This window comes from Grampus griseus, assembly GCF_964374135.1.
Source record: "Grampus griseus genome assembly, chromosome: 3".
NCBI classification, from domain to species: domain Eukaryota; kingdom Metazoa; phylum Chordata; class Mammalia; order Artiodactyla; family Delphinidae; genus Grampus; species Grampus griseus.
In genome coordinates this window covers 170,176,154-170,245,174 of record NC_139019.1, presented here as the reverse complement: position 1 = coordinate 170,245,174, position 69,021 = coordinate 170,176,154, and the positions used below count along the sequence as shown (strand labels likewise).

The window sequence follows — 69,021 nt, the reverse complement described above, 5'->3', positions numbered from 1 at the left end:
GTGACAGTAGCCATTGACCATTTTCCATGCTGTGACCCCAGCATAAAGCTATCTTGCTTGAGGTCAACAGGCTTCAGGGTTAGAGTTTCTGGTTTGGGTCCTTCCCAGCCTGGACTCTGAGTCATTGCTTTTGGCCATCTACAGGTCGAGAAATCAATTTAGTGGGTCATGACCCACATTTTTATTTTCAGTGATACAGTAGAGGAAATACAATGCTTCATGCTGGACAACAGCAACTGTTATCTTGGGCACCTTTTATTGGGGTGATGTCTGTATTTAAATGTGTGTCCTGAGCATGTGTGTATAAATTTTTTAATTAATTAATTAATTTAGTTTTACTGGGTGAAGATGTCATGGTGAAAAAAGTTTGAAACCCCCCTCCCCCCTTATAGACTGAGTCTTTTTTTTTTTTAATGTCCTTTTCTTACTTTTTTTTTTTTTTTTTGGTCACACCACACGGCTTGCAGGATGTTCCCGCACCAGGGATTGAACCTGGGCCACGGCAGTGAAAGCCCAGAATCCTAACCACTATGCCACCGGGGAACTCCTTAGACTGCATCTTATTTCATAATTTAAATATTGATGTGTGTGATGAGTTGATTCACTGGAATGGTGATTCCCAACTGGGGGTAATGTTGCCCCACCAAGAGACGGTCAGCAATGTTGGTGACATTTCTGCTTGTCATGACTGGGGGGGGGGTGATTCTGCCCCCAGGGGACACCGGGAGATGTCAGGGGACTTCTGTGGTTGTCACACTGTGGGGGCTTTCGGCGTCAACTGGATAGGGGCTGCTCAACACCCCACAGTGCCCAGGCCGGCCCCACCCAGAGGATGACCTGCACCAGTGTCCAAGCGCAGAGGGGGTTAACTGGACTAGACTGTCTGGTGTGCAGCTCCGTGTGCAGCCCAGAGCCTGGCCCACGGTGGGCGCTCCCCAAGGATGTGCGGAGCGGAGGGGATGAGGGCGCCTTGCTCAGCCTCCCTCCCGGGGCGCAGGTCCTGGGACACGCTGCCCCCATGTGGACGGTCGTGGAACCGCGGCCTCCGCTCCCCTGTGCAGGCAGTGGAGCCAGCGCTGCCAGCCTGGCCTGACCCCGGGGAGGGTCTCGACGGGGCGCTGCCCACCTGCACTGTCCGCCAGGATGGCAGTATTCTAACTCGGTGCTGCCCAACATCCTCGCCGCCTGTGTCCGCTGAGCCCCTGAGAGGTTGCCAGGGCAACTGCGGACATGCGTCTTTCATTTCATCTCATTTCCATCAATTTCAGTGTAATAATATAATGGTGCAGGGTAAGTGGCTCCCACAGCTCTAGTCCAGGGTACCCTCCTCTGCCCACCCCCCCGCACTGTGGACATTGGGGCCGAGCTGTGCATTGTGGAATGAGAGCAGCAGTCCTGGCTGGGGCAGGGCCAGAGGCTTTGCATTCCTCCAAGCTCCCAGAGGAAGCCCGTCTGGGGACAGGTTTGAGATCCATTGCCCTACCCCAGGGTCGCCCCAGCACTGCTGACATGGGGCCGGCTTGATGCCAGGAGCCCCCCCCAGTATGAGAACCACAAATATCCCGACATCTCCCAGTGTCCCCTGGGGGCACGGTCACCCAAGTTGAGACCCCCGGTGTTAGGGATTCCACGAACCCCCAGGAGACTGGGTTCCACGACCACGGGACCTCTGAGGTCCTGGGATGCTGCACACATTTAAATACACAACGGAGAGGGAGGCAGGGGAGGTGACTCAGACACTGGGGACCCCCGTGGTTTACACTGCCTGACCATCGGGGATTTATCCTGGCATGTTATGTGAGCAGGGATCAGACTCAAATTTTCCCAAAATAATTAATACGGGGTCTCCCCCCTCTATTACATTTGGGGCCAGATCATTCTCTGGGGGTCCATCTTGGGCTCTGTGGGTGTGGAGCAGCCTCCCTGGCCCCCACCCACTCAATGCCAGGATCCCCCCATTCGGGACAACCACAGATGCCCCCAGACATCACCTGGTGTCCCCTGGTGGCAGAATCACCCCTGGCTGAAAACCACTGCTCTAGACCGTTCGAGACCATGCTCTCCATAGAATACCCTGCTGTGGTGAGCGATAACGGGCACCTTCACTGTCCAGTGTGATGGTCACCAGCCCCAGTGACTAATGAGCCCCTGAGATGTGGCCTGTGCAGCCTAGGAACTCAATTTTTAAATTTCCTTTCATTCAGTTAATTTACGTTTAATGCACATAGGCAGGGGAGCTCTGCAGTAACCAGGGTGGACAACCCAACTGGTAGAGAAGGCAGCCACTCATCCACTCATCCCTGGGCAGGAGGGGTCCCGGTGTGTGTGTGTGTGTCCGTGGGCATTGGGTGTCTCCACGTTGGTGGATGTATTTGAATTTATGAACTTTTAAAAAAATTATTGTATATCAAGCATTCATTGGCACCAGACCCTGTTCTGAGCACTTTACTGTCATTGACTCAAGCACTTTACAAAGGTAAGTACTGACATTATGCTCATTGTATAGAAGAAGAAACTGAGGTTCAGAGAAGACAGCTGCCCATGTGCTCTTTCTAAATTTTTAAAAAATTTTTAATTAAAAAAATTTTTTTAGGGAACTCCCTGGCAGTCTAGTGGTTAGGACTCCATGCTTCCACTGCAGGGGGCACGGCTTCAATCCCTGGTCAGGGAACTATGATCCCACATGCTGCATGGTGTGGCAAGGAAGGAAGGAAGGAAAGGAGGGAGGGAGGGAGGGAGGGAGAGAGAGGGAGAGAGAGAGAGGGAGAGAGAGAGAGAGAGAGAGAGAGAGAGAGAGAGGGAGGGAGGGGGAGAGAGAGAGAGAGAGAGAAAGAAAGAGAGAAAGAAAGAAAGAAAGAAAGAAAGAAAGAAAGAAAGAAAGAAAGAAAGAAAGAAAGAAAGAAAGAAAGAAAAATAATAATTTTTTTTTACCAAGTGCTCTTACTTTGTGCTAATGCCCAGCTAAGGGACCCTCACATCTCATTTCATTCCATCCTCACAACTTTCTGGAACTGTTAGGACTCCTGTTTGTGATGAGGAGACGGAGGTGCAGACAGAGGACATGCCTTGGTCCCAGTCACTCAGCAAGTAGAAGGCCAGAGTGAGGATTTGAACTCACCTCTGTCTATTAACCAGGAGGCTACACTGCCTCCCAGGACTGGCTTGGGGTGGGGGTGGGGATGGGGAAGTTTAGGGACATACAGGCACAGGCGGGACTCAGAACTAGCCAGACTGGAGTTGGAATCTCATCTCTGTCATTCCTGTCTGTGTGACCTTAGGGGTGTGTCTTGCCCTCTCTGAGCCTCTGGGTCTCCTCAGCTATAGCTACTTCCTCCTGGGATTATTCTGGGGATTAAATCACATAACTCATTGCCTTAGTCTACTTGGGCTGCCATAACATGACACCATAGATTGATTGACTTAAACAACTGAAATTTATTTTCTCACCATTCTGGAGACTGGAAGTCTAAGACCAAGGCGCCAGCAGAGTCAGTGTCTGGTGAGAGCTCTCTCCTTAGGTGGCAGAGAGCCGCCTCTTGCTGTGTCCTCACATAGCAGAGAGATAGTTCTGGCCTCTTCCTCTTCTTATAAGGACACTAATCCCACCATGAGGGCCCCACCCTCATGACCTCATCTAACCCTAACCTCCTCCCGAAGACCCCACCTCCAAATACCAGCCCACAGAGGATCAGGGCTTCAGCACAAGTTTGTTGTAGGGAAGACACCATTTATTCCATAGCACTCATGCAAAACACTAAAAGTGTTGCCCACATTCAGTAGCATGTAGGGAAATATTTGCTGGTGGTCTTAGGATGGCGATTGAGATTGAAATCCTGGCTCTTCCTTTCATAGGCTGTGTGTTCCTGAGTCCATTTCTCAAATTCCCTGGGCCTCAGTTTCCTCAGCTGTAAAATGGGAGTGATCATCATGCCCACCTCAAGGGCTCGGAGCAGTGCTGGGGATATGAAAGAACTTAGTAGACTCTGGCCTCTTACAACGAAGAGGGTATTTATTTTGTTGGGGTGGGGGATAGGTGGAGGGATCTAGGTACCAGAGAGCGAGGGGAGCGGTGCAGGTCCTGTGGGGTCTGCACTATGCCCTCCCCTACTACATAGATGGGAAAGCAGAGGCCCAGAGAGGGACAGAGAGTTGTCCAGAGCCACTCAGCCCACCAGCTGCAAAGCTGCAGCTAGCACTTGGCCCTTAGGTATCTCAGAGGAGGCAGTGGGGGCCTCTGAAGGGCAGGCCAGGTGGGCAGCCATGCCTCCCTGCTCCCCACAGTCCCCAGATGTCCCCAGAGACACGCCTGCTGTGGGTGGCCTCCTAATCATGCCTCCTAATTACAGCACCTAATTACCACGCAGCCCCAGGGAAAGGCTGGGAACACTTTTTTTTTTTTTTTTTTTTTTATTTATTTATGGCTGCGTTGGGTCTTCATTGCTGCGGGCTTTCTCTAGTTGCGGGGAGTGGGGGCTACTCTTCTCATTGGGTGGCTTCTCTTGTTGCGGAGCACAGGCTCTAGGCACGCAGGCTTCAGTAGTTGTGGCTCGCGGGCTCTAGAGCACAGGCTCGGTTGTTGTGGCTCATAGGCTCAGTTGCTCCATGGCATGTGGGATCTTCCCGGACCAGGGCTCGAACCCATCCGTGTCCCCTGCATTGGCAGACGGATTCTTAACCACTGCGCCACCAGGGAAGTCCCCTGGGAACACCTTTTAAAGGCCTTTAAACACCCCAACAGTGGCTCCCGGTCCTGCCAACGCCAGGCTCCCAAGGGTGCAGGCAGAAGTTCCGGGGAGAAGGATAAGCACAAAAACAAAACACACTTATTGTCAAGCTCAGCCCTGGGGGGCAGTGACAAGGCCTAGAGGCCTGGGTTCCCAGCCCCTGCCAGGCTGGTGACCCCCAGATGGGCCACACCCTCTCTGAGCCTCTCTTGTCCCCATTTGCAAAATGGGTTACTAGTAAATAAATGCGTAAAGAAGACTGGTTCCCAGCATGCGGGAAGTCTGTGCCATCCGCAGTATCATTACTATTGTTTGTTGCTGTGGCCAGGTTCCATCCGTGGTTGGGAGAACTAAGATCCCGCGCATGTGCAGGGCCAAAAAAAAAAAAAAAAAGTTATGGGCAATAATAAGTCCTGGCAAAGATGTAGGGAGATCTGAACCCTCCTCCAGAGCTGCTGGGAATGGAAAATGGGGCAGCCACGGTGGAAATCCGTTTGGTGGTTTCTCTAAAAGTTAAACCTGGAGTTTCCATCTGATGCAGCAATTCCACTCCTTGGTACCTACCTAAGAGAAATGAACATACGTGTCGACATGAAAATCTGTACATGAATATTCACAGCAGCACTACTCACGATAGCCCAAAAGTAGAAACACCCCAAACGTCCATCAACAGATGAATAGATGAACAAAAGGTGGTCCCTCCACACACAGGAACATCACTCGGCCACGAAAAGGGGTGAAGCCCTGACACTCACTACAACGTGGATGGACCCTGAGAACACGATGCTCAGTGAGAGAAGCCAGACACAGGACACACAGGGTGTGATTCCATTGATGGGAAACGTCCAGAACAGGCAAATCCACAGAGACAGAATGGATTCCTGGTTGTCAGGGGCTGGGGGACGGGGATGGGGTGATTGCTCATGGGGACAGGGCTTCTTTAAGGGATGTTGAATGAAATAAGACAGACACGGAAGGACAAATACTGTCTGATCCCACTCATAGGAGGTCCTAGAGGAGTCAAAATCATAGAAACAGAAAATAGTTGGTGGGGGCCAGGGGCTGGGGGAGGGGATGAGGAGTGTTTAATGGGGACAGAGTTTCAGTTTGGGAAGATGAGAAAGTTCTGGAGATGGATGGTGGCGATGGCTGCATGACTGTGAATGTGCTTAGTGCCACTGAGCTGTGCACTTAAAAACAGGTAAGATGGTTAATTTTGTTTATCCATTCCTCTGTTGATGGAGATTCGTTTCCACTCTTGGCTATTGTGAATAATGGTGCTATGGACATTGGTGTACGAATATCTATTTGAATACTTGCTTTTTATTTTTATTTTATTTTATTTTTGGCTGCATTGAGTCTTTGCTGCTGCGCGTGGGCTTTCGCTAGTTGCGGCGCGTGGGCTTTCGCTAGTTGCGGCGAGCGGGGGCTACTCTTCGTTGCAGTGCACCAGCTTCTCATTGCGGTGGCTTCTCTTGTTGTGGAGCACGGGCTCTAGGTGCGCGGGTTTCAGTAGTTGTGGCACGCAGGCTCAGTAGTTGCTCCGCGGCATGTGGGATCTTCCCGGACCAGGGCTCGAACCCGTGTCCCCTGCACTGGCAGGCGGATTCTTAACCACTGTGCCACCAGGGAAGTCCCCGAATCCTTGCTTTTTAAATTCTTTTGGGTATATACCTAGGAGTGGAATTGGGGGTCACTCTCCTGCCACGGTCCCCATTTTTTAGAGAGGGTTTCCACGTTATGGAGAAGGAAAATCATGGCTTGGAGGTTGCACAGAAGTTGCACAGCAAAGGATCTGAACCCCAGTCTGCATCTTCCCCTCTGGTTCATCCCCCTCCTCCCCCATTCACTTCCCTGGCAGTCCAGTGGTTAGGACTCGGCGCTTCCACTGCAGGGTGTGTGGGTTCAATCCCTGGTCGGGGAACTAAAATCCCTCATTGACCTCATTACTGGCTTAGGAAGGGTGGGGGACGAGGAACAGTTGCTACAGGGCTGGGAGGAGGGAGTCAAGTAAAGCTGGTGATGCAAGTGAAGGGCTGGATCCTGTTTTTATTTAAAATTTTGAAATTTTGCTCATCATGGAAATTTTTTCATTACTTTTGATTTGTTCAAATATTGCCTTATGCAAATCAAAACCACATTGAGATACAACTTCACACCCGCTAGAATGTGTATTATATATATATATATATATTTTTTTTTTTTAAGGACAATTTCAATTATTGGCAAGGATGTGGAGAAATTGGAACCCTCGTGCACTGCGATTGGGAATGTAAAATGGTACAGCTGCTGCGGAAAATAGTTTGGCGATTCCTCGAAAATTAAACATAGGACTTACCCTATGACCCAGCAATTCCATTTCTGGGTCTACACCCAAGGGAAATAAAATAATACATTCACATAAAAACTTATATATGAATGGTCACAGCAGCATTATTCACAATGGTCAAAAAGTGGAAACAACCCAAGTGTCCATCAACAGACGAATGAATGAATACACAAAATGTGGTCCATCCTTACAATGGAACATTAGCCACAGAAAGGAATGAAGCCCTGACATACGATACAATGTGCATGGGCCTTGAAAACATGATACTCAGTGAGACAAGCCAGACACGAAAGGTCACATAGTATACGATTCATTTATATGAAATGTCTAGAACAGGCAAATCCACAGAAACAGAAAGTGTACTAGTCGTTTCCAGAGGCGGGGTGGGGGGATGCTAATGGGGATGGGGCTTCTTATGGGGGTGATGGAATGGTTTCTTCTCCTTATAAATTTTATTTATTTATTTATTGGCTGCACCGCACAGTTTGTGGGATTTTAGTTCCCCAACCAGGGATCGAACCCGGGCCCCCAGCAGTGGAATCTCGGAGTCCTAACCACTGGACCACCAGGGAATTCCTGATGGAATGTTTTGGAACTGGATAGACATGATGGTTGCACGCCATTGTGAATGTATTAAATGTCTCTCATAGTAAATTGTATGTGTATTTTACCACAATTCAAAAATCGATTGCGCTAAAATAGTATTTATCTTGTTGACTGAGATTTTGGTCTTAAATTTTACGCCTGAAGAAAGTGCCTTACTAGAAAGTACACTCATCCTAGTCCCAGCCCTGTCAGAATTAAATAGGAAAGTCACAATACAGCTTCATTGAGAAGGTGACATTTAAGTCAAGACTGGAAGGAGACAAAGGAATTAGCCAAACTGGGTTGTGGGGATGAGCTTTCCAGGCAGAGGGAACAGTCAGTGCAAAGGCCCTGGGGCAGGACCGGGCCTGGTGTGTTGGAGGAACAGCGAGGAGGCCCGTGTGTCTGGAGCAGCGTGAGCGAGGGGGAGAGAGGGAGGAGGGGAGGGCAGGGAGGGGACAGGGCAGGTCTTGCAGGGCCTTGGGGAGGACTTGGGCTTTTACCCTGAGGGCGGTGGGACCCTGGCAGGCTGTGGGCAGAGGAGGGGCAGGACCTGAGTCAAGTACTTAAAGCCTGTCTGCTCTGCAAGGGGAAGGATTTTTGTCCTCCTTAATCACTGCTATAAACCTCCACCTAGAGCCATGCTTGGCACACAGTAGGTGCAATAAATGTTTACTGAGGGAATGAATGAATAACAGCTCCCTTTGGGTAGGGGGGCACTAGGGTACAGACCAGTAAACTCATACTGCCCTGGGGTCACTTACCCAGGTTATGGCAGCCAGGGGCACAAACCCAGGCCCGGACAGCTGAGGCCCCAGCTCCACCAGGCCTATCACAGGGAGGTCCCTGTGCGCACGGCAGCCACCTGTTTCCTCCCCCGCCTCTGATTAATGACCCTGCAGCCCCATCCATCATGCGCCAGCCAGCGCCTGGCTCTGCCCTGGAGGCGCGGGGCCCAGCGCTCATTTGTAAGCAGGCTGCGAGGCTGGTCTCAGGCTGTTGGATACATGAGACAGATCCCCGCCCCAACTTGGCCCCAGATGTGGCCCTAAGAACCCCAGGAAGAGGAAAGATCAGGATATGGACCCAAGGAGTAGGTGATGGGTAGGAGCTGGGGGGTGTGGGATGGCAGCTTCCCAGACAGGAAGGTCTTCAAAAGCCCCAGTTTCCCCCAAATTAATTATACGATGAAGACTATTCCCTCCTGGGCTGCAGCCTTCTGCCCTGCCTTTCCCCCGACTTGCTGGCATTCTGCTCTTTCTACCCGCAAAAGCTCCTCCACACAGCGGGCCCGGCTCAGCCTGCACCTCTCCTGAGCCTTAGTTTGGGGATCCCCCCTGGTCTCCTGACCTCCCGCCTCATCTGCATCCCTTCCCACTACCAGTAAGCATTTTCTACCACTCACCCTGGTGGTCTCTCTCTGCTGCTCTAAGCCAGGGCTTCTCAGCTGGGGGCAATTCTGCCCTGAGGGACACTTGGGACTGGGGGTACTCCTGGGATCTAGTGAGTGGGGGCCAGGGATGCTTCTCAACACCCCACAGTGCCCAGGACGCCCCCCCCACCAGAGAATGATTCGGGCCAGAATGTCGAGAGTACAGACTGACAAACCCTGCTCTGAACTCTTCCATGGCTCCCTAGTGCTCTCCAGGTACAAGCCCAACTCCTCAGTGCAGAATGCAGGGTCCTGCATCATCTGGGGTCCTGGCCCTCTCCAGCCAGTGTTCCCACCGTGACTTGCGTTCACGCCCCACCTGGAGGGGCAGGACTGCATAGCGATCAAAGGCCCAAGGACCTGGGTTGACATCATGGTGCTGCCACCCACCAGCTATGTGATTTTGGCCAAGTCTCTTAACCTCTCGGTGCCTTAATTTCCCCATATTTCAAATGGGCATAATGGTAGTACCCAAGGTTAAAATGCTAAAGCAGTGACTGGTTCATGGTAAAAACTCAAACAGGTAGGAGGGTGTAGAGAAAGTGGAACCCTCTTACACTGGTGGTGGGAATGTAACTTGGTATGAACAGTATGAAGGTTCCTTAAAAAACTAAAAATAGAGCTACCATATGCCCCAGCAATCCCACTCCTAGGCATATACCCGGAGAAAACCATGATTTGAAAAGAGACATGCACCCCAATGTTCATAGCAGCACTATTTACAATAGCCAAGACATGGAAACAACTTAAACGTCCATCGACAGAGGAATGAATAAAGAAGATGTGGTACATATATACAATAGAATACTACTCAGCCATAAAAAAGAACAAAATAATGCCATTTGCAGCAACATGGACAGACCTAGAGATTGTTATACTGAGTGAGGTAAATCAGACAGAAAAAGACAAATATCGTATGATATCGCTTACATGTGGAATCTAAAAAAAGGGTACAAATGAACTTATTTACAAAACAGAAGTAGAGTCACAGATATAAAAAACAAACTTATGGTTACCAAGGGGGTAAGGGGGGGAGGGATAAATTGGGAGATTGGGATTGACATATACACACTACTATATACAAAATTGATAATAAGGACCTACTATATAGCACAGTGAACTCTATACTCTGTAATGGTCTATATGGGAAAAGAATCTAAAAAAAGAGTGGATATATGTATATGTATAACTGATTCACTTTGCTGTATACCTAAAAACTTAAAACAGGGACTTCCCTGGTGGCACAGTGGTTAAGAATACGCCCGCCAATGCAGGGGACACGGGTTCGAGCCCTGGTCCAGGACGATCGCACATGCCGCAGAGCAGCTAAGCCCGTGCACCACAACTACTGAAGCGCACGCGCCTATAGAGCTCGCGCTCCGCAACAAGAGAAGCCACCACAGTGAGAAGCCCGCACAACGCAACGAACAGTAGCCCCCGCTCACCACAACTAGAGGAAGCTGGCGCGCAGCAACGAAGACCCAACGCAGCCAAATATAAATGAATAAATTAATTAAACTGGTGGGTCGGTTTATTCATAGTCTGGGTCACACATCCAGGCTTCTCTACTACATGGTGAAAGGCCTGCCCTGACCCCACTGTACTGGAGATGTCTGTGTCCATCTCTGCCCACCCAAGGCTACGGTCTGCTAAAATGGTCACCAAGAGCCCTAATACTTGGAGCTGCCTGCCTAGATGCAGAGGGCCTCCCAGGAGAAACGGTGTCTGGTCCCTGTGTGGGAGTGGGGAGATTTGCGAGCAGGGCTGGTTTGTTGGGCCTGTGACTCACACAGTCTTACAGGACCCTGTACTTGAAGGAAGGGCCCTGATCTTAGTTTAATGCTCTGTTGTTACCATGCTAAAATTCCTGATCCTTTTTGAACCTGAGGCCCTGCGTTTTCATTTGGCCCTGGGCCCTGAAAATTCTGTAGCCTGTTCCACTCAGGGACCCGAATACAATTTGTGAGGTCCGCATATTCCGGAAACATTCGGAATAGTAAACTTTCTGTAACTTTTTTTTTTTTTTGGCCGCACCACACAGCTTGTGGGATCTTAGTTCCCTGACCAGGGATCCATCCCATGTCCCCAGCAGTGGAAGCAATGAGTCCTAACCACTGGACCACCAGGGAATTCCCCAGGAATAGTAAACTTTCTAAAAGTTTGCGCTTTTTCTCTTAGGGAATCGGGACTAGGGAGATCCTGCATCCTCCTAACTCGTCTCTGGCCCCACTGGATGCTGTTTTATTTATTTATTTGCTAGTTTGTTTATTTAGGGCATGCCCTGTGGCATGTGGGACCTTAGTTCCCTGACCAGGGATTGAACCCGGCCCCCTACAATGGAAGCCTGGCATCTTAACCACTGGACTGCCAGGGAAGTCCAACATGCTGTCTTATTTAATGTGTTACCTTGCTCGTGATGAATTTCTGGCATTAATTTTTATTTTAAAAAATATCGTGTTCCGGGCTTTCACTACCATGGCCTGGGTTCAATCCCTGGTCAGGGAACTGAGATCCCGCAAGCCGCACTGGGTGGCCACAGGGAAAAAAAAAAAAAAATACGGTGTTAAAGTACTGTTTTATCTTGAAGGGCTTTTTGGGTGGAAGGGGCTTCAATTTTGCTTACTCATGTCAACCTAGTCCTAACCCTTCCTCTGCCCAGGAAAGGTGACCAGAGTCCTAACTCCAGATGGGAAAACCCAAGGCCCATCCAGGAGGCAAGGTGCATAGTTGATGGCGATGGTGATAATGAAGAGCTTGTCTATTTAGCACTTGCTGGGGGTTCACGTGTATTATTTCAACAGCTTCTTCGAGGCCTGAGTCAGTCCTGTCCCTCCTCTGCCCACAGCCCTCCAGGGCTCCGACCTCACTGAGTAAAAGCCTAAGTCCTTCCCACAGACCCCGAGGCCCTGCACCATCTGTCCCGTCCCATCACCAGCTACTGAATTTGCAGGGCCCTTGTTCAAAAATTGCAAAACAAGGGCTTCCCTGGTGGCGCAGTGGTTGAGAGTCCGCCTGCCGATGCAGGGGACACGGGTTCGTGCCCCGGTCTGGGAAGATCCCACATGCCGCGGAGCGGCTAGGCCCGTGAGCCATGGCCGCTGAGCCTGCGCGTCCGGAGCCTGTGCTCCGCAACGGGAGTGGCCACAACAGTGAGAGGCCCGCGTACCGCAAAAAAAATAAGTAAATAATTGCAAAACAAAACTGTGAGGCCCCTTGTTCAAAAATTATTAGGAATTTCCAGACCAAAACGGCAGATCATTAACCCAAGCGCAGGCCCTTCTGGGAGCAGCGCCCATGTGTGAATGCAGGAAGCTGCTGCCTCCCTGCCCCCATCTCCTCCCAAGCACCCCACTCCGTGCCAGCCACAGTGCTGCCTCAGGGCCTTTGCACTGGCGTTTCTCCCTACTTGAATAAGCCACCACCCCCACAACCTACTGGCTCGCTCTCTCAGCTCTCTCACCTTCGGGCCCTCTTAGAGGCCAAGCAGGCCCCCTCTGACCTCCCTCTGCGAAAAATCGCACCTTCCCAGCCCTCCCTCCTGCTTTGTTTTCTCCATAGCTGTTACCACCTTCTGACCTGCCAGGGATTTGGTTCACGTGTTTGCCGTCTCATGTCATCTCCACCAGGGTCGGGACTTTGTACCCCTTCCCACCCCCACGTCCTGGAGCGGGGCCTGGAACACAGTAGGCGCTCCGTAAATGTGTGTTGAAGGCATGGCTCCCAGGAAGTCGGTATCACCACCTCCTTTCTACTGAAAAGGAAACCGAGGCTCAGAGAACAGCCCGTGAGCCAAGATTACAGAGCATGTCCCTGGCACGCGTCCGGGTCGCGCCATGACTGCGCCGGCGGTTTCGATGGGGGCAGCCGGGCCCCCCGGCTCTGACACATGGGGAAACCGAGGCCCTGGCGGCTGCCTGGGCCACCCGGCCGGGAGGGGCCGCAGCGAGGCGGCGGCGCGCCGGGCCCAAGGTCACTGCGCCGGCCGGCCCGGGGGAGGCGGATGGGTGGGGATCCGCGGGCCTCCCCGGGCGCGCGCCCCCCCCTCGGCGGCGCGCACGGGGCCCGGGAAGCAGCAGCAGCGGCAGCGGCGGCAGCAGCAGGTGGAGCCGGAGCCTCCGCTTAGCCGAGGCCGCGGCCACTGCCGGCGTCGCCGCCATTAGACAATAGGAGCGGCGGCCGGGCGTGCGGGGAGGCGGGCGGCGGGGAGGGGCGGGGAGGGGCGCCGGGCGCGCAGGAAGCGGGGCCCGGGGCGCGCCGGGGCCGGGCGCGCGGGGAGGGGGCGCAGGAAGCGGGCGAGGCCGGGCGCGGGAGGCGGCGGCGGCGGCCCCGGGAGCTGCCGATCGGCGCCGGGACAAAGGCGCGGCCGCCCGGCGCCCCGAGCAGCCCGAGCCGGGGCGCACAGCCGGGGCGCAACCCGCGCCCCCCGCCGCGACTGACATGATGTTTCCACAAAGCAGGCATTCGGTAAGCGGGGCCCGCCGGCCCGGCGCCCCCCCATCCGGGCCCGGCACCCCTCAGTTCCCGGCCGGGCCGTCCCCCCAGCTCTGGGCCCTGCGTCCGCCCAGGTCCTGACCCGGTCCCCCCAGTTCCCAGCCGGACCCTTCCCTCCCCCAGGTTCGGGCCCTGCGCACCCCTCAAGGACCAAGCCCTGCGCCCCCCGCTCCAGATCCCAGCCGGACCTCCCCACCCCCAGCTCGGCGTCTCCCCCCCACCTCCTAGGCCCAGTCCCCTCCAGCTCTGGGCCCAGCGCTACTCCCCACCCCCAGCTCCGGGGCTCCCTCCCATCCCCGGTAGCTCCCTGTCCCCCTCCCAGCTTCCGGGCCCAGAGCACCCCCCCTAGCTCCCAAGCCAGGTCTCCTCCAGATCCCAACTCAGATCCCCCCAACCCCGGCCCCAGCTCCTGGGCCCTGTGCCCCCCCCCCATCAAGCCAGCCAGGGCCTCGGCGGCCTTTGCCTCGGGCCTGGGGCGCCCCGGGAGCCCCACCAGGCACCTCTAACGCCGGGGCTGCTTTCGGGGCTTGGGAGTGGGGGGAGACCGGAGGCGCACCCCTCCCGGAAGAGCGCGGCCCGGAGGAAGGGTGCTAGGAATCTGGGGTGGGCCCCCCCGGAAGATTTCGGTGCTAGGAATCTGGGGTGGGCCCCCCCGGAAGATTTCGGGTGCTTAGAGAGGCCCCTCCCCCAAGGGGAGTTTGCAAGGAAGCCTCATTCCCCCCTCCCACACCGCCAGCTTGGGGTGGGGGACTCTCTAGGACGCGTTCTCCCCCCCTCCCAGAGGCAGTTGGGGCGCTCAGATGTGCACCCCCTCTCGGCGCTTTGGAGGCGCGGTAGAGGGCGCACCCTGCCCCCCACCAAGGGCGGGCCTTCAAACGCACCTCCACAGCCTGTGGGGGGCGGGGGACGAGAGCCTCCGGGCGCGCCCACCCCCCTCGGCTTCGGGCGGAGAGGCGGGGGCAGGAAGTGCGGGCGGGGGCCGCTCCGGGGGCTGTAAACACGGGCCCGGGAAGTAGGGCGGGTGGGGGGGGGGGACGCTGCAGCTGCGCCGGCCGCTGCCTCGGGGCAGCGGGGGAGAGAGGTGGGTGGCGGCTCCACCGGATCCTGACCCGGGCCGCCCCTCCCCACAGGGCTCGTCGCACCTCCCCCAGCAACTGAAATTCACCACCTCGGACTCCTGCGACCGCATCAAAGATGAGTTTCAGCTGCTGCAGGCTCAGTACCACAGGTGAGCTGGGGCTGGTGGTACCCGCCCCGGGAGAAGCTGGAGACCCCTGCTCAGATGGCAAGACTGAAGCCTGCAGCGGAGGTTGTGGCCCCTGCTATATATCTAGGCTCCGAAAAAGTAGAGGCGTTGAATGTCTTAGGTGGCAGGCACTGTCTTTAGCACTTTGCCGATATGAAATTCATTTAGTCTTTAAGACAGTCCCATTTTGTAGATGAGAAAACTGAGGCACAAAAATTTCAATAATTTGCCCAAAGCCTCAGCTGTCTGGTGTCAGAGCCCCTCTCCCCACCCCAATCTGCATTGGATAAAAGACCTCCCAACAGCTGGAGTTGGGGATGGGCCCTCCACCTCCCCACCCCACCCCCACCCCCCACCAAAATCTGTAGCATGTTGTCTCTCTCTGCTTAGTTTTGGAGAAAGGGTTCCTGCCAGCCCGCAGAAAGGCGATTCTCTTACCAGAACTGAATCTAACGTTTCTAAAGGGCTTGCCAATGTGTCAAATCTAAAGAGAAAGGAACTATTATTGTCTTCATTTTACACTTAGAGAAACTTAAGCCCAGAGACGATAGGAATTTCCTGGGGTTGCACAGCAAAGAAGTGGCAGAACTGAGATTTGTACCCAGTCTCTGGGTTGAAGAATGCAGATTCTCAAGGTTTTGCTGTGGAGGGGGGCTTTGAACTAGGAATCAAAAGGGGGTCCATGGCCACAAATACCTGTGGGGTCTTAGGCCCTCTCTGGACCTTACTTTACCCACACAAAAGTATTCTTTGAAGGGTCCCAAGTTGTCTCCGAGAAGAAATTGGGAACAGTGATATATTTGTTCTTTTGGAGGTACTTCCCATTCTCCCCATTTGCTGAAGATGGAACATACATCCTTTTGTTTAATCTTTACTGCTGCCCTATCGTTGTGCTCATTTCAAAGATGAGGAAACTGAGGCACAGATGGTTGAAGGGCAGGCCTAGGAACTTTGTTCTGGTCCTGTGATGTGGAGGGTTTAGGGGCTTTGCCTGGCAGGCCTGGCCTTTCTGAGCCTCTTCCCCTCCACCCCCCCGCCCCCCGGCCTGGCCCATGCCCATGTCACAGTGAGCACTGGGGCTGATCCAATTCCAGAGACCCAGCAATCTCACGATTGCTGCCACAGTGCTATGTGACCTCGGGTAGGCCACACCCCCTCTCTGAGCTTTGGAGTCTCCATCTGCTGGGCCTGGGCTTCCTGCTTTACACTGAGGGGTCCTACCATGTTGGGGGCTCACACAGGATCCACCAGTCCTTCAGGAAGGGCCAGAAATGCAGAGTTTGGAATGAAATTGCCTGATTTTGTTTTTAACGGTGGCAACAAATGCATATTTTTAAAGAAAGTTGGAGAAACCAACTGTGGCTGTCCTCCCAACTGGGGTATACAAGTCGTGGTCAGTCTGGTGAAGAGAAACTCCAGTCTCCTGGGGTAACTACAAGAGCAACTAAGTTTTTATTGGGTACTTGCTGAATACCACCATTAAGAGTGTTTCTGGTCTTAATTCATTTCATCCTCACCACCTCACCCTCGGAGGTTGGAACTCAACAGACTTGGAGACCAAGACCCAGAGAGGTAGAGGGGTTTGCCCAGAGTCACACAGCATCAAAATAGCAGGGTTGAACTTTGGACCCAGTCTATCTGGCTTGAGTTTGTGCTCTCAGCTCTTTACCTGTCACCCTGACACCCTCGTGAGGGGCCTTTGAGAGATACCCAAAGCTTATCCTTGCTGGGGGAGCTTGAGAGAGGCGGGGGCGGTCACCATCTCCGTTACCCAATGGTGGAAATTTATGCCCCACTGCTAGGGAAATCAGGACCCACAAGAGGGCCTTGGGTGCCTTTGAAGATTCCTTGGTAAATCCAATCCAGAGCCCTACCAGCCAACTCGGCTCCCGCAGCAGCCTCTCCACCGTGTCTGTTTGTTCCTTCTTTGCTGGAGAGTTTTCCTCAGTGCTTGAGAGTATGGCCTCTGAAGCCAGCTTCCTGGCTGTGTGACCTTGAGCCCGTTCACTCAACCTCTCTGGGCGTCCATTGCATCATCTGTAAAAACAGAGTGATGTTAACAGCCCTGATCTCTTTGGGTTTCAGGAGAGGTAAAAGTTTCTTTGAATCCCTGTCTCAGCTACAGTCAGGGCATTTGCTCTGACTTTCGTTATTTTTATTATTTTCATTGCTTTCTCTGCCCCCAGATCTGCAAAGTTGGTTTCATAATCCACATTTTCTAGCTAGGGCACCTGAGGCTCCCCCTGCCCCATTTTCTGCCTGTCCCCCACCAAAGTTAGGGGCTCCCCTGCACAATGGGGGGGACCTCAGCCCAGCCCCCGCCCCTCCCCGTGTTCTTTTTCAGTCTGAAACTCGAATGTGACAAGCTGGCCAGCGAGAAGTCAGAGATGCAGCGTCATTACGTGATGGTAAGCCAGCCCTGGGGTCCAGTAGGCAGGGATGGGGGACCCCAGATCCCCCTCCAGCACCAGCAGCTATTGCCTGAACCCTGGCCGCCACCTCTGGGATGTATGAGGAGTCAGGGTCAGCTCTCCATTCAGCCTGCCCCTGGGCCGGGCTGAGTCCGTCTTGCTGGCCTGGCTGCCGGCCCAGGCAGTGGCCGAGGTGCCAAACCACCGGGTTGCAGCCTGGGCCTGCCAGGTCCCCCGGCTGTCCTTGGCAGGAAAGGAGCCAATGGCTGGGAAAGCCAGGATCTGACTGAGGGAGCAGCCAGATCCCTCCCCACCCCCATGGTCCAGGCATCCCAGGCTTAACCCCTCCTTGCCCAAGCCTGGGAGGAGGACTCTGACGTGGGTGGGAGGGAAGGGGTGTCACTGCGTTCTTGGGCCTGACATTTGAGACCCTGCCCGCGTGCACACTGCCAGAATCACTTGCTAGGTTTCCTACCCACCAGGTGGCGATTTCTGCGTCAACCCCACGCCACCCCCACGCCCCACTGCGCCACCTCCGTCCAGCCCAGAGCCCACTTCTCCCAGGCTGTGGGGGAAGCAGAGCCAGACACTGAACCTCTGGCCTCAGAGAGAGGGATGGGGCTGGGGCAGAGGGAGGGACCCAGGACTGGGGGCCTCCAGAAGGGGGTGCTCCCGGTTTGAGAAAGACTGCCTGGAGGATGGGGCATTGCAGCTGGGGTCTTGAAGAATGAGTAGGAGCTTGCTGGGCAGAGAAGGGGAGACCACACAAAGGCCTGGGAACAAACGTCTTCCCCCCCACCCTCCCTGGAGTGACAGAGGGGTGCCATGGGACTGTTTAGAGCAAGGGAAGGGGCAGGGTCAGATCTGGGGCGTGAGGGGGGGCGCTGCTGGCCCCAGAGCCAGACCCAGCAGGATTTGTTTATCCTCGATTATTTATACCCAGGAAGGCAAACTTCCCTGGAGTCCAGGGCCACCCGCAGACAAGACACATAAAGATAAAAGATTAGGAGCCTTGGAGAGAGAGAGAGAGAGAGAGAGAGAGAGAGCGCGCGCGCGAGAGTATGTGTGTGTCTATGTGTGTCTGTGTGTGTGTTAGAGGTTGGGGTGTGATCATTATTCCAGAAACCAGGGCACCCACACCGCTGCTGGGGCCCTGAAGCTCCCCCAGCTTCCGCAGCAGCCCCACCAGGCACCTGGGCCCCAGCGCCTGGTGTGGGTGTCTCCCCACTTCCATCTCCATCTCTTTCGCCTGCCCTCCCCTCCCCATCTCTCCACTTCTCCCCTTCTCCCCCTCTCCCCCTCTTTGTCTCTCTCTCTGTCACTCCCCCCATCTCTTTGTCTCTGGAGCCCCCCATTCTTCACCCGCCCCCATTTCTCTCTGTCTCCTCTCCGCCCCCATGCAGTACTACGAGATGTCCTACGGCTTGAACATCGAGATGCACAAGCAGGTACGCCCTCTTCCCCCCTCCTCCGTCCCACGCTTACTTCGGCACTCCCCCAGGCAGGTAGGAGCTTGCCCACCCTTTGCCTGAGCTCTAAGTCTGCCCTGGTATTCTGTTACCTCCCAACCCACCCCCCTTTCTTAGGCCTCCCTGAGGGGGAGGGGCAGAGACTTTCCGGGGACCTGCCACCCCCCACCCCACTGTCTCCCCTTTGCAAACAGCAGGGGAGGGGTGATGTGCCAACCCACCCTGGAACCCCCAGATTGCCCCTTGCCCTGCAGCCTTGCTCTTGCCACCTGTGCCCTGATGAGGCTACCCTCGGGTATGTTGTAGAACACTGATGCCAGCTGCCCCCACCCCGTTTCCCCTCTCCCCCACGGAGCACTCACTACCTATCAGGCACTGGGCATCATCTTCCCAGGGCCACCGGGACCCCAAGCGGCTGGGCGTGGGTTTGTCCTGTGCTCTTAGCCTACAGGGCAGAGAGCCAGCCTCAGATTCCACCTTTGCTGCTGATTGGGTGCCCGTGGGCCCGATGAGTTGACCTGACCCTGAGCCGAGCTGGCCTCTTCTTAGATTAGACAGAACCCCCAGGCCTCCCGGGGCTGGTCTGCGCCTGCCCCAGCTGCTGCCCAGGGCTGAAGCGTCTGTGTGTTTCAGGCTGAAATCGTCAAGAGGCTGAATGGGATCTGTGCCCAGGTCCTGCCCTACCTTTCCCAAGAGGTGAGTGGAGCCCCCAGGCCTCCCAGGGCTGCGGGGAGGAGGCGGTAGATGGACCGTGAACTTTCCCCAGGCCCTCCGTCCTGCAGCCATCTGGGGCAGCGGCGTGCTGGGTACCCCGGGGCACACGCCTTCCCTCTCTGGACCTCCCAGCCACCAGCCAGTCTGTGCAGAAGAATCCCCAGGTTGGAGAAACCCCAGGGGTGCAGGGCAGTGGAGGGAGGGGCCTCACCCTGCTGTGGAATTCCCAGCCTGAGTGAGTCATTGCACTGTAAAAATGTCAGCTACGCTGAAGACTGCACCAAGAATTCTGTTGCCCTGTTTTGCTTCCGTCTTTCACCCCCTGAGATTCACCTGCGGGGCCCTGCTGGCCACAGTGTGGACAGGGGGGCTCCCAGCACACATAGGCAGACATACAAACAGCCACAGGTATGCGCGGAGGTGACACTTAAACACACGGCACACAGACACACACAGATGCACACGGACACACGGAGGAACCAGGTACCCAACTCTTCCTCTTTTGTTTCCTGGGGTTCTAAGACTCTTGGTGTGAGGCCCACTCTGCGCGCGCGCACGCACGCACGCACACACACACACACATATGTCTGGGTCATGTAAGGCCCATCTGCTCTCTGCCAGATTTACTCTTGATAATTCATCATTTTCTCTTTAGCCCCCACCCATATCTTGGGGTCCCTCCGGTGATACCCAGGAACAATTCCAGGAGGACACCATGAAAGCCCCAAAGAAGGGGACTCTTAGGACCCTGAAGACCTAGCCTTGTGGTTTCCGTTCACAACAGGGGCTCCCTGGTAGCCAAGGCAAAGAAGGAGCTTGGCAGATTCTAGCATCTGATGGCCAGAGAGACAGACGTTCAGGGAGGGCTGGGGTACAGGGTGGGGGATTGCCCTGAACCGAGACTCGTGCCCCAGCCCTGCCGGAATTCACTGGGCCTTCCCAGGCTCTGGAGGAAGAGGAGCTTGGGTTAGCGGATCTCAGATCTCTTGGACCAGCAGTCCTGGTCTGAGCTCTTAGAACCAGGACTTCCCCGTACTGTTGACCAGGTTGTGCACTGCACTTCTGCTTCTTTGCACATGGCATTGGTCGTGGTTCAGGCTTTCTCAGACTCACCCAAAAGCTTTTTCCTAAGATTTTGGTACCAAGCCCTTTGGGTCTTCTCTGCGTCTCCGTGTATCCCATTTTCCAGATGAAGAGACTGAGGCTGGATGAAAGGAATCAGCTGGAGAGAGGGGGGTTTCGGGAGGCGTGGGAAGCTGCGGAGAGGGAGGGCTCTAATAGCCCAGATGGGAGCGGGGCTTCTGGGCTCTGAGCCACAAGCCCTAACAAGATCAGGGCTAATCAGTTGATTTCTCTCCACATCCAGCACCAGCAGCAAGTCTTGGGAGCCATCGAGAGGGCTAAGCAGGTCACTGCTCCTGAGCTGAACTCCATCATCCGAGTATGTTTGGGGTCTTCAGGGGAAGCAGCGGGTGGGAGAAGGACAGGTGGGCCCAAGGGGGCTAACGCTCCCCTTCCTCTGCCCTGCAGCAGCAGCTCCAAGCCCACCAGCTGTCCCAGCTGCAGGCTCTGGCCCTGCCTCTGACCCCACTGCCTGTGGGGCTGCAGCCCCCTTCGCTGCCGGCGGTCAGTGCAGGCACCGGCCTCCTCTCGCTGTCGGCGCTGGGCTCCCAGGCCCACCTCTCCAAGGAAGACAAGAATGGGCATGACGGTGACACCCACCAGGAGGATGATGGCGAGAAATCGGATTAGTGGGCGGCTGGGATGGGGGCGGGGGGACAAAGGGGAGACAGACACGGAGAGAGAGGAAGATTCAGCATAAGACACAGTATAGCTCGGGATTGGCTCAACTCTGGTAGTATTTATGGTAGCCGCCTGCTGGGGCCCTCGCCCTGCTTGTGTGCCACCCCCTGACTTGGCTCCTACCCCCGACTCCCAGCCTCCCTCCTCCTCCCCTGCAGCCTGAATGGGTCATTACCCGCTCATACCACAGATGAGGCAAGCTGAGGCCTGGAGGCACAAGTGGGAGGCCAGGTCCGAAGGGAGCAAGACCTCAAGAGGTCCAATACCCCCTGCACTTCCCCAATTCGCACACCTGTAACTGACAGCCCGCTGCCCCCCCGCCCCTCCCCGGGGCACACCCTGGCCTCACACCCTGGCACTGCATGCAAACACAATGCTAGCTGCCCCTCCCCGCCCTGGGCGCCCCGCGTCTCCCCTTCCCACTCACTCACCCTCTGCTAGTTCCCGCCGTCCACACCCACCTAGTCCTGTCCCCTCACCCATGAAAGAAAGAGGGGCCATGGACAGCAAGCTTTGCCCGGGGAACAGGGTGGGATGGGCAACCCAGAATTCCCTTTCTCCCTTTTCCCAAATAAAGATGAGGGTACTCGAGTTGTCTTGGTTTTTATTTTTTATTTTTCCTTTTTCCAGTATACTAGCTTGTCTTCTAAGAAAAAGAATATTAAAAAAAAGAAAAAGACAGAAAAATGTTAAAAAAAAAAAAAAGCAACACCCACACCTGTGTCTGTATATAGCCTTTTAGACTGTCAGCCTTTGTTGTGTTCAGTCGTTTGATCTCTACGGAGAGAAGTGAAAATGCTGTATCGAGGGTGGGCTTAGCTGTGCCTTTCAAATAAAGATGTGAGAAGGTTGGTTGCCGTGTTCCTGCCTCTGTGTTGCGAGTTGCCCGCGGTGCCCCCCCTTCCCGGAGGAGGAGAGGGCTTCCTTCAAGTCTGAGATCCCCTCGTCTGTTACAGGACTGGATATTGAGAGTCCTAGCTGAGTCCGGGTTGTAAATGTAGTCTAGCTCCTGAACTTGGCGCCTAGCCCAGAGAGGGCCAGCTGGAGGCTCTAGGTCACACAGCACAGCCTAGGTGCTTGAGGTCTAGCCAGCCGTTTTGACAGGTAGGCAAAGGGATTCAGAAAAGCTAAGGGGTCACTAGTTTCTGAGTCCCAGGCCAGAGGGTTCCTAAATGACAGTCTTTATCCTTAGAGACAGCTGCTGAGACTGGACAGTCACACTGCACACACAAAACGCTTTTTTCCAGATCAGAGAACACAGACCCCCAGCTGGACCTCAACTCTCCAAGGACCACTTGGAGCCCACCCTAGCCCCCCTGCATCCAAGCTGGACCAGCCCAGGAGGGGGAGCCAGCAGGAAAGGTGATTCCCAGCACACTTGGCATTTCAGTCAAGAGAACTTCAGGGACTTCCCTGGTGGTCCAGTGGTTAAGACTCTGCGCTCCCGATGCAGGGGGTGTGGGTTCGATCCCTGGTTGGGGAACTAAGATCCCACATACCCCGTGCTGTGGCCAAAAAATTTAATAATAAAAACTAAGAGGGCTTCCCTGGTGGCGCAGTGGTTGAGAGTCCGCCTGCCGATGCAGGGGACACGGGTTCGTGCCCCGGTCCGGGAAGATCCCACATGCCGCGGAGCGGCTGGGCCCATGAGCCGTGTCCGCTGCGCCTGCGCGTCCGGAGCCTGTGCTCCGCAACGGGAGAGGCCACAACAGTGAGAGGCCCGCATACTGAAAAAAAAAAAAAAAAAAAAAAAAAAACTAAGAGAAGTTCAGGCTCCCCACCCAGGATATGGGCCTGGTGGCGGGGAGGTGGGTGGAGAGTGGGGACAGTCATCTGGACTTGGTAAGATCTTCACAAGGGCTTCATGCTACAGAAATCCCACCCTCAAGGAACTGGGAGCACGAGGGATGCAAGGAATTCTCAGCTGTCTGCCCAATCCAGTGGGTTTGCATGGGGGCCAAGGGCACAGGAAGGGAAGGAGGGAGAGACAGAGGGGTAATGATGGACAGCCAACCTCAGGGTAAATGTCTCCTGTCCCTAAGGAGAGAAAGAGGAGGCAGAGAGGGGACAGGGGGACCCTCCTGCTGGGCCCCGCCCCTCCCCCACTGCAGCCAAATCACCTCCAAAAATGCCAGTGAGATGGAATCACTCCCTGCTTAATGTATATCCTTGTGCTGAAAACCAGAACTCATCTCTGCCCCTCGCTTGGGGAGTGTAAATTGTTACATCTGCCTCAGAAGGCTGCTTAGCACCCAGTGATACCCCCAGATTTGAATGCTGGATCCACCCAACACACGTGCCACAAGAATGTTTACAGCAGCTGTAATTAGTCCTCATTGCCCCAAACTGGAAACCACCAGCTGTCCATCAAAGGGCAGAAGGGTAAGTTGTGACATTAGCTGCCCGTGGAATACTACGCAGCCAGAAAAAGAACCAGACCTCACCGCGCTTGACACCATACATCTGGCACACAGAACACTGAAGAAGCCAGGTATGGAAAAGTCAATGCTGTGTGACTCCACTTATATAAGGAACAAAGACAGGCCCAAGGGACCTATAGCACCAGATGTCATGGAGTTACCAAAGGAGACTTCTAAGGGTGATGGTAATTTGGGAGTTGATTACACAAGTGTATTCACTTTGTGATAATTCATCGAATTGTTTGCTTACAATCAGCGCACTCTTCTGTGTGTTCTATTTCACAGTTTTTAAAAAGGATTTAAAGAATAGATAATCTTTGGCCTCCATGGTCCTTGGAATAAATTCTAGGCCCAGGAGACCGCAAGGGCCTGCTACCCAGCCCTGTAATCATTCCTTCCCAGCAGGCTGCAGCCAGATTGAAACAACTGGCTGTTCCTTGCCTAGCGGCCTTTGCACATGCTGTTCCTTCTGCTTGGAACAGTGTTCTTTTTTCCCCTCCCCCCCGTTCTAATCCCCCAGGACTCCCAGAAGTCACTTTTCTGAAGGCCACCCCTGACCCTCCCCCCAAAGCAAGGCTCTGGGACACCCCCACCCCTGGAGGGGAACGGTGGTGGTTATTAATTTGTCACATACTGATTCTGGGCATGGGGTCTCCAGCGTGGGTTTAAATCCTGGCTCTTCCTCTCACAGCAGGGTGATCCAAGCAAGTGGCTTCACCACTCTGGTTTTTGGTTTTCCCTCCCTATCTGTAAAATGGGTATAATCACAGAACACACGGTTGTCATGAAGATCCTATTACTGACTCCGTGGAAAGTGCTTTAGCAGACCCTCACCCATTCATTCATTCATCTTTTTCATTCATTCATTTATTGCACCCCTACTCTGAGCCCTGGGGACACAGCAGGAAACAGGACACTTAAGTCCCCGCCCTGTGGCCGGCGGTAGGAAAATACAAAATGTGTCAGCAGGTGTCAGCAAGCAGAGGAGCTATGGCGAGTGAGGCGAGTGAAATCACTTGTCTGATCTGTTTCTGGGAAGAGGGTTCCGAGGATTAGCAGAAAGCCTGCAAGGGCTCACCGGCCGTCAGCTGATATTATTATTACTGATGTTGCTGGCAGATGAAGGGCGTTGGGGAGGGGGGCAAACCCGACAGTCCCCCTCAGGGGTCTTCGAAGCAGAAGGGGGTCCTGCCTAGCCACGGACACATCTGTGACCTGGGGTCTCTCTGAGGGCTTCGAAGCCCCTCATCCCGCCCGTGGGGCTGGGGAGGGTATAGGGCGGGCCCAGGAGTCCGCAGTGGGGAGCGAGACCAGAGGGTCCTGGAGGTACGCGATCGCGGCCGGGAAGCCGGGGCGGGCGGAGGTGCGGCCTCCCGCGCTTAACGACCGGGCTGCCGGCGACCTCTGCTAATTGATCCGCTAATGGGCCCCGCGCCGCGGGCACGCCTAATGAGGCGGGAGGAAGGGGAGGAGGGGGAAGGCGGGTGGGAGGAGGAGGGGAAGAGGGAGGATGGAGATAAGGGAGGGGGGAGGGGGAGAGGAGGGAGAGAGGGAGGGAGGGAGGGCCGGAGGGAGGAGGGGGGGTTAGGGAAAGGAGGGAGGAGGGAGAGAAGCAAAGTGAGGGGGACGGAGGGCGATGGGGAGGAGGGATGAGAGAGAATGAAGGAGCAATGGGGGGGAGGGAGGCGAGGGGGAGGGGCAGAAAGGAGGAGGAGGAGCCAGAGCTACGCTTCCAGCTCCTGGGGCACAGGACTGGGTGAACCCATCCCTTCTGACTCCCCGCACCCCACCTAGACCCCAGGCCCTTCTGGGAGTCCCCTCTTCCGGCCCCCTCCCCCTTTATAGGGGTCTTTCCAGGGAGGGATCTGTGTACACCGAGGTGTGAGGCTCCCTGACTCTCTCTGAGCCTTGACTTCCCCGTGCACACAATGATGTCCACAGCGCTGGAGAGTCCCACAGGCCCCAGAGTGGCATGAGACTGACCCAGCCCCGTCCCCACACACCCCTCCTGCACCCCAGCCCCCCCCCCCCCCAGAGCCAGGCCCACCTCCTCCTGGTTTGGCCTCCAGGGCTCAGGAGGGGTCAAGGACTAACAGATTCCCCAGCCGGGGAGAAGAACATCCTGTGAAGGCCAGCGAAAACTAGGATGTGACGCGTTAAACATTCACAGTCCAGGCGGGCCAGGTACGTCTACTGCCTGAAATATTTACGTGGCCTTCCTCCTTCCAAAGTCTGTGTGTTTGCGCCTTGGACTTGGACTTGGAGGAGAAACAAAAAGAAGCTGCAGTGACGTGGAATCAGAGATCTTGGACCGACCACATGCCCTCCCCATTGTGCAGACAGGAAAACTGAGGCCGGAGGAAGGGTAGGAAGCTGTCAAAGTCGCAAAACAAGGCAGGGCCACAGCCAGTCTCCTGCCCTCTGCTGGCTGGCGGAGCTCTCAGCCCCGCTAGGCACAAATAGAAATAATCAGGGGACTTCCCTGGTGGTCCAGTGGTTAAGACTCCGCGCTCCCAATGCAGGGGGCTCGGGTTCCATCCCTGGTCAGGGGACTAGATCCCCCATGCATGCCACAACTAAGAGTTCGCATACCACAACTAAGGAGCCCACCTGCTGCAGCTAAGACTCGGTGCAACCAAATAAATAAATAAATACGTATTTAAAAAATAATCAGGAAAGCAATGCAAATCCTAAGGATAACAGAAATCATAGATGGCTGCAATCTGAACATCTACCATGCTCTGGCTTCGGCTCAGGGCTTCAGCTTCAGCTCTCAAATCAGTTCTTGAAAATGCCTGGTGAAGGAAGGACCATTTTACAGATAAAGAAACTGAGGCTTGAGATATAAAGTGACTCGCCCCTGGCACACAGCCACGGAACCAGGATTCTGATGTGGGAAGATGCAAGCTGCCGGGTCCAGACCTTAGCCTGGATCCAGTGCAGGTGGGCAGAGCTATGGCCACTCCCCTTGCTCAGGGCCTTCATTCTAATTGGCCTCTTTTCCGTGTCTGAGGGTGACCAAGCACGGTGCCACCTCTGGGCCTGACCCTCTGCGTGGGACACACTGTCCCCACAGTCAGCGCACTCCCGGCCATCACCACCCCCTCTCTCCTGCTCGCTTTATCTTCACAGCATTGATCGCTGTGAACAACTTAGGTCAACAAATATTCCCTGTCCTCTGCTTTTCCCCACTCTGAGATGAGTTTCAGGACAATAGGAATTGGGTCTGTTTTGGTCACTGCTGAATCCCCAGGGCTTAGACTCCTGCCTGGCACACAATATGTGTTCACGGAAGATCTAGGGAGAAAGTGAGAAAATGGCAAAGGAGCCAGCGAGATGGGTGGGCCTGGGCCAGCCCTGCAGGAAGATGCCTGCTCAGTGGGAGAGACAGCTGCAGGGAGCATGGAAGGTGTTTGAGCGGAGGAGGGGCACAGCCAGGTGCACGATGAGCAAGATCTTCTGGGGTCGCAGAGGGGCCCAGCTGGAGGGGAGACAGAGGCAGGGCCGCAGGAGGAAGCCCGCGCAGTATTTAGATGTTTTCTGAATTTAGGAGCTGCAAGAGGGAGCTGCATGAACCCCAAGCCCCCGTCCCACAGCCAAGCATCCTGCTCTGAGGGTCTCTCCCGGGATCTGCCCCTCTCTCTTTCTTCACCCCCACTGCTTCCGGGAACCTCTGGGTCTCTGTCTCTCCAGCTTTGTGTCTCTCCTTCAAGGTCCTTCTCTATCTCTCTCTCCTCCCCCTTGATCTCTCCCTCCTACTAAGCTCCCTCCCCGCCATCCTCGCCTCTCAGCCGACCTCGCCAGTACTCTCCCCACACCCTCCCCCGCAAACCTCTCCCACCCACCCAGGCCCCCCGGGCCGGGTTGCTGCGCGCCGGCCAGGCCAGGAAGCCCGCTTCTCCCCGCCCTTGACCCTCCGCCCCCTGGCGTCCTCCTCCCCCTCCCCGCCCCTCAACCCCTTCCTCCTCCGCCCCCTTCGCCCTCTGCCCCTCCCCCCGCCACTCCGCCTCCACCCGCTTTGTCCCCTCCGTTTCCTACTCCCCCTCCTCGGCCTCCCGGATCCCGGGCGGGGAAGGGGCGGTGCCCGCGCTCCCCGTGCCCCGCTGGGCCTGTCCCGGCCAGTTGGGGTGACGCGCTGGCCCGGCCCACGTGGTTACCGGTGTGTTCCCCAGCCGCGGCGGCGCGGGGAACGAGGGGACGACCACCTGGCACGCGGCCCCCTCGGCCTGAACTGCGGGGGGGTGGCCCCGGGACCCCAAGACGCCAGCCACCGAGCGCCCACCCGGAGCGCGGCTCTCTGTGACCCTGGATAGATCCCTAGGCGTCTCTGGCCCTGGCCGCCTCCCCTCCCCCCACTCCCAAGCCAGACTGACCGGCAACCGGAATTTATTGGGCGCCTGATGTGTGCCAGGCTCTGTGGTGGCTGCCCTGGACCCAGGACAGGGCCCATCTTGCCCTTAGTGGAACCCACAGCGTGTAGGGAAGACAGACAACAAATAAACCAGCGAATAAGATAATTTCCAAGAACAGTCAAGTGCTAGGAAGAAAACTCCACCAGGGGCAGGAGACAGAGAATGACAGGGGGCTACTTGAGCCAGGAGATGGGAGGAGGCCTCTCTGAGGAGGTGACATTTGAGCCGAGACCTGTATCACAGAAGGAGCCTGCCTCAGGGAGATGGCTAGGGGCGGGGAGGTGTTCCAGGCAGAGGGAGCCCAGGGCAGAAGCCTGGAGGCAGTTCTGCCTGGTCCACCGCAGGTTCTCGTCCCCTACTTTGCAGTGCAGTTGTGAGCGTCAGACACAAGGTCAACTGAATAAAGCAGCTAGCCCAGAGTAATAACCGCCATGGGTACCATTATCAAGGGCAGCCCCCTTTTCCGGATGAGTAAACTGAGGCCCAGAGAGGATAAAATGTCTCCCTGCAAACCAGAAGTTGGGGAGTAAGATTCATATGAGGCCACAGGGCTCCACCCACACCTGTGCAGTGCCTGGGGGCTGGGTGAGTCTGCGGTCCAGCAGGGAGCACCCCCCCCACCCCCCGGCCCCAGGAAAGAGATGGAGGCACAGCTCACAGAGATGCCAGACGGAAGGGTCCAGAGGGTGAGGGTCTGGGATGGCTACATTGACTAGGAGACCCCAGGAGTTTAAAAATAGGAGATGCCTCGGACTTCCCTGGCAATCCAGTAGTTAAGACTCGGCGCTTCCACTGCAGGGACGGGGGTTCGATCCCTGGTCTGGGAAGTTCTGCATGCCGTGCCGGGAGTCCTATAACACGGGATGAAGAAATTTCTGTCATTACCCCCATTTGACAGAATCACAGCAACACAACAGCTAAGGTAGGATTTGAACCCAGGCCTTCAGGTTGCAGCAGACCCCCGCAGGTTGGGTTAGCACTGGGCAGGTTGTCAGGGGCTCTGGGGCCCTGCCCCACATGTTGAGTGACCTGGGAGAGGCTCTGACCCTCTCTAAGCTCATCCCTTTATCTTCCCAACAAATATGTGGAACAGGCATTGTGTTGGGCCTGGACAAACCATAAACACATAAGCAAATAAACTGTAAGTGTTCAGAGTGATGAGGCTTCTGAAGGAAGTGAAATGATAGAGGCTGACCAGGTAGGGAGGTTGGGGGCTATTGCAGCCAGGCTGGCCAGGCCAGGCCTCCCCAGGTGCTGATGTTTTGAACCAGCTGTGGTCTAGGCAAAGGAAACAGCTTGTGCAAAGGCCCTGAGGCAGGACCATGTCTGGTGTGTTGGAGGAACAGCAAGGAGGCCGGTGTGGCTGGAAGGGAGTGAGTGAGGAGGAGAGAGGGAGGGGTGAGAGTAGGAAATTGATGGGGGTCAGATCATGTAGACAGAGGTGGGGAGTTTGGATTTTACTCTGAGGGTGATGGGGAGCTATGGAAGATTCTTGAGCAGAGGGAAGAATGAGATCTGATTCACATTTGGGTGATCAAAAATATGGGAGGAGTGGAGAGTGAGTGCATAGCCCAGCTGTGGGGTATGAAATAAGGCTGGGAGAGAAGGGCCCTTTGGAGCATAAAGGGAGTGCAAATGGCTACCCCGTTCTGAGCATTTACTATGAATTATTTTAAGTACTTTATAGACATGAACTTATTTGAAGATTCTATTATCAACCTCGTATTCCAGATAAGGTTACCCACTGAGCCCAGGTCCACCCTGGACTTCCAAAAGCCCTTTCTTTTTTCCCCCTGAGCTGTCCAGTTCTTGCCCAGGGGAAGGCTGGAGTTTGGAGCCCACAGCCAATGCTAGTGCCTCTAGCCATTGGCTGCAGTTTCTCATCTCCCACTGGTCAGAGCCTACTGGGACTTTATGGACCCTTGTGAAAGTAGGCAGAGGGGTATTACACCCATGGGTGTGTCCACTCCCCACTTCACAGCCAGGGAATGTTCAGACGTCCACTCAGCAAGGCAAGGGGTCAGAGCTCAAGGCTCCTCAATTCCAGGGCAGGGTTTAAAGTTGCCCCATCTTTCTTCTTCCATGTTGGTCTAGGGTTATATAAAGGCACAGCTCAAATGAGGCAACTCCTATGCATTCTGCAGAACCCCAGCTTAAACACCCCCACCTGACATCTAGGAAGCCTTTCCATCTTCCCAAGCAGACACCTCACTCCTGGCTCTGCCCATACCCCCACCTCCACCCCAGTGCCTCCCTTTTCCCCAGCCCTGACCACTCTCAGGGGTCTGAGAGCTATGTGCTTGTTTTCCCCCTACTTCCCCAAACTCAGGAACCCCTCCTGCATGGCCTAGCGCTGGCTGCTCGCTTGGGGCCAGCAGAAAGCATTGGTTTCATGAATAAGTCTTGTGCAACCATCTCACTGTACAGGTGGGAAAACTGTGGCCCAGGGAGAGGCCCTCAAGAGTCTCTAGGTCACATGAGGAGGTCGGGGGCGCTAGAACAGGGTAGGAGGGTGTCCCAGGTTCTTGGGTGGAAGGAAACCTGTGTGTAATTTTTCTGAGGGGGGCTCACCGCCAAGGTAACCGAGGCTCAGAGGTCACCTACGAGCCCTGGCCAGCAGGAGGGGACAGGCCTGGCTGGTGGCCCAGCAGCTCGGCTAGGGGGGCGGTAGGCAGAGGTTGGCGAAGTCGGAAGCCAAAGGCTTGGCCTCCCCGAGGGAGCCGCTTTCCCGGCCCGGGTCGGATCAATGGGCTGTAATTATACCGCGCCGGGCCCGGAGCCGACGGGGAGGGAGCGGGCGCTGGCAGGAGAGAGGCGGCGGGCGGGGGAGCGCGGGTCGGAGAGGGACCCACGTTACTTTGATTGACAACCCGGGCGAGCGCCGCGCAGGAGCTTCTGGGGCTCGTAGTCTTTCGTAGAACCCCTGTTCCAGTCTACTCTCCCGCTCGCGCCCGGGGAAACTGAGGCGCGGGGACCAGCAACCCCCTCTCCTCGCCTACCCCTGGGCCCATTCCTCCCCATCCGACCTGAAGACAGAAACTGAACCATGCTGGGACCCTCCGGGCTCGAGTGAGAGTCTCAGTTCTTCCCCGAGCGTCCGCAGTGACTTAACGTCTCTACCTCAGTTTACCTATCTGCAAAAGAGGGCGAAAGACGCTAGTCGGTCCAGCTTGCTGGCCTGGCTTTTGCAAGGTAGTATGTTGGACGAGGGACTCTTGTTTTTAAAGGAAGACCCGCCAGGCTTAGGTGGTGGATCGCTTCTCCCTGTTTTTTGGATACTAACCGAGCCGGAGATTCCCCCCCCCACCCCGCCCCAAACCCGCCAGGATCAGGCGTCCACGAGGGTCTCAGTTCTCTTAGGGAGGGGGAGCCACACTCTCCATACCCCGCTGGGAGTGCCTCGCCGCCTTCCGATTGGCCCAGCCGATCCTAGCGCCTTCTGCCATTGGTTGCCGGTTCCTTGATCCCCATTGGCCAGCGCTCATTGTGACGTCACGGACCCATGTGGGAGCTCCGCGGGCTGATTGGCTGGTGCGCCCAGCCAACCACCGCGGAGAAAGGAATTTCCACAGTAGCTGGGGCGGTGAGGCTGATTTAAGGTGGTCTGAGCAATCCCGTGTCCCAGGGCTGCTTCTCAGCTTTTTACTTTAAAAAAAAAAAAAAAGCAAAAACATCCACATCATAAAAACCCAGCCAGGAACCGGGGCTGCGTCTTTCTGTACAGTGGGAGGGGAGAGATCAAAAGCTAAACCCCTTTCCCCAGTTTTGCACCTTCCCCCTGGGTTTTGCAGATGGGGAAACTGAGACCCCAGAGGAGTGCGGCTTTGAAGCCCTGTATGGCAAATGAGTTAGCTGGGGAAAGCCTTCCCGGAGAAATGAGAAGGTTGTGCTAGACTGCCCAGGCTGTAACTCATGCCTGGCAGTCCTTTCCCTGCCTCCTGCTCTGGCCGGATGTGGCATTTCAGTAAGTTATCAAGTAAGTGCTGCCTAGGGGCCCCCCTGAAACTGTGCACCTCAGATTGGGACTTGAACCCACGTGGCTGGGACTCAAACCCGGCCAAAACCCACACTCTTCCAACTGAGATCACACACCTGGTTTCAGGACTTAATGAAGCTCAGGTTCTTTTTTTTTTTAAGTTTTATTTTTATTTTATTTATTTATTTTATTTATTATTTTTGGCTGCATTGGGTCTTCGTTGCAGCCCGCGGGCTTTCTCCAGTTGCAGCGAGAGGGGGCTACTCTTCATTGTGGTGTGCGGGCTTCTCACTGCAGTGGTTTCTCTTGTTGTGGAACACGGGCTCTAGGCACGCGGGCTTCAGTAGCTGTGGCTCACGGTCTCAGTAGTTGCGGCTCGCGGGCTCTAGAGTGCAGGCTCAGTAGCTGTGGCGCACGGGCTTAGTTGCTCCCGGCATGTGGGATCTTCCCGGACCAGGGCTCGAACCCGTGTCCCCTGCACTGGCAGGCAGATTCCTAACCACTGTGCAACCAGGGAAGCCCCGAAGCTCAGGTTCTTGATGTCTCAACGCAGAAAGAATTCAGTGAGAGACAAGTGATAGGTAAGAAGTGGATTTATTTAGAGAGAAACACACTCCACAGAGTGTGGGCCATCTCAGAAGGTGAGGAATGCACCAGGCTATGGGGTTGTCAGTTTTTATAGGAGTGGGTAATTTCATAGGCTAATGAGGGGGAGGAGTATTCCAGCTATTTCGTGAAGGGGTGGGGATTTCCAGGAATTGGGCCACTGCCCACTTTTTGATCCTTATGGTTGGTCTTGGAATTGTCATGGCGCCTGTGGGTGTGTCATTCAGCTTGTTGATGTGTTACAGTGAGCATACACTGAGGCTCAGGGTCTACTGGAAGTTGACTTGTCCGACTTATCTGCCATCTTGGACCCATTTGGTTGTAATCAGTTTATGTCATGTCCTCAGGCTATGTCATTCAAGGTTGTGCCCTGCCCCCTCCCCTCCTGTTTCATCCCCATCTCACAGACTGCTGAGCCTCCCCAAATTCTCAAAGCTGCTCCCCAAACGGGTTGCTGCTGCTCAGAGCAAATCATCTCCTCCTTCCTGGCAGATTACACACACTAAGAGGTGTGTGTGTGTGTGTGTGTGTGTGTGGTTTTGTGGCTTCTCAGGCAATCCACAAATCTGTATTTACCCTCCCCTGTGGAGTGTGCCTGGCTGAGGGATCTAAACACTGTTGGGTAAAAGTCCCCTCTTCCAGGAAGCCTTCTCTGAACTCACCAGGTAGAGCTCCTGTTCGTCCTCTGGGTCCTTTAGGCCCTGGGCACAGTTTTCCTGGCACTGATTAGGTGGGCCTGCGGTGTGTCCTCAGCTCTGTCCCACCCACCTTAGGAACCTCCCAGGCTAGGCCTGGGGCTGGTCCTCGCCAGGGCCCCATCATCTTCCCCACGAAGAGGTGTTTATAGAATAAATACCCATGTACCTGCCAACTTTAAACAGTCTGTGTGTGGAAGGGGAGATGCCTTTCGGAGAAGCTGCCTGGAGGAGGTGCCTTTTGGGTTGGGCTTTGACAGAATGGATTTTCTCCAGGCAGAAAAGGAGAGGGAGGGAATTCTCGAAAGAGATAACAACATAAACAAAGACCCAGAGGTGGAGAGGAACACAGATTAGGTAATCTGGCTGATGTGGCCAGAGCAGAGAGTGTTTGAACCGGTGGAGGGAAGTGAAGCTGGGCTGGGCCAGGTGGTGCAGGGCATCTGATGCCTAAAGATCTGGAACTTTGTCCCAAGGACCATAGGAAGCCATGGGAGGGTTTTAGGTGAGGGAGGGCCAGACTCAAACAGAAGGTGACAATAGTGAAAGCTGCTCAGAGTGAGAAGGTGGCTTGAGGTCCAGATGGGAGAGGATGAAGGGCTGGTGCAGGTAGGGGGCTGTGTGAATGGGGAGCAGGGTTGCATGGCAGGAGAAGGGGAGAAAAGAGGCTATGCTGATGCTCTGTCCTGGGGGATCAGGGTGGACTGGGGCCTGACAGGGTGAGGGACAGGTCTGGGCAGAGGTGCTGCATCTAGTGGCCTGGGGAACATCCAAGGGGACATCCATTAGTTGGTGGCTCTACTCACAGGGCTGGGTCTCAGGGTAGGACCAGGAGTGGATCCAGAGCTTGGAACCATCTCCATGAAGGTGATGCCTGAAGCCTCCAAGAGAACGTGGTGGCTCAGAGCCTGGGCAACCGGAGGTGTGGGCAAAGGTGACATTCAGGTGACTAGGCTAGGAGGACCAGCCCTCAGAGAGGAAGGAGGGCCAACAGATCAGGAGGGCATGGGGGCAGGGAGAGGAAAGGCTGCTCTGGGCAGAGCTGTGAGATGAGGGTCAAGAAGGAGCTGTTGAACTTGAAGAGATGGAAGGCTTTTTTTTGTTTGTTTGGCTGCATTGGGTCTTTTTTGTTGTTGTTTTTGCGGTACGCGGGCCTCTCACTGTTGTGGCCTCTCCCGTTGCGGAGCACAGGCTCCGGACGCGCGGGCTCAGCAGCCATGGCTCATGGGCCCAACCGCTCCGCGGCATGTGGGATCTTCCCGAACCAGGGCAAGAACGCGCGTCCCCTGCATCGGCAGGCGGACTCTCAACCACTGCGCCACCAGGGAAGCCCTGCATTGGGTCTTTGTTGCTGCACGCGGGCTTTCTCTAGTTGTGGTGATCAGGGGCTACTCTCGTTACAGTGCATGGGCTTCTCATTGTGGTGGCTTCTCTTTTTGCAGAGCATGGGCTGTAGGCGCGCAGGCTTCAGTAGTTGTGGCATGTGGGCTCAGTAGTTGTGGCGCACGGGCTTGTGGGATGATCCCAGCGTCTGGGATCTTCCCAGACCAGGGCTCGAACCCGTGTCCCCTGCATTGGCAGGAGGATTCTTAACCGCCGTGCCACCAGGGAAGCCCCAGAAGGAGGGCTTCTGTCAAGAGAAGGCCCAGGAGAAGACAGAGGCTCTAAAGGAGAAGAGGATGAGGAAGGGGTACCACTGCTTGGACTAGTGGCCCAGAGAGGGGACCTGTTGTCTTCCCAGGGGAGGTAAGGCACCTCCTGGAAAGGTTTTGGAATTAGGAATTCACAGATGCCCCCAAACTTGGAATGATGAACCTTCGGCATCATGGAATTGTGGAACCCCCTGTTTCTTAGAATTCTCCAGCAGGAGTGTGGCCAGTGATTTCTGGTTTTAGCTGAATCTGCTGTTTCTTCTTCTCACGCCAGTGCCTGTTCATTTACGGAGCACTTATTGTATGCCAGTCTCTGCAGGCACCAAGATGGGCTCTGTCCCTACACAACCTAGCGAGGGAACCAAATAATGAGTACAACAACCCAAGAAGAAACACAATCATGTCAAAACAAAACACAAACGGAAACAAACTCTGATAGGACCTAGAAAGAGAGAGAATAGGAGGCAGTGTTTGAGAATTACAGGGTGGAGTGGGTGAGCACTGCTTAGATGGGTGGCCGGGAAGGGCCTTTCTGAGGAGATGACATCTGAGCTGAGACCTGAATGACTGAGAAGCAAGGGAACAGCATTCCAGGTAAAGGGAGCAGGAAGTGCAAAGGCCCTGGGGCAGGACTGTACCAGGTGAGCAGGAGAAGCCTGTGCAGCTGGAGCAGAGTGAATGAGGGTGAAAGTGAAGGAAGTTGGGATCAGGGAAGGGAGGGTGGGGAGGGGGTTTGTGCAGGGCCTTGTGGGAAGAGGGAGGAGTTTGGATTTTATCTTGATGGCAATAGGGAGCCGTCAAATACTCACTCCCTCTAACACACATACACACTCATATCTTTATCCTCAGGATCTCTCTTCTCCTCCCTTCCCATGGCTGCCCATCTTTATCCTCCAGGTCTCATCTCCAACATTACCTCTTCCAAGAGGTCTCTCCCAGACATCCCAGATAAGCAGATTCCCTCCGCTACCTCTATAACTGCCCCCTAAACTCCTCTTTGTATGCACGCAGAATTCCATAATTTCCAAGCTGTGATCTTGCCTTATCCCCTGAACTCAGAGAAGGCAGGGATCTGTTCTCCATCCACCCTGGTGCCTGGAAGGATGCCTGGCATGCCATAGATGCCCAATGAATTTGTTAGGGCTTTTGTATGCTTCTGCTTACTCACCTAATGACACAGGGGCAGCTATTAACAGGAGGCCAGGGATTTTCTCTGTCTGCTTCCCTGCTGAGCTCCAGTGCCTAGAACAGTGTCTGGTCCACAGTAGGCTGTCAACACGTGTTTGTTGATTGACTTTACAAACAACCCTGAAGTTTCTCAGAAGCATGATGGGAATAAGATGTCCCACCTCCTACCTCACAGGATATCTGTGGTCTGCGATGGGAGATGGAGCCCCTGTCCTCAGCGAGACCTCAGTCTGATGGCAGAAATTCGTTTTCATCCTCCTTGGGACCTCTGCTTTCTAGGAGCCCATCGTCTGAAAGGGGAGACAGCCCAGTCTGCTGGTGGTGGCCACCGGAACCCAACTCCCAGCTCTCGGAGTCTACTCTGTGCCAGGCCAGGCTGAGGGCTGTTCATGTACCGTGTCCTTTAAAAATAGCCCCTGCCTCTGCCATTTTACAGATGCGAATACTGAGGCCAGGAAAAGGCGAGGGCCTACCTCTGCCCCCCAGCCCCATCCCTCACCTGGTCCCTTTCTGTGCAGGCAGGTTTCCCAGCCAGCACTCGGCAAGCTGCTTCCTCCCGACACTTGTCTTAGCCCACTTCCTCAGAAAGGCCATTTCTGGCCCCCAACTGCCCCCCTCCCCGCCAAGCTACTCCCACAGTGGGCCACTAGGTATTTATTGCGCTTTTCTCTCATGGGCCCTCAGGGAGGGCGAGGGGGCGACGTTTGCGGGGCTGGACGCGAGCCTCAGTTTCCCCGCTCGTCCCTGGTGGAAGGGAGGGGTTGGTCCCAAGGCCGCGGCCGCGGTCGCGGGGGTGCACGGGGTGGGTGGGCCGGGGGGCGGCGGCGCCACCTTAAGGCGGCTCTGCCCGCGGCTCCCGGCCGAGCCCCGCCGGAGGGAGGCGGCTCTGCGCGGGGCCCGTCGCCCGCGCCTCTGAAACCGGCCGCTGCTCGCCCGACCTTCTGCGCCGGCCTCGCGCCCCCAGCCCGGCAGGGGCCTCGGCGCCCCTCAGTCCCCGCGACCCCGCGCGCTCGCTCGGGGGGCGGGGGACTCCGGGGTCCCCTGCCCCACGCCGCTGCCCCCTTCTTTCTCGGGCAGCCCCCCACCCCAGCCTCTCCCCCATCCCGCCGCCGCCGCCTCTCCGCCCCCGTCCCCATATCGTCAAGCTCAGGCGGCGTGGGAGGGGGGGCCTCTCGAATCGACAGGATGTACCCCCAGGGAAGGCACCCGGTGAGTGGGGGGCCGGGCTGCGGGGGGTAGGGAGGGTCGCGCGTCCGGGAACTCAGACCCCGGCTTCCCACCCCCAGACCCCGCTTCAGTCCGGCCAGCCCTTCAAGTTCTCAATCTTGGAGATCTGCGACCGCATCAAAGAAGAATTCCAGTTTCTTCAGGCTCAGTACCACAGGTGAGGGGGGGCGGGGGCGTCCCGCCCCAGGGGCCCCGGGATCTCACCCGGGGGCTCACCTGGGGGCGAAGGGCGGGGTCCGCTGGGGCGAAGGGGCGGGGCCTCCAGCGTGCAGGGGGGAGGGAGGGGCCCCAGGGGCGTGGGGAGGGAGGGCTTCCAGGTAGAATCGCAGGTGAGGAGGACGGATGGTCCAGTGCTGGGACATTTTGAGCCTGGGAAGGGATGGGGTGGGCCTGGGGGCGGGAGGTGGGGGTGTGTGTGTGAGGAAGTGGGGCGGGGGAGAGCCAATCCCATCGCTTTGGAAACTGGCCCAGAAGGGGTCCGTGGGTGTCCCTGCTGCGGGGGCAGGGAGAGTGGGATCCCGATGCCCCGTCTCCTTCCCAGCCTCAAGCTGGAGTGTGAGAAGTTGGCCAGTGAGAAGACAGAAATGCAGCGACATTATGTCATGGTAAGGCGGGTTGTCAAAACGGGGCGGGGGGGTGGGGGAGAGTGGGGAAGAGAGCTTGGCTGTGAGTGAAAACACGTGGGGTGTGAATCCCGACTCCAGTACCACTCTGGGGCAAGTCCCCGGCCTGCTCTGGGCCTCATTTTCCCTCATCTGTAAAGTGGGCAGCTTGGGATTCCAGGCTGTCTCCCAGGGCCCTCCCAGCTCTTAAGAACAATAAGGCAAGGATGCCCACTTTCCTCATGAGCATCTCTGAGGGGCTAGGGTATCTGGGTACTGCCCCCCTCCCCCACTCCCGTGGGGAGAATGAAGGGGGTTCCTGCTTTCTTCTCTGGGCTCCCCCTCTGGGCCCCCAAGGAGCTGGGAGGCTCTGGGTCCTGCTCTGATCCCCCCCAGTCTGGGGGCTGTTGGAAGACCCAGCGTCACCCAGAGCAGCTGGACATCCATGGGCACGGTGGACATTGCCAGACAGCTTTTCCTTTGCAGTACTATGAAATGTCCTACGGGCTCAACATTGAAATGCACAAGCAGGTAACTGTGTGTTGGGGGTAAGGGTGTCCAGTGGCGGGGGGGTGGGGATGGAAGTTGTGAGAGGGACCCGTCGCTCCCTCTGCTCCAGGGAACAGAGGTCTTATCCTGAAATCTCTGGGATCAGGGGGCCAGATTTCAGCCTCATGAAAGGAAAATGAACTTCTGGAGACCTTGTCTACGAGAGAGTCGGGCAGTGGACAGGGGCCAGGCATCCCTGTCAAGGAAGGCTCATAGCAGAAGCCAGCAGCCAGGTCAGCCAGGCTGGGGCGGGCCTTCTGTCCCAGGAGGGGGACAAACGGACAGTCTTAGAGGTCCCTTTCAGATCAGCATGTCTGACATTTGGAGATGGATCCTGAGAGTCTGAGATGGACCCCAAGGTTCTGTCGCTGTTTTGAATGTTCTGAGATTAACCCTAATGATCTGAGGTTCTGAGATTGACCTCAGCTTCTGAGTGTGATCTCAAGGTTCTGAGTTAGACCTGAAGGTTCTGCAATTGACTTCAGTTGCTCAAGATTAACCCCCAGATCCTGAGCTCAAGATTTTCTGATGGTTTCTAAGGGCAGGCGAGGATTCTACCACCCATGCACCCTGATGTTTTCTAAGGAGATGAAAGGGACCCCAAGATCCTGAGGTTGAAGGAATCTTGGATTTTGTCCATCCAAATATTAGAATAAATGGGCAGAACCTAGGGTCTTTCTGGTGGGTGGGAAGAAGTAGGGGTACACTGGGAGTGCCTGGGGGCACCTGCCTTGGCGTGCTTTTCTGGGTCTCTGGGGGCTCTGTTGCGTCTGGTGTAGGTGACGGGGGGCTTGTATGCCTGGAGCGTGGTGTGGTCCCATGGGTGCATGAGATAGATCCCCTTATAGGATGGAGGGTAAGGGGTAGGGTACCGGCCCCAGGAGCCTTCGTTCCACCCTCCTGGTAGCAGATGGAAGACACAAACCTCACCCAGATACACACAGCACCCAGCACTCCTGTAACTGAGGCAGAGGCAAAGCACAGGCTGACAAAACACCCCCTTACCCACCCACATGCTTCCCCTCTGCTCAGCCTCTGTGGGCGTCCCCGGCCCAGCCCCGGTCCCAGGTGAAACCTACAAGTAAACCCACACTCTTCGTATCCTATCTCTATCCTCTGACACCAAATATTTCGCTTTTGCCACACCGAGTTCTCCAGCTCTGACACCAGCTGGGTGTCCTACACTTCTGCTCAATCCTAACACACTACCCAGAGTCAGTGTAGACCCCACAGGTTCAGGGATCCGCCCCCCAGGACTGCCCCCACTTCAGATGCCTATCGCAAGTCCAGACCTCCTGGGCTTCTGACCCACCAGCTATACATCAAGGTTCCCGCGACCCACTCCTTGGTCTGATAATTTGCTATAATGGCTCACAGAACTTGGGAAAGCTCTTACCATCACCCTTTCATGATAAAGGATATAACTCAGGAACAGCCAGATGGAAGGGATACACAGGGCAAGGTATGGAGAAGGGCATGGAGCTTCCGTGCCCGCTCCGGGCGCCCCCTCCCTGCACCTCCACGTGTCCACCCACCAGAAGCTCTGGAAACCACTTCAGTTAGGGGTTTTTAGGGAGGCTTCATTACCTAGGCACGATTGATTTCACCACTGGCCACTGGTGATTGACTCAATCTCCAGCTCCTCTTGACTCCCCGGCGGTCGGAGTTGGGGGTGGGATTGAAAGTTCCATCCCTCTTAATAAACTCACGTGCAGGTGAAACGGGCTTATTGTGAATAACAGAAGATGCTCCTCTTGCCTCTAATACTCAGAAATCTCTAGGGGTTTAGGAGCTCTGTGCCAGGAACTGAGGCAAAGACCAAATGTATATTTCTTTCTTTTTTTTTTAACTTTTTATTTTATGTTGGACTATAGTTGATTAACAATGTTGTGTTCATTTCAGGTGTACAACAAAGTGATTCAGTTATACAATATGCATGTATCTATTCTTTTTCAAATTCTTTTCCCCCAAATGTATATTTCTTATATCACAGCATCACACCCCTGAGTGTGGTGCTCTGGGATCGCCCCTGACTACAGCCCCTGGGCGCAGGCACGACCCAGAGAGGGGCCATGCCCGAGAGAGACCTGGGCCCAGCCAGGGCTCAAACTCAAAGCTTCTCGGGGTCACAGTCTGCGCTGGGTGGCTGCGCAGCTGCTTTCTGGAAATCTCTGTTGAGTGGGTCTGGCGGGTGGTGGATCTGTCTGTCCTGTCTTCCGGCTCAAGGCTGCCCTGGACATCAGGTGGACAGTGTCCTCGCCAGGCTCTCAGTCTGTCCCGGAGCCCGTGCCCTACACTTGCAGCTGCGGGTGACAAGCCCCTCACCCCAAGCTTTGCAAAGGCTTGTTATGCCCTGGAGTGGAGGTTCTGGATTGACAGCCTCCCCTCCAAGCCTCCTCCCCATTGCTTCCTGCCAGGCTGAGATTGTGAAGCGCCTCAGTGGTATCTGTGCTCAGATTATCCCCTTCCTGACGCAGGAGGTGAGTGGGCTTGGTGGGGGGGATGGGGAGCGGAGCTGGAAGAAGGGTGGGGGAGGGGGTCTGGCTGGATGCCACAGGCACTGGTTCTGCTGGGTGGCCTGGGGCCCTGGGCACTGGCTGGGCTGGGGCCTTAGGGATGGAGGGGGGGTGTTGGCTGAGGGGGAGGAGGGGGGGCTCAAGCCTACAGCCAGGCTGCCTCGGTCCAAGTCCTGGCTGTGTGACCTTGGGCTAGTGGCTTGCCCTCTCTGTGCCTCTGTCATGAAATTTAGAGCAGTTGATACATACAAGGTGGTGAAGATGATGCTGGGTGCTTAGTAAATATCCAATAAAAATTAGTCCTTAGCACTTTGTCCTTACATTATGTTGAGTGAAATCAGCCAGTCACAAAAGGACAAATACTGTCTGATTCCACTCATAGGAGGTGCCTAGAGTCATCACATCCATAGAGACAGGAAGTAGATGGTGGGGGCCAGGGGCTGGGGGAGGGGGTTGGGAGTCAATGTTTCCTGGGGACAGAGTTTCCTTTTGGGAAGATGAGAAAGTTCTGGAGATGGATGGTGGGGCTGGTCGCAGGACAGTGTGAATGTACTTAATGCCACTGAGCTGTGCACTTAAAGATGGTTAAAAGGGTAACTCTTACGTATTTGTAACCACAATAGTACAAAAAGGTGGAACAGGGCAGATAAAACTATAGAGTATGAGCACTTCATTGAAACTTAAAAAAATAAAGTTAGCCCTTGTGCGAATGCCCCAAGTTATTCAGGACCTTTGCATCCCCTGTTCCTGCTTCCATCTGGAGTATCCTGTCTCCAGAGAGACAAGAGGACGGATTCTGACACAGGGTGGATACAGGGGGGCCCTCACTGTGTTGGGGACCAAAAAAGGGAAAGGTTCTCCTCTTGGTTTGGACCTCATTGAATCTGAGGTTTCTGGGCTCTTGGGATGGAGTGAGATTCTCTCTGGTCTCAGACTTAGAGATGGTGTCTGAAAGCCCAGGATGGGGACAAGGTGGCCCGGAGTGAGAAAGGCCAAAACCACAGGAAACAGGGTAAAAAGACTTTAGGAAGGAGTGAATTAAGACACATGGGTGCCCCAGCAAATTCCATGCTTCTAGACTAGGAGTCAGCAAAGTACAGCCCGAGGGCCAAGTTACTGGCCCTTCACTTGTTTTGTAAATAAAGTTTTATTGGCACACAGCCATGCCCACTCATGGCCTTATTGTCTATGGCAGCTTTCCGCATAAAATGGCAGAGTTGTGGAGTTTCCATAGAGACCCTCTGGCCTGCAAAACTGAAAATATTGACTCTCTGGCCCTTTACAGTCAAAATGTACTAATCCATGGCCTGGACACACTCTGACAGGCATGACCTGTACAGGAGCGCCTGGTTAGCATCCTGACACCTCCTTAGTGGTGTCACGCAGCCCAAATCCCCATCCTGGGTAGCTGCAGGTGCACAAGTGGCCTTAGAGCACACACAGGAGCAACCAGCCATGTGTGTCCATTTACATTTGTATTAATTTATATTTCTTTTAAAATGTATTACATTAAATTTACATGTAAATTTCTATTAAATTAAATTAAAGGAGGCATCCCGTTCCCAGTTGCACCAGCCACATATCAAGTGCCCATGGCCACATGTGGCTTCCGTATCCAACAGTGCAGACTGAGGACATTTTATCACTGCAGGAAGGTGGGGAGAGGAAGGAAGGAGGGTGGGATGAGGGTGGGGTGTATGGGGCCTCTACAGGCTGCCAGTTTGTATTTTGTGACCTGGGTGGTTGGTACTTGGGTACTGATTTGTACAGTGGTTCTTTACTGGGGGTGACTCTGCCCCCAGGGGACACTGGGTGATGTTGGGGACATTTGTGGTCATCACCCCTGGGGGTGCTCCTGGCATCGAGTGAGTGGGGGGCTGAGGATGCTGCTCCACACCCCACAGTGCCTGGGACGAACGCCCACAGAGGGTGACCCGGCCCCCATGTAAGCAGTGCCGAGGGAGGGACCCTGATATATAAACCCCGATTTCTAATTATTAGTTTGAACTGCACTTAAATGCTTTGTTTCTTTGTCTGTCTGTTTCATGATTTTGAAAGGAAAGGGAGAGAGGGAGAGAAAGAAACTACAAAGAGCAAGCGAGAAAAGGGACTTCCCTGGCGGTCCAGTGGTTAGGACTCCACGCTCCCATGGCAGGGGGCACGGGTTCGATCCCTGGTCAGGGAACTAAGATCCCGACGCCAAAAAAAAAAAAGTGAGAGAAGAAGAGGGGCCCCGGAGGGCATGGCCTGGGAGGTGGGGTTGCCGAGCAGATGGGGGGCTCTCCTGAGCGCCCTCCCCCCACCCACCCCCAGCACCAACAGCAGGTCCTGCAGGCCGTGGAGCGGGCCAAGCAGGTGACCGTGGGGGAGCTGAACAGCCTCATCGGCGTGAGTCTTCCGGCCCCCGCCCTGCCGTGGGTGGTGAAGCTGGGGGTGCCGGGTGGGCAGCTGGCCTGGGTTCTGGCCGCCCTGGAGACCTCAAGGGTGCCCCTTCTGCCTGGACCCTGCCTGTCCCGGCTCTCTCTCCATAGCCTCTTGTAGGGGGTGGTAGGGCACGGCCGGGGCCCCGCCCCTGGCCCACCCCCCTCCTCTCCAGCAGCAGCAGCTCCAGCCACTGTCGCACCACGCCCCCCCTGTGCCCCTCACCCCTCGCCCGGCTGGGCTGGTGGGCGGCAGTGCTACGGGGCTGCTGGCCCTGTCGGGAGCCCTGGCCGCCCAGGCTCAGCTGGCCGCGGTTGCCAAGGAGGACCGGACAGGCGTGGAGGCCGAGGGGTCCAGAGGTGAGTGGACATCACCAGATGCTGCGGGCTGGGGGCCCGCAGGGGCCCATGGAGAGGATAGCTGGACCATCAAACTCACCAAAGGGGCTGCAGGGTCGCGGGTTCAGCTCTGTTCCCAGTGGGCTGTGTGTCCTTGGGCAAGTTCTATCCCTCTCTGAGCGTCTATCTGAATGGTGCGGGGAAGGGATTGTCCACCCCTTGCAAGGGTGTTGGAAGGAGAAGGGGGGGTTCTGACCTGGGAAGGGGGCTTTATACACTGTGGAGGGCTCTGCGCTCTGGCACGGTGGCACAAACACCTCATTCTTTTTCCTTCTCTCTCTTCACCACGCCCCCGCCTGTCAGTGGAGAGAGCCCCGAGCAGGGTAAGTTGAGGGGCATGGGGGATTTGCCCTCTTATCTCACATTTGCTTTGTCTTCACATGTGGCTGAAGCTGCTTGTTCTGAGCTGATAGGGGCCTCAGAAGGAGACCGCATCCTGCTTTCACACTGTGTAGCCATTTTTTTTGGTGGGGGGGGATGCCCGTAAGACTAGAGTTTTATTTATTTTAAATTTTCCATCTCTAGCGAGTTTTTGCAATTGAATAAATGAATGCATGCTCGGGTAGCATTCCATCCATCCCTCCATCATTAATTTATCCCTCATCCACTCCATTTTATCATTTACAAGAGTGCTGACCAATAGAAATATCATGTGAGCCCCGTAGGTAATTTTTTTAAACTTGTTTAATTTTTTTTTTTTTTTTTTTGCGGTACGTGGGCCTCTCACTGCTGTGGCCTCTCCCGTTGCAGAGCACAGGCTCCGGACGTGCAGGCCCAGCGGCCATGGCTCACGGGCCCAGCCGCTCCGCGGCATGTGGGATCTTCCCGGACCGGGTCATGAACCTGTGTCCCTTGCATCGGTGGCGGACTCTCAACCACTGTGCCACTAGGGAAGCCCTAAACTTGTTTAATTTTGAAATCATTACAGATGCCCAGGAGGTTGCAAAGAAATGTACAAGGAGGTCCCATGCACCCCTCACCCAATGATAACATCTTGCAAAACTAAAATACCATATCAAAGCCAGGAAACAGACATGGGTGCAACCCACAGGGCTTATTCCCACTTCACGGTTTTACATGCACTCGTGTGTGTGTGTGTGTGTGTGTGTGTGTGTGTGTGTGTGTGTTTATGCAGTTTCAGTCACACGTTTAGCTTTGTGTAAACATCACTGTAAATTTTCTAGTAGGCACATTAAAAAAGTTTGGGCTTCCCTGGTGGCGCAGTGGTTGAGAGTCCGCCTGCCGATGCAGGGGACATGGGTTCGTGCCCCGGTCCGCGAAGATCCCACATGCCGCGGAGTGGCTGGGCCCGTGAGCCATGGCCGCTGAGCCTGTGCGTCCAGAGCCTGTGCTCCGCAACGGGAGAGGCCACAACAGTGAGAGGCCTGCATACCGCGCAAAAAAAAAAAAAAAAAAAAAAGTTAATGAGGTGAAATGAATTTCAATAGTAAATTTTATTTAACACAATGCATCTAAAATATTTCAACCTGTAATCAACATAAAACAGTCTGTTTTTTTGTTTTTTGGGTTTTTTTTTTGGAGCAGAGGAAGGTTTATTGCAGGGTCATGCAAGGAGACCTGCAAGGTTGCAAGGTTGGCTCATGCCCCCCACAAAACCCAAACTCCCAACATAAAACAGTTTTAATGGGATCTTTTCCGTTCTTTTTATTGTATTATGCCTCCAAGATCCGAATGCGTTTTGCACTTAGAGCTCATCTCAGTTCACATTAGTGCCCCCCCCAGGGGACCCTGGGCGATGTCTGGGGACATTTGTGGTTGTCACGACCCCACTGAGTCTGCCCTCGGAAGGTCCCTTTTCCCAGATGGGAAGCTTGAGGCACAGATCCTAATAACAGTGATGGGGATCCTTGGTTCTGGCTGGACCAGGACGCAGTCTGGGGCCCTGTGTCTCTGCAGAGTGCATCCCCCTCACCCCCAGAGAGTGTGGCGGAAGAGGAGCGACCCAGCGGCCCGGGTGGCAATGGGAAGCAGAGAGCGGAGGAGAAGGATCTGTCGGGACCTTATGTGAGTGGAGGGCACACATGGACTGGGGTGGGCAGACAGTGTGGGAGGCGGACCAGCCTGAGAGATTGATTGCCCCTGTGGGTCAAGAGCTGGGAAGGAGGTAAGGATGCCTCCTGGTCTCTGGCTCTTCCCCCACTGCACAGAGGAGTAAAGTGAGGCCACACAGCACCTCCTGGGCACTCAGCTCCATCTCCTCCATTGAAGGATTCCCCCCTCTCCCCGGCCTCCCTTGTACTTGAGCAAATGAACCAAACCACAGAATCCCAGTCAAACCCTCCTGAAGAGATGTAAGGGGCGTGGAGGCAGGAGCATGGCCAGGGTGAGCTCTCTCCCCCCTGTCCCCCCAGGAGAGTGATGAGGACAAGAGCGATTACAACCTGGTGGTGGACGAGGTGAGTCGGGGTCCAGCCTCCTCCCACTCTGACCTCAGGACTAGGAGGTCTGGGCACAGAGCAGGCAGTGGGTTATCCGGGGATTTGGGGGACCCAGAGGGAGTGGGTGTCCTGGTGTTCCCCTCTCTATGGGATGGCTGGGATGGGGATGGCACGGGGCCAGGGGAAGTAGGAGAAACTGGGGCACCCCAGGCTGACCTCCTCTCCATAGCACAGGTGGGGAAACTGAGACCCAGAGAACCCTGGATGTGGGCAACGGAAGCGGCTTCAAGCCCTGGCTCACCGTGTCACTTTGGGAGAGTGACACCCCCTTCCCCGGCCTCACTTTTCCCCATCTGTTCAATGAGGGAAAACAAAACCAAGCCCATATATTGTCCTTGCTATGTGTGCTTATGTCATTTAACCCATTTTACGGATGAGTCCACTGAGGCTCAGGGAGGTTTCATAATCCTCCCAAGGTGGGTCCTAGGTGCCCAGTCTAGAGGTTGGGGTAGGACACGAGCAGGGTATAGAGAGGGCCTCTCCTTCCCCTGCCACTTTACCCTGCCCCCCCCCCACTCATCATCACCTCCTCCAACCCAGGACCAACCCTCCGAGCCCCCCAGCCCAGCAACCACCCCATGTGGAAAGGCACCCATCTGCATCCCTGCCCGTCAGGACCTGGTGGACAGTCCAGCCTCCTTGGCCTCCAGCCTTGGCTCACCGCTCCCCAGAACCAAGGAGCTCGTCTTGGTAAGGAGTAGGGGAAGCCTTGAAACTCATTTTATTCATCCTGGGGACCTGGAAACAGATTCTACCACATTAGATGTGGAGTGATGAGAAATGAAACAGACTGTTGTGGTCCAGGATTTCCTTAGTGATTATTTTGCTGCCTTCCTAAAAAACACCTCTACATTAGTCCAGTAATTTTTCCTAAGTGGACTCACTCTGCGGAACCTCAGTAAATCTGAAAAGGCAACTTTGTAAATAATATTAAAAGGCAGCTCACCATCTTATGTGGAAACCAAGTATCTCTTGCAATAAATAGGAAATCTGGTGAAAATAAACACAGTGAAACTATAGAATTGCTGGCTTGGCCAGGCTGATTCCAGCCCTGGGAGTGTTAAGGCCTTGGGAACACACCAGCCCCAACCTGAGATGTGGTCCCTGCAAGAAAAGATGACCCATATCAGAACAGCTCTCTCCTTGGGCCTCCCGATGTTTAATGCCAGCCGTCAGGACCACCTGAAAGCACTCCCCCAGGCATTCTCAATTCAGCTCCTTTTGTCCCTGCCCCCAAATCTTCCCCAGACCCCTGCCCTGCCCTTACCAGGGAGACTGTGTCGGTTTCTAGGCCTCCCCTCCCAGCAGGTTGCTATGGCAACCGCCAAGGTTGGGGCTCCCATCGCATCTCTTGTGCCCTCCTCCCACTCCAAGGAGACAAAGAGGGGGAGGGGCGGCGCTGTTCTAATGGAGAAGGCCCCCCTGGTCCCCACGTTGGCACCATCCACTCCCTGTCGTGGGTGTGTGAGTGTGGCTGTCACAAAATGTGTGACCTTGTAAAGGAAGGATAGGGCGCAGCCCACACAAGACGAGGATGTGAAGTTTCTTGAAAGGCAAAGGAAGCGATGGCAGGAAGCCGAGACAGAGCTTGTTCCTCCGTGAAGGAGGTCCGGCTTCCCCTCTCCTCCAGGGTCCCCACGGGGACGGACAGCAGTGGGGGAGCTCCTCGTGGGGAACAAGGGGGTGCCCAGCAGTACCGGGTGAGGGTCTTGCATCTGGGAGCATACTGTGGTCTCCTACTTCGAGAGCCCATCCTAGAGTTTGTTCCTTGGCCCTGAAGGATGCGCCAGCCTCTAACTTTGTGCGTCGCCTTCTCTCGTGATCCCTGTGCGCCCACCATGCCCCAGATGTAGGAATGTTCACCGCATCCCTTACCCTGTGGTTGCCCTGTGTACCTTATCACCCGCATGCGCAGTTCTCCCAAGATTGCCCGGGTTCCCGTGGGCACGCACGTGTGTGCACCCCGTGGGGTGGATGCTCAGGCGCCCGCCTGGTGTTCCGATGCGTGCAGGGACACACCCCAGGGGAGCGGGCCCCATGCTCAGGAGGTCGGCTGTGGGGCCCGCTCCCCTGGTGTGTGTGTCCCTGCGTGAGCCCTGGCCTGCTCCAGGTGTACTCCCTCCTCCAACTCACCTTCTGCCCAGATCCTTGGGCTGCGAGGCAGCAGGTGCCTGAGGGTGTTCAGTGCTGCCCTCTCTCCCCCAGAACGATCTTCCTGCCGGCACCCCTGCCTCCAAGTCCTCAGACTCCTCCCCGCCCCAGGACGCGTCCACCCCTGGGCCCAGCTCCGCCAGTCACCTCCGCCAGCTCGCGGCCAAACCAGCACCTTCCACGGACAGTATTGGTGAGCACCTGCTGGTGCCTGCCAGGACAGGCCTCCTTTCCGGGGAGTTCGAAACAAGGGTGGGGGGTGGGGGAGGCAGGACGTGTGGATTCCAGCTGGGGCATTGCCTTGCCCTTTCCATGACTCAGAATAGACACTGCCTCACTCTGGGCCTCCGTTTCTTCATTGTCTTGGCCCAGACAAGGGAAACTGAGGCCCAGAGAGGGGAAGTGACTTGCTCTGGGGCTTCAGCCCAGTGCTGGAGAGACAAGCTTTGGAGTTAGACAGGCTTGGGTTTCAGGCCAGCTTTGGACACTCACCAGCTGTGTGACCTCGGGCAAGTGATCAACCTCTCTGAGCCTCACTTTCCCCATCATTAATATGGGGATGACAGTGCTCCTCTTTTCTGTCTTATGGCCGGGCTCTGGCTGGTTCTGGAGTCCCAGAAAGAAACTAGCCCTGGAACTTGCCTTCAGGGAGCTCCCAGGTGGTGGGGGAGGAGACCCAGACCCTAAAATTCCCAGCTCTGTGTGATCAGGGCTGGGGTGGAGGAAGGGACCCAAGATGGGCCAGGTTGGAGGCAAGGGGTGGAGTGGGGAGGCTCAAGGATGTTCCTGAGACGTTGCTGGACATTGAGTCTGGGTTTTGAAGGATGAGTAAGAATTCAATAACTGAAAAAGGAAAAGGAAAGGCTTGTTGGCCAGAGGCAACAGCAGCTGTAAATGTCTGGAGATAGGACAGGGTATGGTGGATGCTGGGCCAGAGCATGAGAGCCCTGGAGCTCCCCCAAGGCAGTGGAAGGCAGGATCTGGATCCAACGTGTCTGAAGATCTGTCTTTGTCTCTTCTTAGCCCTGAGGAGTCCCCTGACCCTTTCCAGTCCCTTCACCACATCCTTCAGCCTGGGCTCCCACAGCGCCCTTAATGGGGACCTCTCTGTGCCCAGCTCCTACGTCAGCCTCCACCTGTCCCCCCAGGTCAGCGGCTCTGTGATGTATGGACGCTCCCCCATGGTGAGTCGTCAGGGTGGGAGATGCCAGGAGGTGTGAGCAGGGCCCAGGGGCTGGGGGCTGGGAGGAGAAACCAGGTCCACACCCAAAGACCAGGGAATTGGGAAACGGAGGAAAGTCCTGGCCTGGCAAGTGCATGTGGGAAGATGATCTGAGGGTCTCAGTAGCCCCACAAGCTTAATACAAATAAGCACCTGTGACTGTGGAAGAAACAACTGTGATTATGTTGCGTTAAGAGAACCAGAGAACCTCAGCCATGGGATGTGAGGGTGTGCTTCAGCCTGGTGTACAGTTGCTTGCCCTGATTTTTAAGGGACGTTGGTGATTCTGGTAGATTGTAGAGGAAGGACTACCCCAGGGAGAGGACTGGAAGTGATGTACCATGGGAAAGAGTTGAAGGAGAGGCATGAGACTCCTGAGCTGGTGCGTGGGCCCCAGAGGGCAGTACTGGGACAGATGCTTGCTAGAGTGAGCCATCCTGCAGTGGGTGTAGATGCCTCCAGAGGGAAGAAAATGCCTGTCATTGGAGTTATTCAAGGCCTGAGGCTGGGGGGGCACTTGCAAGGGGTGTTGTAGAACAGAGGTCAGCAGTGTTTTCTGTAAAGGGCCAGATGGTAAGTATTTTTGGCCTTGCAGACCAGTTGATCCCTATCACAACGACTCAACTCTGCCTTCATAGCTCAAAAGCCACCATAGACAACATATACAGTAATGGCTGTGTGCCAATAAAACTTTATTTATGAAAACAAGCAGGGGGCTGGAGTTTGCTGACCCCTGTTCTGTGCATTGGACAGAAGATTCATCAGGATCCTTCCACCTCTGGGGCCGTAGGATTCCCCAGCCAGAGACCTTGGGGTTCCCTCATGTGAAAGCCTCCCCTTTCCCATCTGTAGGATGGGTAAAGGAAAGGGCACCTCCCCTTTCTTGGGGAGGGGCTGATAAACAAATTGGGGGGTGTGTTCTCTGATAAACAGAGAGGAATATGGCAAGTGAGCACGGGAGAGGGCAGTTGTGGGTTTGAGTCATCCGCCCATGACACCCCCGTTGGCGTTTTGGCAGATGGCATTTGAGTCTCATCCACATCTCCGAGGGTCGTCCATCTCTTCCTCCCTGCCCACCATCCCCGGGGGAAAGCCGTGAGTACCAGGGTGGGGCTCCCTGCCTCCTCAGGTGCTTACATTGTGGGGTGGGTGTTGGGCTTCCCTGCTGCCTTTCCAGAAAGTCTCTTCTGTAAGATAATCGGGGCTCCCGGAGTTGCTCTCTGGAGAGAGGGTTATGTAACAAGCAAAGCCTACACTAGTGGTTCTCAGCAGGGGGTGGATTTTGTGCTTCCTTACTGCCCTCCCCTACCAACCTCAGGACATTTAGTGATGTCTGGTGACATTTTTGGTTGTCACACCCAAGTGCTTCCAGCCTCTAGTGGGTGGGGGCCCAGGGGTAATACTCAACACACTACAGTGCACAGGACTGCCCCATCCCAGAGAATGACCCGGCCCCAAGATCAGTAAAACTTTCTGCCGTGACGGGAATGTTCTACACTTACAGCTGTCCAGTCTGATTGCCATCAGCTATCTGTGGCTTTTGAGCACTTGAAATGTGGTCACTGCGACTGAGGAACTGAAATTTTAAATTTCTTTCCGTTTAACTGGCCCTGTGGCTGGTGGCTGCCATTGGACTGCGTTCTCTGGAGCTCACAGGGCATCTTCCTGGATCCTCTGTTCCACGGAGATTCACTAAGTGCTTGCTTACCATGCACCAGGCCACGGCCGGACCCCTTCCTCTTCAGTATCACGCTGACCTTTGATCCTGGGGCCCCGTCCCTAAACGCATGGGGGCACAGGCAGGGGGGTGAGGGTGGGGAGGGTCCCGGCTCCCCGTGCGTCATGCCCCACCTCCCGTCCAGGGCGTACTCCTTCCATGTGTCTGCGGACGGGCAGATGCAGCCGGTGCCCTTCCCTTCTGACGCGCTGGTGGGCGCCGGCATCCCGCGGCACGCGCGGCAGCTGCACACGCTGGCGCACGGCGAGGTGGTCTGCGCGGTCACCATCAGCGGCACCACGCAGCATGTGTACACGGGCGGCAAGGGCTGTGTGAAGGTGTGGGACGTGGGCCAGCCGGGCGCCAAGACGCCAGTGGCTCAGCTGGACTGCCTGGTGAGGGCGGGGCGGAGCTTGCAGGCCAGCGGGGCGGGGCTTATAGGCCGACCCGGGCGGACCTTACAGGCCACCTAGGGGTGGGGCTATAGGCCAATGGGTGGAGTTTATAGGCCAACCGGGGTGGGGCTTGTTGGCCAGTTTGGGGCAGAGCTCTTAGGGCACCCACAGGTGGAGATTATAGCCCAACAGGGTTGGGGCTTATGGGCCAGTGAGGTGGAGCTTATGGGCCAACCAGGGGCAGGATTTATAGGCCAATGAGGGTGGAACTTACAGTCCAACAGGATTGGAGATTAACGCCAGTAGGGTGGCGCTTATAGGCCAACCAGGGGCAGAGCTTACAGGCCTACTGGGGTGGTTTTTTCAGCTGGGCTCTGGCAGGCATGGCTAAGGGTGCTACCCCACGCCCTTGCTTCTCTCCCCTCCCAGAACCGGGACAACTACATTCGTTCCTGCAAGCTGCTGCCGGACGGCCGGAGTCTGATAGTGGGTGGTGAGGCCAGCACCTTGTCCATCTGGGACCTGGCGGCCCCCACCCCTCGCATCAAGGCGGAGCTGACCTCCTCGGCGCCCGCCTGCTACGCCCTGGCCGTCAGCCCCGACGCCAAGGTCTGCTTTTCCTGCTGCAGCGACGGCAACATCGTGGTCTGGGACCTGCAGAACCAGACCATGGTCAGGTGGGTGGCCGGTGCCCTGTGACCTCGGGCAAGCCCCTGCCGTCTCCCCTTTGTGCTGTGGGAGCGGCCTGGGAGGATGCTGGAACAGCACCTCCTCCAGGATGGACACCTGGGCCCTCCTTCCTCCAGGCAATTCCAGGGCCACACGGATGGGGCCAGCTGCATCGACATTTCTGATTACGGCACTCGGCTCTGGACAGGGGGCCTGGACAACACCGTGCGCTGCTGGGACCTGCGGGAGGGCCGCCAGCTGCAGCAGCATGACTTCAGCTCCCAGGTGCCGCACGGGATCTGGCAGAAGGGGGACACAAGCTCCAGGAATCCGGCCTCCCTTCCTCTCCCCCTGAGGCACCCACTTCCAGATGCCGGGCAGCACCAAATACCTGCTCTCTGTGCCCATCTTTCTTGTCCTTGAGACAAATTCACAGACCTTCCTCTTTAATTCTTCAAAGACAGCACAGGGAAGCACAAAGGAGCTGATTTGTATCAAGCTGTGGGGCTACTAAGACCCTCAGATCATCTTCCCAGATGTTCTTGCCAAGCCATTCCTCTGTTCCTTTGTCTCTTGTGTAGTTGGTTTCTCCTGCCAGCCTTCAACCCCTTGACCCTACTGAGAGCTCTTGACCACCTCCCCCCACCAGGACTCATCGTGGGGGAGCTGCTGACCCCAGGGGACAGATAGGAGCCGGACACAGAGAGGTCTCTATTGGGGGTGCTGTGGAAGGCCAGATTGAAGGATGTGGTGAAGGGGTTGGACAGAATCATGGGGCTCCCCAGGGCTGAGCAAAGAGTCAAGGACAGGTCTCCAGATACCCTGGACCCAGATCCTGTCTCCCATTGCCTTAGGGGCAGGTTGTGAGCTCCTTGGCCTGTTCTTTAAGACCTCTGTGCTCTAGTCTCACACACACCATGCCATGTGATACCTCTGGACCTCCCCACTTACAGTTCTCTCTGGTTGAGATGCCTTTCCTTTCCTTTCTCCCATTGGTAAACTCCTACACACCCTTCAAAACCCATCTCCAGTTTGCCCCCTCCTTGAAATCTGGTGGGCACTAGCCCCCAAACTCTTTCTTTTTTTACCTTTTCTTTAGCTTGAAGCTTCCTTTGATAGGAAAATCAGGGGTGCAGGTGGGTATAGTTGTCCATCCCGTGTCCCCAAAATTTAAATGGGTGGCATATGTATCTGGTGATCCCATGGTGAATATCTCCCATCCCACCGGGCCCTTCTTTATACAGGAACACTTCTATATGTCCAGGAACCCGTGAAACCTTCCAGGCTTTGCTGTGAATTTATGGTTCTTTCCACACACGTCTCATTTGTCAGTAAGACTCTGAGAGGCTTAGGATGGGTCAGGGTCTTATGCCTCTCTGTGCGGCGCTGGGCATGGGGCACAGACTTATGTAGCCACCACGTACTTTCAAATCAAAGTAAAAATTGGTGTTGACAAGTGGGGAAAGTTCCAAGTTGGGAGTCAGAAGGCCTGTTCTTTGATGGACTTGCTATATGACCTTGAGCTGGATGTGGCCTCAGCTTCCCTTCCACCATCTGCTAAAGGGGAGCTACTGTCCTTGCTGGCTTCGCCCCCTCCCTCCCTCCCTCCCTCCCAGAGCTGTTGTGCGTTCAGAGCAGATAATGGATATGAGGCCCCAGGGTTCCGTGTAATTCTGATTAATATTAATGATTCAACACGCAGTTGCCTGCTGTGCTCCAGGCCCAGGGCCAGCTGCTTCTCCACGCGGGAGCTGCAGCGGGAGAGTGTTGGACATCTCCCCTCCCCGCCCTGGCCCCCCAGCTCTGGGCATCCCCCCCACATCCCAAGGGGTTTTTCATCTCCTGTCTTCCCTCTTCACCCCCAGATTTTTTCCCTGGGCCACTGCCCCAACCAGGACTGGCTGGCGGTTGGCATGGAGAGCAGCAACGTGGAGATCCTGCACGTCCGAAAGCCCGAGAAATACCAGCTGCATCTTCACGAGAGCTGTGTGCTCTCCCTCAAATTTGCCTCCTGTGGTGTGTGTCTGCCGGTCTGGGGTGGGGACTCCAGGGTGCTGGGGCAGGGTTGCCAAAACACAACCACAACAAAAAAAACCCATGACAGAAAAAGAGGATCCCTGGTTTAATTTGAATCTTAGGTAAACAGCAGTCATTCCTTACTTGTCCCATTCTAAGTATTGCATGGGACATACTCTAAAGGACAAAGAATTAGTTAGCATAAGTAAGTAGATCCCAAGTATTTTGTGGGACATACTTACACTAAACAACACATAATTTATTAGCATAAGTATGTCCCTCAAATACGTGGGACATACTTACACTAAAAAGCAACTAATGTGTTAGTGCAGATATATCTCACATATTGCATGGGATATACTTACACTAAATTTTTTTTTTTTTTTTTTAGTATAGATATGTCCCAAGTATTTCATGGAACTTACATATACTTAAAAAAAAACCCGAACAAACAGATAATGTACTATATGGGACCCACCGGTACTAAAAATGATGTGTGGTTGATCTCGGATTCAGATGTAACTGGGCACCCTGTTTTTATCTGGCAACGTTCTCCTGGGGCTCCCCCTTCTTGAAGGCCAGTTGGAGCCCTTTGAGGCCTTGGCTTCGGTATCTGGAATGTGGCGGGGAAGCTCGAGCATCAGCTAAGGGGCCTCCTGTCCCCCAGAGACGGGCAGAGGTGTGAGAAAGGGAGCGAGAAGAGAGGCCAGACCAGGCTGCCCCGGCTCTGCCCGCAGCCCCCAGCCCTGGCTTCCTCCAGTCTGCCCCCCGCCTGAACTCCCTGCCCTGCTTCCCCCAGGGCGGTGGTTCGTGAGCACCGGCAAAGACAACCTGCTCAATGCCTGGAGGACGCCGTACGGAGCCAGCATCTTCCAGGTACTTCGTGTCTGAGGTCCCCAGCCCCGCAGGACACCAGGTGCCCGGGGACCCCGTGGGGATTGAACAGGGAAGTGTCCCCACCAGCCACGAGCTACTAAAGCAGAGCGGTCAGCCCGAGGGCCACATCTGTGCACAGCCTGTTTTTGTTCTTAATTGTGATAAAATATATATAAAAGTTGCCATTTTAACCATTTGTAAGCGCACAGCTCAGTGGCATTAAGCACATTCACACTGTCGCGCAGCCATCCCCACCATCCATCCCCAGAACTTTCTCATCTTCCCAAACTGAAACTCCGTCCCCATGAAACACTGACTCTCCGTCCCCTCCCCCAGCCCCTGGCCCCCACCGTCTACTTCCTGTCTCTATGGATTTGATGACTCATATGAGTGGGATCACACAAGATTTATCCTTCTGTGTCTGGCTTCTCTCACTGAGCATCATGTTCCCAAGGTCCATGAATGTTGTAGCAGGTGTCAGAATCTCCTTCCCTTTTAAGGCTAATATTCCACTGTATGGATGGACCACATTGTGTTTATCCATCACCCGTCGATGGACACTAGGGTTGTTTCCACTTTTTGGCTGCTGTGAATATTCATGTACAAGTTCTGGTGTGCATGCATGCTTTCATTTCTCCTGGGCAGATATCTTGGAGTGGAATTGCTGATAATTGTTTAATCTTTGGAGAAACGGCCAGACCGTTTTCCAAATTTTCTGTTCCCACTAGCAGAGTGTGAGAGTTCTGATTTCTCCCCCTCCTCAACAACACTTGTTCTGTTGTCTTTCTTATAGCCATCCTGCTGGATGTGGAGTGGTTTTTACATTTTTTAAAGGGTTGTAAAAGAAGAAGGAGATGATGTAACACAGACTGATTTGGTCTCTGGACGTATGGCCAGAGCGCATTTGGACTTAAATGAGCTTTCAGGTCAAAGCCTAAAAATTTACTATTGGCCCCTTTACAGAAAAAGTTTGCAGAGCACTGGTGTATGTAGGTCATCCTGCTGTGAGCTCAGCCCTCTGCTGTGCTGTGTGGCCTCATGCTTGGTGCACACCCTCTCTGAGCTTCTCAGGAAAGGGCAGTTCTCCTGTTCCAGAGAACCGAGGTCTCGCTCTTCCCAGGAGCATTGTCACCTGTCCAGAGGCTCAGCTCCAAAGGACCTTTCTCTGGAAAATGTGTCACCCTCCTTCCCTCCCGCCTGCTAGGCTCCCCACACTGGGCTCCCCTGAGTCCTATCTTGGGCCCAGCCTGGACCACAGATTCACCCTTGTGGGCAGTCTCCTTGCCTCTTTGCTCTGAACTTGCTGGTGGTCGGGAGCACGAACCAGACCGTGCTGGCCTTGGCCGTGCTGGCCTTGGCCGTGCCTCACTCTCCCTTCTCTCTCCCCCTTCCCCTCCCTGTCGACAGTCCAAGGAGTCATCCTCCGTGCTGAGCTGTGACATCTCCGGGAATAACAAATACATCGTGACAGGCTCTGGGGACAAGAAGGCCACCGTGTATGAGGTGGTCTACTGAGACGCCACTCTTCCTTCACCCCTGGCCCAGCTCCCGAGGGAGAGGCATCCAGGACCGCCTCTCCAGTCCTACTCTGAGCACTAAATCTCATCTGCTCTCCGGCTGACCCCCTTACGTCCTCCCCTGCTGGATGTGGGACCAGATGTGCAGGGGGACTTTGGGGAAATAAATGTATTTATCACAACCGCCTTTCTGTCTTGGGCTGAGGAGCCAGGAACCTTTGCTCTTCCTGGGCACGGTTCCGGAGGGAAGGCCACTTGCTAGCTGTGTCAGCCTCTTTTTCCTCACCTGGACATTGAAAGAATTCATTCCGCATGAAATGCTGAGGGGTCGACCACAGGAAATGGGGGTTGTCTTGGGCCGTGTGGCTTCCATTGTGCCACGTAACAAACAGCCCCCAGATCTCAGTTGGTTGAAACGATAGATGTTTATTTCTCACCCATGCCCATGTGGCGGGTGGGGCTCGACTCCAAGCAGACACTCAGGGCTCCAGGTGGAGGCTTTGCCACCTCAGTGTGTAGCTTTTGAGGCCAACGTAGCAGGGGGGCTGCTTCTACATCCTTGGCCCCAAAGCTTCACCTATGTGCTCTACTGCCAGCATGTGGGACAGACTCACCCCAAGACGCTGCCCACGTACAGAGCGTTAGGGAATATGGTAGAGCACGAAGGTATTTGGGGTGCAGTCATGTTTCCTTTGAGACTGCGTGATAATTCCTAAGAGCCTGGCACACGGTGCCCAGCCCACGGTCAGGTGCTGAGCGGAGGTCACAGTCCCAGAGGAGGTGACAGCAAAGAGAAGAGCTAAAGGAGGAGAAACAGCCATTTGGAAGAGTGATGGAAGGATGTGCTGGGAACAGAGGGAACAGCATGTGCGAAGGCTCAGAGGTAAAGAGCTTGGCCGTTGTGGAAGTCAGGAGAGCAGGGGCGTGGGGTTTCCTCCTCAGCTTCAGATCAGGCTTAAGCAGAGAAAGCCCATGGAAATGTGAGCCAGATTTCGGGAGAGGCCGGTGGGGGTGGTAAAGCCATCAGAGCTGGGTTCTGGAAGTTCCCAGGGGCTGCCACGAGGACCATGGGTTGGGGGGGCTGGGGGGCAAAGTAGGGCTGCTGCTGGGAAACTTCTGGAGGGAGGTGGCAGGGTCGCTGCTGGAAACAGTCGTGCCCAGGGCGTTTCTGAAGGCATGGGACGGAGATAGGATAATTCTCCAGTTAGGGAGGCCAGACCCGTTGACGCCACCTGGGACGCTGCTTATCCCAGAAGGATGGGGTGAGCAAATGGTGATTTCAGAGCCCTACTAAGAGGGTGGAAAAGTGCTGGCCAGCAAGAGCCACCCCTGTAAACTAGTCTTCCCCGCGGCACAGCTGACACTGGCTGCGTAATTCTTGGTTGTGGGGCCGTCCCAGGCACTGTGGGGTGTTAAGCAGTATCCCTGGCCCCCAACCGCTCAAGGCCAGGAGCCCTCCCAGTCGTGACAAACCACATGTGTCCCCAGACATGGCCCTGTGTCCCCTGGGGGTTAGACTCACCGCCAGGTGAGAAGCACTGATCTAACGGGACACAGGTAACTTGGGAAGGACCGAGGACCCCATCCCTGGGACTGTGCAGGCAGGGCTGGGAAACATCTCTCCATGACATCAGATGAGCTCAGTGGAGCAGAAAGAAGGGCTCCAGGCAACTCCCTGGCGGTCCAGTGGTTAGGACTTCATGCTTTCACTGCCGTGGCCCGGGTTCCATCCCAGGTTGGGGAACTAAGATCCCACATGCTGCGTGGCGTGGCCAAAAACAAAGAAAAAAAAAAAAAAAAGAAGGGCTCTACGTCCAGTTCCCCCGACGGCAAGGGTCAGTGGCTCTGATCCGATTCTCAGGGAATGTGGACTCAAAAGGCTCAGAGACCCAGGCTGGAAAAGTCCTTCCAAATCTCCACAAGACGACCAGGGGACAGGATGCAGCACTGCATCCGTGCTTTTTCCAAATGCTTTATTACACGTGACAAAGATCATAGGTCCAGTTGTGCTCACCCCACCCGCCCTGGCGAGCCCTCAGTATGTGATCTGGTACACTGAGGCATGGTCCCTGGACCCCGTGACGATCAGGTGGTTGCTGGGGGACACGTCGCAGCACATGATGGAGGATGTCTCGGGTACCTGGAAGAGTCGGGGAGCAGAGCGACAGGGTTCACCCATCCTTGCCCTTAACATCTGCCCATAGATTCAAACGTGGTCCCTGGGTCGGGGGGGGGGGTCTCTGCATTTGGAACCCCGGGCTCAGCCCAATGAACGCCGCCCACCTGCCCCACCCCCGTACCTGGACCACTGTGGTCCCCATGGGCATGCTGAAGACGCTGACCAGGTTGTCCGTCCCCACGCTCACCCACCACTGGCCTGGGAGAAGGCAGAGGGGGGCCCGGTCATAGGGAAAGCTGGCAGCTGAGGGCTGGACCCCTGGGGATCTGGGAAACAGGGAGCTCCCCATCTCCCTCACACCCCTGCGGAGAGCGTCACTCAGGGCGGTTCCTGCTGATGAAGGGCTTGGGGGGGTCAGGAAGGGTCAGAAAGGGCTGGGTGGAGTCAGTCTTAGTGAGGCAGGGCCCCGTGGGAGGCTGGGGACGACGGCAGACTCCCCGCCGCGATCCTGGCCACTCACCCAGCGGGGAGAACTTGAGACCGAGGATGGTGCCGTCCTTACACCCCACCATGTGCTTCTGGCCCCCAAGGCTGGGCTGCAGCCACTGCTGGCCGTTGGCTGTGCCCACCAGCACCCAGTCCTCCCAGGGGCTGGGGGACAGGCTCATTATCTGGGGAGAAGGCAGCAGGGAAACATTGTCCAGGTCCCAGCGGGGCCCGAGAGGTGGCAGGAGCACAGGGACCCATCCCGGGGGCCGACTGCCTGCCCGCTTCCTGGTTGTGAAACCCCCAGAAAGCAACTTCACATATCCGGCCTTGGCTGGCTCATCTGCAAAATGGGTGTGGTCCTCTCTACTTTGTGGGATTATCACAGAGACTCAATGAGAATAGGAACCCCTGATACAGAGTATGAAAGCATCCAATGTTATCTGGGCAACTGGGGAGGATGTAGCTAAGGACCCCTCTCTTCAGGGCATCACTGAGACTTGAGGTACCACTAACCCCTGCCCTTCCCGCCAGCCTCCACCTCCTTCAGTCCACAGCCCAGCTGCTACCTGGCCAAGCAGGCCCCATCCCAGCTGCACACCTGAGACTCGAACTGGTATTCCTGGGGCTCCCCAGTGGTCCTCAGGTCCCAGCACCGCAGGCAGGCGTCCAGACCCCCTGTCCAGATGTGCTGGTCTTTGACAGCGATGCTCTTGGCACCGTTCAGGTGACCCGGCAGGTCCCTGGCCAGGAGAGGCATTGGAAGGGAGGTCAGGGCTGAAACTCTAAGCTTTGGGCCCCCGAGGACACCCCCCCTCCAATCACACCCGGGTGACAGATGGGGAAACTGAGGCAGGCAAGAAGTACCACAACTGGGCTTCAAGGACCCAGCCACGGTTTGAACCTGGGTCTTCAACTCTCAAATGCAAGAGTTCTTTAGGGAAAGGGGCTTTGGCCTTGAGACTGCTGGGTCCCTACTCAGGGATCCAGGTGGGAAGCGGCCCTCAGGGTGGCCCCGCCCACCCCTGGGCCACACCTGACCACACTCTGGTTCCGCAGGTCCCAGATCCTGACGCTGCCATCGGTGAAACCGGCAAAGGCCAGGTTGTCCTCAGGGCTGGCGGCCAGGGCCTGGCAGGTGAGGCCTGCACAGGGCAGCTCTGCTCTCACGTACAGGGAAGGTGCCGTCAGGTCCCACAGGCTCACGCTGGTCAGGTTGTGGCCGCCCGTCAGCAGGGCCGTGCTGTTTGAGAACAGCAAGCAGGTGCGCAGGTAGGCCCCCTGGGTCTGGGGTGGGCAGAGCCTGGGGTGAGCTTCCTCCCCTGCAGGGTGGGGGGCTCTCCCTGCTCCCACAAGCTCCGCCCCAGAGCCAGCCCTACCCTCACCTGTACACGCAGGTAGCTCTCCGGAAACCTGGCCTCCACCACCTGGCCGACCAGGCTCCACACCTTGACGCCGCCCCTGCCACAGGTGAAGGCGTGCCGCGTGAAGCTGCTGACGGCCGTGGCCAGCACGGGCTCCCCATGTTCTAGCCTCCGTATCTTCCCCACTCTGTGTGGCACGGCCAGCTTCTTGGACTGCCAGGGCAAAGCATCAGGCCTATTCCATGTGTTTTCAAAGTCCTCAGGGTCCCAGCATCTTGGGAGAGGAGGCCTCAGGGTCACCAGCCCGCCTGTGAGCCTCTCTGCCCGGAGCAGGGCACCTATCAAGCCCCAGAGGGGCTTCGTTCTTTGTCAGATTTTGGGTTCTCTCAGGCCTCATTTCTCCACGGCACTCTATATCCCCCCAGGTTCTACCCACACCCCTCCAAGTATTCTCCTTCTCCCATGACCAAACACTGCTCCCTTCTGCCTGACATGTTTTGCCCTATCCCAGCAAACTCCTACTCATCCTTCAAGGTCCTAACCATTATGTCCCTTCCTCCAGGAAGCCTTCTCACCCCCACATCTGGGCTCCCTTAACCTCAGACCACAAGGTTGGGACATACTTACATGGGCTTCAGAAATTGATAGGTTTTTACAGGAAGCTCCTGCGGGTGGATGAGGTCACAACTGAGCCACATTCTCCTCCCGCCCCAGCCCCCCCAGCCTTTGTGTGGGGTGCGGGGATCTCACCTGGGCCATGTGGGAGAACACCTCCTCTCCTACAGTGCCCAGTCCTGTGCTTCCCTTTCGGGAGCCCTCAGAGGAGCTGGGGGAGGGCGTAGCTGGGCTGAGAACTGGGCAGAGACAAGAGTGGATCAGTGGCAGGTGTGGCTCCCCTCCCCCAGGGCAGACTGCCCTCCTCCCACCAGGATTACCCAAAGTGTCCTTGGGGAGCAGTTTCACTCCCAAGTATCGTGGTGCTGGCTCCTGGCTTTCCTGCCCGTGGGAATTGGGGAGATCAGTTCAGACCAAAGGACCTGACCAGGGTTGGTCTGAGAACTGGAACATGGCAGGCGGGCCCAGGCAGTGTGGACAGGATGCTCCAACTGCCTGAAGTCCCATCCTCCCATCCAGGCAGAGCTGCAGACAGGCCAGGTCCTCTGAAGGTATCCAAGGGCTGAGGGTGGGGGAGGCATGCCAATCCCACAGGCATCTAGAGGTCAAAGCCAGGGGGCCCAGCCAGGGCAAAGCCCACCCTTCCAGGTACCGAGGATTCCAGTTACTTACCTGGCCTGGCGCCTGCTCTGTCGCTATGACAACAGAAGGGGATGGGGGAGAAGCCAGTTCAACCGGTGCTGTCCCTCCAGGCGGCCTGATTCCCCACTTCCCCTCACCCTCAGGGAGACTCACTCCTGCGTCTTGGGCGCTCCTGGGTCCCAGTAAAAATCTGCCAGAGCTGCTCTGTCAGAACATCCTGCCAAAACCGGGGCTCCGAGTCCCAGGATGGCCACGTGTCTAGCTGGTGGACTGTGTCCACTCCGGGGGTCTGCTGGAGCCAGTCGGATGACCTCGTGGCCATGATGTCTTCGAAGTCTGGCCCCTGGAGACCGGAGGGCTGTGGGGTCTTGGCCTCTGGGCGCTGGGGGTCCCGGCTGGGCTGCTCACTGGGGAACTCTTGGTTTCCCTGGTGCTGTAAGCACAGGGTCGTGAGGGACACGAGGATGCACCCTTTGCCCCAAGCCTATCCCCACCCTACTCAAGGACCCAGGAACCTACCTCCCCCAGCTGGAAGCCCAGGGATTGGCTGCAGGTCTCCACTCTCTGTAGGAAGTTTTCTGCCTGGAAGGGGAACGTCATCCCGGCTAAAGCTTCATGAAAGGACAGCCCTGGGTGCGAATACCTTCTTACAAGCCAGTTTCCCTGTTCACAAAGCGAGGCTACACAACCTCCCTTGAACGTTTTTGGGTGGATTCATGATCACCTAGCAAAAAGCAAGCTCTCGGTACCCAGAGGCCACCCTTGGCGGCAGGTGACAAAATTGAGCCCCAATGACCCGTCACCCGTATAATATGGTCGCAAGTCAAGTCAGATCTGGGTTCGCATCCCAGCTGCTTTACTTGGGGTGTTTGGAAACAAAAGCCTGAATGCCACCCCCTTGCTTAAAATGGCTTCAAGAAGCAAAGCCGTGTGTACACATGTCCCCCTTATGGGGATGACATTTGAAGCTGCTGAAACATTGCAAAGATCCTAAGAAACCAATGGTTACCTCTTGGGGAGCAGGGCTGGCGATGGGGAAGTTAGGGGCCCTGGTGGGAGGGTCACTTATTTTACATTTAAAATCAAGCCACGTGGCTGCTACCGATTCCAGATTTAAGTGAACAGTCTCTGTGGTCATGGAAGGCACCCTAAATTTTCTTTTTCTCCCTCCCAGCAGGCTGCCCATCTGTTCCTTTAGGACAGGCTCCCTCCTATGACACGTCCCACTGCTTTTCTCAAGAGCATTTATCTGGCCCAGGTACCAGATTTGTGTTTAACCTCTCCTTCCTCAAGACTGAACCTCCCTGCACAGCGGCTACTGGCTGCAGGTCACTATTTAAATAGAAAGTTAAGTTTAATTAAAAATGCGATCCCTCCTGTCCCACGGGCCACATTTCAAGGGCTCAATAGCCACGTGGGGCTGGGGGCTGCCAGAGGAGACGGCGAGGCACGAACCTAGAATGTGCCTGGCAGCCAGCTGAGGACACAGACCACGCAAGACACGACCTGCCAGTACTGCCAGGAATTCGCTGCGAGGAGACCCACCTTCTCGGCCCGATAAGGGGCTCTACGGGAATGTGCAGCTATATTTAGTCCAGATGGACTAAATACAGTGATATGAGGAATGTTCTAGACCTGCCAGCTAAGGTTGAATACTTGAAACGTGGACGGTGCCACCTGACTGCCAATTAAAGTGTAAACAGCCACGTGTGTCCCGTGGCTACTGCAGAGGGTGACAAGGATTTAGTCTTGGGCCTTTGGCTTTGGAGGCAGTGCCGTGGGCCTTCCGAATGCACATGCACCTCCACGGTGGATGCCAGGAAGCTGTCTGGCCCAGAGCGAATTCCAAAATCCTGGGGAAATATTGTGATTCACAGAAAGAAATAATTGCTAAGGAACGTGGCATAAGGCCTGTGGCTGTCAGTTCTGTTGAACGGGCACCACTGGCGTTTCCGTTCTGCAGATGAGAAAACTGAGGCTCAGAGCATCAAAGTCAATTTCCTAAAGTCAGGACACCTGGGGCCCAGCAGTGTTTCCCTGCCTCCACTGGCAGCCTGCTCCCACCCCCTGCCCCTCGCTGGCTGGGGTGGGGGGCGAGCAGGATGGTGGAGGGAGAGGCTGGAATGGAGGACCCCCTCCCTGAGCTCTGGGCGCTCCAGGTGGCTGCCACCTAGGGTAGCAGGCGATGGATTCCCCAGCTGGGCCTCCCAGCAGCACGAGGCCCAGGGGAGCCTTCCCCAATCCTCCCTGGCTCGTTAATGCGCAATTTACTGGCACTTTAATGCACTCAGCATGAAAAGTGCTGCTGCCCCCTGCCTGCATGCAGGTCCTCCCTGGGGAGAGCTGTGTGCAGGCGGGCTGCGGAGCCGGGGGCGTTGCCACTGCTGCTGCTCAGGATTTTAAATACACAGCAAGGAGGCTGGGAGACGAGGAACAGGAAACAGGGGAGGGGGAGGTGGTCCCTGTGAAACCACAAGTCAGCTAGGGATCACCACCTGGGGCCTTCTGTTGGGGGAGGAGGGTGCTTAGGGGCGACCCTCCTGGGTCCTCCTCACCCCCTTACATCTTATTTATCTTTTTTGGCAGCACCCCATGGCATGCAGAACTGCCCCGACCAGGGATCATCGAACCTGTGTCCCCTGCAGTGGAAGTACGGAGTCCTAACCACTGCACCACCAAGGAATTCCTCCCCTTATGTCTTGATACTCAGCACATGCTGTCAGTTTCCTGACACATCCACACTCTGACTGCTTCTCACCGCCAAACTGGCTCGGTGACCAGCCTCCCGCACCTGGATGGTCCAACTGGACCCCAACTCCCATCCTGGCCCCCAAATATCCATCCTCCCCAAAGCAGCCACCAGAGGGCGCGAGTGAGCACCTGAGTCAGGACCCACCCCTCCTCTGCCCACAGCCCTCCAGGGTCGCATCTCCGGGGGGGTAAAAGCCAGAGTCCTCCCTGTGGCCCACAAGGCCCTGCACAACCTGCCGCGACCCCTCCCCGCCCTCCCCTCCTCCCTCTCTCCCCCTCGCTCACTCTGCTCCCGACACACGGGCCTCCTTGCTGTTCCTCCAATGAACCAGGCCTGGTCCTGCCCCAGGGCCTTTGCACAGGCTGTGCCCTCTGCCTGGTCTACTCCTTCCAGACATCTACACTCCCTCTCTGATCTCCTTCAAGAGTTTGCCCAAATGTCACCTTCTCAGCGAGCCTTCCCTGACCACCCTGAATTGTAACCCATTCCCACCTTGGTTCCCCCCACGTCGCCTTGGGGCTGCTCAATTCCACCCCCGCCTTGCCCAGCCCTCACCATCTGACACTTCTGTTTACCAAGCTCCTCTCACCCCAAGGGCAGCGGTTTGTCTGTGTTCTCCTTTGCTATTTCCCTGGCGCCTACAACTGCACTTGGCAAGGAGGTGATGGATAAATATCTGTTGAATGAATAACCGTGTTCTGGTTGCTTCCTGCCCCACCCCACCCCCGCCTCTGGATCTGTCTTTCCCTGTTCCCTGAGCTACCCACCCCAGGCCCCACTAAGTCGCAGACACAGCCCTGGCCCTCTGCCAGTCACATCTGGCACAGGCAGAAAGTCCTGCCAGCACCCAGGAGAAAGGGGCCAGGTGGCAGGAGGACAGGCGGGGTGGACGCCATGCTCAGCCTGGGCAAGGCTCCCCGTGCTGGGAGCTGGGCCCCCAGTGCAGGCCTGTCCCTCCCCCCACCCCCGAGTGTGAGCCAGGCCCTTGGGAACCTCAGACACATGGAGACCGCATCCGGCCATGCCTGGCACATAAAAGCCCCTTCCTAGCACAGGCAACTAACCTGCGATGTGCTGACAGGCCCCTGGCCTCCTCCAGGCACACGGGGACCAGCGAGCAGGACAGGAGGGAAGAGGCTCAGGACCAGAGATGCACTCCTGAGACGTGGGGGATCCACTGATACCCTGGGGATTCCACTTCAGGCCCCACCCCCTCTGCCCCCAGCACTCCAGGACTCCCACCTCCCTCAGGGGGGAAAGCTCAAGTCCACCTCCGCGGCCCACAAGGCCCATTCACCTGCTTGTGATGTTCCTGGAGCCCCTGCCGGATCTCCTGGAACTGCAAAGGAACAACAGCGGTCACACTGGGAGGTGGTCAATGGAAGTGGGCAAGAGTGCAGAACTGAATGCTGTGCATGTTTCTCCCCAGCTGTATGACCCTGGGCAAGTCATGCTACCTCTCTGGTCCCTGCTCTCATCAAATGGGATACTGCCTACCATACTCAGAGTAGGAAGTATTAGGGAGACCCCTGGTTTTCATTCTAGGTATGAAGTCGAGGTCAAAGAGGGGCACAACCTGCCCTTGCTCTTTCCCTGCCCTCCCCTCCTCCCTCTCTCCCCCTCGCTCACTCTGCTCCAGACACACAGGCCTCCTGGCTGTTCCTCCAACACATCAGGCCCGGTCCTGCCCCAGGACCTTTGCACGGGCTGTGCCCTCTGCCTGAAACAGCCTTCCCTGTTCTCTCTAGGGTGGCAGGAACTCCTTATCTTCCATGTCTCACTGTGAACGTGAGACACAGTGAGACATGGTGTCACTGTGTCTCACGTTCAAGAAGCCCTTCCTGACTACCTTAGCTCAAAATCTTGACTCACTTTCACCGCTTCAGCTTCTATTTTCTTTCAAGCACTTACATTTTGTGAATCTTGTTTCTCTATTTGCTTATTTGTCTCTCTCCTTCCCTTAGAGCTGCCGGGTCCTATGGGGTAGCCACTAGTCAAACGTGGCTCTTTAACTTTCAGTCAATTAAAATTCAGCTCCTTACAGGAGCTCAGTAGCCACATGTGGCTGGCGGGTGCCATATTGGACCCTGTTGATAGAGAACATTCTTATCTTTGTGGAAAGTTCCAGAAGACAGCACACACTAGAATATACATTCCTGAAGGGCAGGGACTCCCATCACGTGCTGTACCCCTAACTCATCAACCGTGGGCTGAAGAAACTTCTCCTTAATTTAAATACAGAATTACTTGTTTTCACAGCAAGGTTTTTATTAATTAAGAAAAACTCACATGAAGTTGTTGCTCACTGGGTTAACTCACTTGCCTAAAATAAGCAAAGTAAGTAGAGGAGAGGGTGCCCCCAAACCCGGATCCTGAGGTCAAACTCAACAGCCTTTCCAGGAGGCTCCTGAGGGGCTACCTGGTGGTGGTGGTGGTGGGGAGAGTAGGGGCGGGGCTTCCTGGAGAGGGCGGGGCTTCCCGGGCCGGGGCTCACCAAGTAGTAAGCGCTGTCCATCTGTGTCGTCAAGTGAGTGGGGAACCTGCCAGGGAAGACAAACCCGCTGCAAGAGGAGGCCTCAAGACCCTTCCCCAGAATGAGCCCTGCCCCCAGCCTCCCATCAGGGCAGTTCTGGCAAGTGAGCTAGTCCCTTCCAGGTGCCACATTGAAGAAGGCGCCAAGACGAATATGATTTTAATGCGGTATTTTAAAAAAACGTAATTGAATGCAAGCAAATTCACACTGAACAACAACAAAATCAAAAATTTAAATGAAAGCCAGGATCGGTATTACTGGCTTTCCTTTCCTTTTGCTTCAGCCTTCAGTATGGCTCCTCCCCCCTCCCCGCCCCCCACCAGCACTGGTCCTGTCTTTTGGGCCATGGAGACAAGGATGGGATTCTTTCCCTCGGTGGGACTTAGGGCCCCAGCGGGGCCTCCAGCCCCCGAGAATCGCCCTCACCTGGGGAAGTGCTGCTTGAGCTGATCCAGGGCATTCTGATAGTAGCCGGCCTCAGGATGAGCCTGGAGAGGTCGAAGGAGGGATGAAGAAAACCCACAGCCTCCCCGTATCCCTGCCGTCAGGTCATCAGCCCCAAAGAGGGTGAGGTGGGGCCTCCTGAGGCCTGAGGGTAGTTTGCTTTCTCTCTTATTACTTAAGTACCCACAGGGTATCTTCCATCTTGATTTTTGGCCTAAAGATGAAAATATTTACTCTCTGGCCCTTTACAGAAGCTTGCCTGCCCCTGGCCTAAACTGATAGAAATGGTTTTCCCTGGGAAGTAATGGCGGGTGGGGAGGCGCAGAGAGGGACTTTTGCTTATAAAATAGTAACTGAGTAGGTGATGTAGCCCTATGTTTTATCACCTGGGTAATAATAAGTTTAAAGAGAAAGGCCTTAAAGTATGATGGGTTACTGTCCCCAGCTGAAGGCCTGGCCAGCCGGCCCATGTCCATCCCTCAGGAGCAGGAGAACAAGATTTGAGCCTCTTGCCCCCTCCCCCAGGGGATAATGCCTCACCATCCTTTGAGGGTGCCCGTGGGGGCTGAGATGGCCCCAAGAAGTCAGTCTTCAGGCTGGAGTCACAAGGACTTTAGCCAGGGACTGTAAAAGTAAAGAGGGGATGTCAGATCCTGAGCGCAGAAGGCTGGGCAGTAGCAGAGGACAGAACTAGCCCCACCCCACCCTCGGCCCACCTTGGTCTTCTCTCCACCCACCTTGGTCTTCTCTCCTCCAGGACTCAGTCCCGGGCCCCCAAACCCCTCCCTGACTGCCAGCACCCCACTGCATTCCCTACATCCTCTGTTCTTTCATTCATCACTCTGGTGCTTCCAGCTGTGCTGATTAGTGGTGGGGACCCCCGGGGCCTCACCCTTTGAGGTGGGGGCGCCGTACGGTGCCAAACATAATCCCTGACAGGAGCAGTCAGGGCTGGAGGTACCCCAGAGAAAGATATCAAAGCTCAACCTTAGTTTTGAGACAATTTCCTAAAGCACGGGAGAACATCATTTGGAAAGGGGTTTTGAAGGATGAGTAAGAGTTGGCCAGGTGAATTCGGAGAAATTTCTCAGACAGGAGGAAAGAGACGTCTCTCTACCCCCAATCATTCCTGCGGCACCAAGCCCCTTCTTTACTTCGCTTCTGCCCCTCAGCTCCCC

At 55.7% G+C, this 69,021-nt stretch overlaps 3 protein-coding genes across 3 annotated transcripts; 2 read left to right on the top strand and 1 right to left on the bottom strand.

Annotated features, from left to right (window-relative positions):
* Positions 1–13,314: 13,314 nt before the first annotated feature.
* On the top strand, positions 13,315–22,055 carry TLE5 (TLE family member 5, transcriptional modulator). The gene is made up of 7 exons (XM_082650742.1): positions 13,315–13,534; positions 14,692–14,789; positions 17,152–17,215; positions 18,622–18,666; positions 19,321–19,383; positions 20,768–20,842; positions 20,932–22,055. Exons 1-7 carry the CDS (start codon positions 13,508–13,510, stop codon positions 21,151–21,153), a joined length of 594 nt encoding a protein of 197 aa, XP_082506868.1. The 5' UTR covers positions 13,315–13,507; the 3' UTR covers positions 21,154–22,055.
* A 15,183-nt stretch (positions 22,056–37,238) lies between these two features.
* TLE2 (TLE family member 2, transcriptional corepressor) lies at positions 37,239–57,043 on the top strand. The gene is made up of 20 exons (XM_082650741.1): positions 37,239–37,362; positions 37,440–37,537; positions 37,922–37,985; positions 38,469–38,513; positions 40,949–41,011; positions 43,361–43,435; positions 43,647–43,827; positions 44,170–44,189; positions 45,784–45,891; positions 46,239–46,283; positions 46,866–47,015; positions 48,531–48,669; positions 49,500–49,660; positions 50,717–50,793; positions 51,561–51,810; positions 52,240–52,487; positions 52,617–52,764; positions 54,345–54,495; positions 55,295–55,371; positions 56,779–57,043. The coding sequence occupies exons 1-20, from the start codon at positions 37,339–37,341 to the stop codon at positions 56,884–56,886; spliced, it is 2,232 nt and encodes a 743-aa protein (XP_082506867.1). The 5' UTR covers positions 37,239–37,338; the 3' UTR covers positions 56,887–57,043.
* A 1,880-nt stretch (positions 57,044–58,923) lies between these two features.
* On the bottom strand, positions 58,924–68,044 carry TLE6 (TLE family member 6, subcortical maternal complex member; the record flags this gene model as incomplete). Its single annotated transcript, XM_082650412.1, has 16 exons — positions 58,924–59,028; positions 59,189–59,265; positions 59,528–59,678; positions 60,095–60,236; positions 60,530–60,780; positions 60,879–61,131; positions 61,485–61,522; positions 61,608–61,711; positions 61,793–61,853; positions 62,145–62,167; positions 62,268–62,547; positions 62,634–62,696; positions 66,164–66,205; positions 67,361–67,406; positions 67,826–67,887; positions 68,027–68,044. 16 exons carry the CDS (start codon positions 68,042–68,044, stop codon positions 58,924–58,926), a joined length of 1,716 nt encoding a protein of 571 aa, XP_082506538.1.
* Positions 68,045–69,021: the final 977 nt, after the last annotated feature.

Coding starts and splice junctions, on each gene's coding strand:
- TLE5 (XM_082650742.1), top strand. CDS start 13,508: ATGATGTTTCCACAAAGCAGGCATTCG. Junction 14,790..17,151: donor CTGCAGGCTCAGTACCACAG/GTGAGCTGGGGC, acceptor GTTCTTTTTCAG/TCTGAAACTCGAATGTGACA. Junction 20,843..20,931: donor AGCTGAACTCCATCATCCGA/GTATGTTTGGGG, acceptor TCTGCCCTGCAG/CAGCAGCTCCAAGCCCACCA.
- TLE2 (XM_082650741.1), top strand. CDS start 37,339: ATGTACCCCCAGGGAAGGCACCCG. Junction 37,986..38,468: donor TGCAGCGACATTATGTCATG/GTAAGGCGGGTT, acceptor TTTCCTTTGCAG/TACTATGAAATGTCCTACGG. Junction 38,514..40,948: donor ACATTGAAATGCACAAGCAG/GTAACTGTGTGT, acceptor GCTTCCTGCCAG/GCTGAGATTGTGAAGCGCCT.